The sequence below is a fragment of the Filicampus tigris genome, chromosome 12 (genome assembly GCF_054856515.1).
Source record: "Filicampus tigris isolate MCC_2025a chromosome 12, RoL_Ftig_1.0, whole genome shotgun sequence".
In the NCBI taxonomy this organism is placed as follows: domain Eukaryota; kingdom Metazoa; phylum Chordata; class Actinopteri; order Syngnathiformes; family Syngnathidae; genus Filicampus; species Filicampus tigris.
In genome coordinates, this window is record NC_141228.1 from 10,743,683 (window position 1) to 10,815,771 (window position 72,089).

The window sequence follows — 72,089 nt, forward strand, 5'->3', positions numbered from 1 at the left end:
TTGCTGTCAAGTTGAAAAGGCTGAGCTTGCTATGCCTGACAACTTGCGTATTTGTACGGATGCTGCCATGCAAACGTTGTGATATTGTTTTGTCACTTGGTGGTTGACCCCCACTAGCGGGCCATTAAAAGCGAGGCATTCCAGTCAAACAGAAACAAGGCATTTCTGCGAACCAGGCTCTGCAGGGCATTTTCAATACTTGTCCCTCTTCTTATCTATGCGCCATTGTAGGCTGCGCAAACCCATTTTCTGCTTAATTCAACCCCTGCTTCATGATCCTACAGAGAACCCATGGGGGGGATGACAAGAGACCCCTCACCACTCTCACTCTGGAAACTTTCTGCTCTTGTCCTCGGTCTTATTTCTATGTTAAGATGACACTTGGGAAGACTCCTGGTGTTTTTGACATGAATTGAATTCAACTTAAAAGGATTTGCTGGCGGAATAGCAGTCACTATTTCCATTGTTCAATTGCTACAATTGTGCCAACATACATTTGAACATAAGGTACAACCTTATGTTTACCAACATGAATTGTAGTAGATGATTTGCTCCGGTTTCTGTGCCACATACGAGCCATTGGGCATCACATCCTCATTGCTGGCACATCAGGGATTGGCCTGTCTCTGCGCCACATATAGTTTACCCTGTTACCTGTCACTACCTCAGCTTTGAGAGACTCCGTGTCAGCAATCACTGTCTCCAATCACATGCCTATGAATAAATATTCTACTGGTAACTCTTTGAGGCTCTCAATTTTTTTGTGGCTATGTGCAGGCAGAGCTGTCACGAAACCCTTTCGAGTTGCATTTTTGGAAGCGATCCTTTGCCAAGTTTTTAAAGCTTTTTTGGTGCCATATTTAGATCCGCATTGTTATTTCAGATTGCCGACTATCGCCAACGACAGCAGAGTATGGTGGCCTGTTATTAAATAAAGGAGTTGAAATACCCATAAAATTCAATTCAATACAGATTATGCCTATTTTTCATGTGAAACATTTCCCCAGCTGGAGAGAGATCAGTTGAATATTTTCCAGTTTTACATCTGATCTCTTTCAATGTGATCTGTATTTTCTACATATTCACTGCTACATTTCAGCAGTGTAAAAATGAAAGAAAGCTAGATCCTTTCAAGGACATGCCATACATTGCATATAAATACATTGGGGACTTCTATCCCATCTGAATAGTATGTCCTTTATGCTACATGTAATGAAGTTCATCTAGTTTCCTCCAGTTTATTTTTAAAATTAATTGTGAAGACTACGATGCTTGCATACTTGTTTGTATCCAGCCTCTAAATAGGTACAGAGCAGGGGAGCCATATGGTGTTGTCTGACATGAAGAAATTAGGCCACCAATGCTGTCTGTTGATTGTCATCAACCTGGCCACCTGCTTTGCTTCTGCAACAGCTTACCTACTATAGACGAGTCTAGCTCGCTCTACCTTTTTATAGGACAGGTTTCGACAGGAAGGTAAACTATTCAGGCATAGAGTGCTCTGCCTAAAAAAATTGTCACCTGCAAAAATCATGGAGTGAAAGAGTTTGACTGTGCTACTGACGATTGGTTGCCCTGCCTTTAGCTTTTAAGATCCTACATAAGCCCATAACGTCTTTGGATTAGTAAAGTCCAACCATATAACATTCAATCCGCCAAAAATATAACGTCTGAACAAATCTAATTTTCCAAAGTTTCCCCAAAAGGTTTCCGTTTTTTAGCAAAGTCCAATTGCTAAAAAATGGAAAATCTTGATCAGCTCTAACCAAACGTGGATGAATTTACATTCTGACACCGCACTGCCAATGTCCATCAAACCAAAGAAGATTTGACCAAGACCAAGGTTATTTACTTCAACCATTTGAAACACTATTGATTTTTAGGAATTTAGATACTTTAATGATGTCGTCTGTGCGCCGCTCATCAAAATTTAATGGGAACATCCTTGGAAGGGGACCGATTCCTGTCATTGTTAATCCATGGTGATTGTGTCCCACTGGGCATAGGCGTGTATGTGCTGCAACTGCTTCAGAGATTTTTTACAGGACAGTTTTATTTCAGCTTTGTGTTTATAGAAGCATTGTGGATATCACAATGAGATCATAACGGTATTGTTTTATTCATGTTTAATAAATGTAGGTCACGTTTTTAACATATTTTGATGTCCTTCAAATGATAGGTCAATGTTCAAGTTTTTTTTTCTTATTTTCAATTTAGTTATACACAGTAAAATAAAATACAATTTTTCCAGATTGTGAAGGTAAGGTATTAAAAAAAAAAAATCTGAAAAAAAAAAAAAAATTATATTGAACAAGGTCATACTTTACATATATACATATCTATACAGTATCTTAAACGACTAGAAGGTGCCTAAATTGAATAATAAATGATTGCCTCCAATTAGGCATTTATAGTAAAAAAAAAAAAAAAAAAAAAAGCTGTGGTCAAATAAATATTACGGAAGCACAGAACTGCCAATGTGGAGTAAACATTTTGGACTGGCAAGTAACGTATTTGCAAGAATGTTAAAAGGTATAAAAAAAAAAAGTTATATATATATTTATATATATATATATAGTTATTTATACTGAAAACAGCATTTTTCCCATATTGCCATGGACAGGTAAAAAAAAAATGTTTTATAGCATTTAGCCTATATTATGCCAATGCGTTTGAAAGTCAAGTAGTGTTGTATATTCGTAATTTATATGGTTTTATTATTATGCCTACAATGCATCATTTCCGTTCAGCAATTTTTTCCATAATACCACGAGGTATGGTCATGCGCAAGTCAATACGTAACAAAAGTCATGCACTGCAGACATAATAAATGATAAATATTATGAATAAACAATGTTTGCTAACTTAATTTTTGAATTATTGGTACAATGTAGGCCAACTGCTAAAAAATGTGCATGCACATGTCAAAACCCCATGGCAATAGCCTATGGAAAAAAATGCATTTTCAGCATTTAGCCGAAAAGTACGTTTGAATGTATTTGCAAATACGTTCAAATGTAGTCAAAAATGTTTACTCCACATTGGCAGTTTCACGCTTCCGTAAAATATAGATGACTGAACAAAGTGAAAAGTCCATGTTTTTTTTTCTTGGGTGGGGGGTCAAAAATATAAAAAGGAAATGAAAGGCCCATGTCTGAAAACATCCTCTAAAGTGATGGTCAAGTAATTTACCACAGGAACCATGTGCCAACATGGAAACCTAAATTGTGTTCCATACTGTATGTACAGTATAAAGCCTTGAACTGTATTGTTTTAATAAGTTGCTACTTTTGTAGATATGATATGTTATTCTCAGGGGAAAAATTGCTAAACAAAATTTTAAGCAGTCAGTGGAATTACTTAGCTTATTTCCACATATTAAGATTAGATCCTTGTTTAATCACCAGAAAAAAATATTTTTCTATATTTTTAGCCCAAATTCACTAATTATATTAATAGTTGTTCTTTGTTGGCGACTCAAAAATCTTCCCAGGGTAAATTCTCCTCTTACCAGCAATGTGCAGGAAATGGAAATGTTACTAACATGAAGATCAGGGTTATTATGGTCGTATTTTGTCTTTCAAAAAAGGAAAAAAAAAAGAAATGAACATAGACTGGTCAGAAATTTCGCTAAATATAGTGAAAAGCTAAGTTGGCAAAACGTTAGACAAGGTGTTTCTGTATGTTCACATCAAAATGAAAATGACATTTACTGAATACAAGCAGTCTGTTTTAAGTTTTATTTTGAGTTCATAAAGTCTGCGAGGGCCGGTCAGAGACTGTTGATGGGCGGAATGTGACCCATGGGCCTAACTTTGCCCAGGTCTGATCTAAGTGGAGCTAAAAAAACTGCTCAGGCCTAGTAAGGTTATTTAGTAAGGTTCCAGCGAGTTCAGAATTTCATCTCAAAAGTAAACAAGCCCTCGCATGATGATACAGATGGTTCGTTTGGCCACCGCTATATCCTCTTACGCTGCATCCTTGATGTCGTTACTGTGACAGTAGTGACAAAGACCACATGGTGCGTTGTCTTGTTTTTAAAACTGCCTCCAACCTGGCGTTCTGTGAGGGACTCCTCTGTCACCGTGGACGGTGCCATTTCCCTTTCCTCCATCCTGAGAGGAAGAGTCGCACGCCAAATTATGATCGCATTATCAACATTAACTTGAATCCACTGCATTGTGAGAAAACATATGGCACGGAAGGCTCACACTATCAGTCAGCAAGCAGTTACTTAGGTCACATTACAAGCTGCCGGCTTCCACTCAGAATAGACACATTTAAAGCGGACCTCAATGCCGAGAGAGCAACCTCAAGGGACAGACAACACACGCTTCCAGAAGCACTTAATTTTTTTCTATGTCCGAATTAATTTTTCATTGCTGCTCTCCAGACTCAGCGCGGCTCCATCGGTTCAGTCATCTACGTTGGAGAGAACCGTCACATCCATTTGGCAACGAATCACAGGCTACACCCAGTTGCTTTGTTTGTGGCTTTGTTGCGATGATACAGATCATTCGTACGACTGTCCTCTGTCCCGTCATCTTAGACTACACCTTTTTCATATGCCTGGTAAAAAAAAAAAAAAAACACATAACCAAGAAGCATTAGTGTTCCTATCACCTTCCAACACGTTCTTAACTCTTTACTGCCAGAACAGGTTCACGTTTTGAGCTCCTTTCAACATTTTAGGGCTTTGTCTTGAATTTTTCTCTGATTGTGTGCAGGTAAATGTGTTGTCCCCTCGTGTCTACATAAATAATCTAAAATAATTCTTAACAGCTTTTAAAAAGAGTAGCCAAAACCTACAGATGAGGCAGAAGGGATGTTACCACTGGGTAGCAGGACCTAAATGGTCTCTTTAGATCTGGCCCCAACCACCTGTCAACAAGTCCTCCAGCCCTTTGCCTGAACCTAAAACACACTACAGTCTGACCTGAATCGAGATTTGGTAGGGTTTTTTTTTTTTTTTTACTCACTGAAGTCCCATAGAGCCAGAGGACGGATTAAAGATTGATGAGTGCTCTCAGAATCAGTTTATTGCTCTAGAGACCTCCACATGTGGTATTAGTGGGAATATTGTGTTGCTGTTTTGCCTCTTAGTATAAGAGAAGTACGGCTGAAATAGCAGTAAAGTGTTTGGCAGTCTGGATTAGGTTGTATTTCTTTTTTACACAACAGAGAGTTTTGGGATTTTAACGGAATTGATTCGAAATGTATACTGCAAACATCCTGGGGGTGGGGTGTGAGGTGATGCGTGATGTGGGGGGTAGTGTTCACCTTGCATATTTTTACAGTCGTGTTTTTCTTGACTATGTGCTAAGTTTGGCACCTGCTATTTGACATCGATATCGAAATAAAGTCTCACATTTGCTTACACTTCTGAGAAGAACATGAGCGCAACAGTTCAGCGTCAATGGAGAACTATCATACATTGGAACATTGGAACTGGAAGTGCTAATACACGGGCACAATAAATAAGCTATAGAGCACTGGCAGGTTTTCTTTCTTTTCTTTTTTTTTCATTTTCCTAAAGCAAGTTTAGAAACACTGTAACACGGGGCGGGATACATACTTTCTAAGGGCCACATGCAGCCCACTCAGTTCTTTAATCTCATGCTAAATTTAGATTTACAAAACACCTGTAATATTTGTTTCATTATTTTACTTTTCATAAAACTGTTTATGTTTATTAATATAACTTAACTATCTATCTATCTATCTATCTATCTATCTATCTATCTATCTATCTATCTATAGATGTATATATATATATATATATATATATATATATATAAATATATATATATATATATATATATATACATGTGTGTATGCGCATATATAATTGGTTAATGTGTTTACTTTTAATGAAAAAATGGAACTATTTTGTTCAATGTTAAATTTTCAAATAATTGTCTAATTGACTAAATTAATTATGAATAATACAATTAACATTTGAATACATTATTATTGTATTATCAAAATTAAACGTTTTACGTATTTACATCCTCATTTTATTTGTTTTATTTCATCTATGAATGGCACTGCTATAACACACAACATATTTTATTACCTTAAAAAATATAATTAGCTGTGAGGACAAGATAAAACTGCAGGACTAATTCCAAGAATTCTTTCCATGAAGCACCTATGTCCCTTTCCAATCTGTACTTGTCTATTGAACTATAATACCTATTCGGTAAATCACACATTATACAATATTTGCCTCGAGATTAAAATGTCATAAAGTGATTAGGATAAAAAAAATCTTGATTAAAATTTTTAATTTCAGGTGGCATTGTTTTTTTGTTTTTTTTTCGCATGCTGTATATTGGTTAAGCAATGACACCTGAGTGACAAAAACTATAATGGTAGACTGTATTATTTTCACAATTATATGTCCTAATATGAAAACAAATTATTTTGTATTGTGCATTCACTGTAATATCCAAACACATGAGAAACTAACAAAGATTACGGATGACAGAAATTATTTGACATTTGCATAGAGTAAGAGAGAGTCCATGCCACCTTATCGTTTTTGGCATTATGTACTTGCTTTGGATGATTGCGATGCCTATTGAGTTTCATATCAAATTTCATCTATTGCCTCATCCAATAATTTGATTTGATGTGGTCCTATTAAATATGCTTTTGTGTGTTTCTATTATTTCCTCCCCTTTTTTGCCATTTTACTTTCTTACTTCCTATAAATACTGAAGAATCATCCTGGGTTACTGGGGAAAACTGAAGCTCAATGAAGTTGTTTTGGAAGCTGTTACTGGTGCAAGCCTGGTTTCTATGGAATGGATGAGCTTCGTCTCCACTGATTGGCTGGCATGGCTTTGGGGAAAAACCAATAGAATTGTTTGGATTTGAGTGTGTTGCCTACACACACACACACACACACACACACGCACAAACCAATTGGGTGATGAAGCACCCCCTGTTGCACAGTTGTAGAATGTTCTCCCTCTGTTTATTCTCAGCTGCTGCTGGTTCGCAATTTTTCGAGATTACGACCTACAGTAATACACAACAATGCCACGAGGCCTCTGCGGTATTCTTCTTTAACTGCAGATTAAGCCAGTAACCCAAGGGCTGCTGTATCTGGATTTGACCGTGCAGTTAGTGTGCAGTGCTCATGATCTGCTCTGTGAAATAGACAGCGGAGGTCTCTGTATCGGGAGGAAGGCCTCTGTGAAAATCAGGCATTCTTACCAAGGCTCGATGAAAGCTTTGGCCTCTCACAGTGAAATACGATAGGGTTAGGATTACATTCAGAGAATGAAGAGCCATCCCAAAGTGTGTCCGAGATGTAAAAGAAAACGTTTTGCAATTGCACATTTCCTATTGTAGTCCAATTATACTTGGATGTTATCGAATGTCATTGTTCAACATTGAAAGGGATTGTTAGTCCAATAATACGTTTCGATAGTTGCTTTCAGAGTCTGTAAAGTCCTGCGAATCGACAAAAAGTACCTATTTTGTTGCTTTGCTTCGCTAGATGATCACCTAGCGTCATCCCAGCTGCTCGTCATTCCATCCGCACCATCTGCACATTTTCCAGTGACGTCGCGTTGACGTTACTTTCCACACATCTAACGAATCCATCCACCCTAAAAACCCCTGTTTCCTCCTAATTGAGCTGTGAACTCCTTCCAGCCTTACATACTGTACGCATCCCTTCAGCTGACAGGGTGCAGGGCCAGGAGGTTCCTCCTCTGAAATGGCCTGACCTTTCTTTTGTGCAATCAAATAGGGTTGCCTTGGTCCTTGGCACTGAATAATTAATTCCTCCCCTCAGTCGGAGTGTTTGCTAAACAGTGGGGTCCTCAGCAGTTCACTTTTTCTGCACGACTGCCACCGCACCCTAGGGGAGAGACGAATGTACGCTTTAGTCAGTCTTGAGATATGCCTTTCAGAGAAAAGAGAAACAGTCAGGAGATATTGGAAGGCTCCTCTTTGCCGTTAGCTTTGTAGAGGGACGACACAAAGAGAGGCAGTGAGCGAACTTTGTAATTCTTTGCTACTTTTAATGTTGTTTATGACAGCACGACTGATCTGTCGTGGTTCATATCGGGCCTCATTTGCACACTAAGCTCTTTATCATTAAAGTGTAGGTGTACTGTATACACATTGAAAATCAGTGTGAGTTGGGGCTACATACACCTGACTGATGAATGTTAATTTAACAATAGGGTCCTGGTATCATGCTCGAAATTCCAACACCAACCATTTGTTACGCTTACCACCAATCCCCAGTGAAGGGGCCCCTCGTGTACCGCCCTCCCACCACATTTGCCTCGTAACAGTGTCATCTCTACCACCTACACTGTATATACCCTTTTATCAGTCGCAGAAGAAGAATTTATGGTAAGGTGATGCTCCCGCCCCGGTGTCCACTGACAGTGTTTATGAACACTTTGATCTCAATGTAAAAGGTGGAAAATGATGGATGAATTTATGTTAAGGGAAAAAAAGGGCATGGAGCAGTACATTCTAATATGCTTGGCTGCGTGTGCGTGTTGAGTGTGAATATTAAAAACAAACTATTCAGTTGTAACTATTATTTGAATTATTAATGTATATATACATATGTATTTTGTGCTCATAATTAATATGTTGGGTCCACACAAAAAATAAAAATCACTCACAGCGTTATTAATTATACTCTTTTGTAATATTTTCTGTGGAAATGTTTTAAATAAAGATGGTGCTTCAACACGTAAAAGACAGATTAATGTAGGCAAAGTGGAATGTTTTACAAAAGAAGTTTATCGGCTCCATTAGTAATAATGCAATCTATATCGCTTTTATTATAGTTTTCAATTTGATTCTAGCATGCAAACCATTATTGTGAAAATGATGACGGTAAAAAAAAAAAAATGGAAATGATCTCATTTCAATCCAAAATACATTAATATTATACATATTCATACTTTGGGGATATATTTTTCAAATAATCTTAATTAAGAAACTCAGTTTAAGCAATTTGTCTTAAATTTAATTGTACTCATAATGATGCAGAATACCTTTACCTTTTAAATAACTATGCTGATGAATAAATATTAAAATATGCTTCAGGTGCTGTGATTGGAAAAAAAATATTAGCACAATAAAAGACAATGCAAAAGTGTAAAATCTAAAGTCACATACTGTCAGTAATAAAAATGGTGAGAGGGCTTACAGCTGTTGCACAAACACAGTTTAATGAAGACACATTAGCCCATAGAAATGTTATTACTGGTGTAAGGAGGGTATTGTATTTTTTTTCCTGCCCGGCCCCCCCTTTTTTTTTCTCAAGTGAGGAAAATGAGAGATTGTGCTGTCCTCAGAAGTGGGTTTGGGCCCTGATCTCATCTGTTTGGCATGAAGGGGGAGCTGTGGCTCCTCTGCTCTGGCCAAGGTTACAGCTCCACTGTGCGCCTCCCACATTTTCTCACACTTCTGGCTGCGCTGTGCCACATTGATTAAATGTATCTGTTGAGGGCTACAATAATCAATGCAAATTCCCCAGCAGTGCAGCCAACAAATAAGACATGTCTGATTCATCAAGCGGACATTGCTAGAAAGACCACACTCTCTCCTTTATCCCATTTCTTTTTCTCACTCTCTCTCTCTCTCTCTCTCTCTCTCTCTCTCTCGCTCTCTCTCTCTTTTATACATTTTGGTTTAACTATTGGCCACTTCACCTTTTTCTTTTTTTTTTTTTACTTTGTCCACCTTTTGCTATCCACAAACTCACTTTAGTCTGATGTGGTGGAAGGAATTTATGCCCATACTTAGAGTTGTGGAACTAACGCTTAGCCATAAAATGAAGGTAGGTGGGAATATAATTATTTGATATTTTAGCTTGGTCTTTTCGGTGTTTTAAATCATATTTGATTATAGCAGTGATTTTTAGAAATACAAAGTTCATATATGCTCAATACTCGTGTTTTGGACCCTCAAAAATCACTTTTTCTTAAACACATTAAAAGGAAAAAAAGTAAGTCAGCATGTTGAGCAGGACGGAAGTCTCACCTGACACCTAACCTAACATTTTGTTTTGCTCCGGCTTAAACCCGGTCAAATGCTCCGGTCGCTAACAAGGGCAGAGTGGAGCCAGTGTATGTAAATTCACTACATGTGTGAAAGAAATAAAGACGTGGGGGGGTGCTATTTGGAAATTCCTGTGTGATGAAAGGGAAAGAATATCCCCCCAAAAATGATTAATGTGGTGTTCAGGTACACAGAAGATTGAGTGATCCTGTCATCACACCATATGGTACCAATTTATTCCGGCAAGCATAAGGCAAACTCTGTGGAGGAGCTCTCACAAGCCTCCATGCCTCTCCCCAAAAAAAAAACACAAACCAAATGAACAAAAGACCTAATTGTTAACGGTGCATTTAAAAAAAAATAAAAAAATAAAAAAATGTAATTGGGACGTACATTCATAATTGATCTGGACGTACTCATCTAAAATATATTCCACTACCATTATTATTATGATTGGTTTCTTCCCACTTTTCTTTTATTTATTTCATGTATGGAAAATTACATTAGCCACTGGGATGCGGGGTAGGTTAGGGAGCCCTGAGAACAATGGCGCTCAAGCGCATCAGCTTGTGCTTTTTGATTCGCCTCCTCAAATGTCAGCCTAATTCAAATGTCCTAAACAAAATGTCTCTATTTCTGCAGTTTTAGGAATAACTTCTTTTTTTTTTCAATTTGGACCAGCAATCAACATATACAGAATAGTTTGAAGCAATGATTTATTATTCGCCCAAGACCTCTGCTACTGCTTCAAAGTGAAACAAGATTTGTATTACAGTAAATTAGTTATTGTGGGCCTTCAACACCAACACAAATCCAATACAGCTAACGTTCAAATACTTTTGAATTAAACGTTTTTAATTAGGTTTCTTTTGGCTGAAAATAACACATGGAAGTATATCAGAACACCGTAAGATGTTCCGTTAAAAATACAAACTTTAAAAGCAATGTTATTTCAATAAAAAAAAAAAAACATCCACAATTAAATTACCCTGTTAATACGGTCTCATTTTATAAATTGGAAGACAGTTAGAATGCTTTCTAGATGTGCTATAAGTTACCAGAATCATTTTTAAAAGTGCATAAACATGAATGTCTTTAACGTTTTTCAAAAAGATCCAGGGCATACAGAAAAACTATGAAAATATCTTTTTAATATCATAACACGACTTATTCTTTTCATTTTACTGTCATTCCTAGCTAACAGTCGCACACTTTCTGCAACAATCTATTCCTAAGTAATCACTGCCTCATCATTTTAGCTCTATGTTAGCACTAATGCTAACACTACTTGAGAGTGTGTCCTGGCAGGTCCACAAATATTATGGACCATAAAAGTCAGTGATCTATTACCATGGCGATAGCATAAATGCTGGTCTCCCTGGACCAAAACAATTTTAAGTTATTATTTGAAGGTCGAATATAGGATTATTATATTTTTTTCATATTTTGAAAGCATGTCACATTATGTAGTCAGCATACATATATATCCATCCATCCATACCTATATTATCTATACCGCTTGTCCTCACAAGGGTCGCGGCGTGCTGGAGCCTATCCCAGCTGTCATCGGGCAGCAGGCAGGGGACCCCCCCGAACTGGTTGCCAGCCAATCGCAGGGCACACAGTGACAAACAAACACACACACTCGCAATCACACCTAGGGGCAATTTAGAGTGTCCAATCAACTTGCCATGCATGTTTTTAGAATGTGGGAGGAAACCGGAGTACCCGGAGAAAACCCACGCAGGCACGGGGAGAACATGCAAACTCAACACACGAACCCACGACCTCTGAACTGTGATGTGGATGTGCCAACCAGTCAACCACAGTGCCACCACACATATATATATATATATATATATATATATATATATATATATATATATATATATATATATAGTACGTTGTATTTTTGAGCAAAAGTGATTGATGGTGAATAGTAGGATTTTGGTTTCTATTCATACGGCACATTGCTCTGCTACACTACACCCAGATGCGAGTGACGCACTCTATCACCAGGCAGCATACGCTTGACAATTTTACAATTTCTCCTGAGATGTGCATCATGTCACATGACTTCGATATCTCGCTCTAATGCTGCTCCAACGAGACTTTCAACTGTTTCTAATCTCCCACCTGGAGTCACAAGCAGAAATGAGAGTTTTTGAAAAATGCAGATGGCCATTGGCTGAGGGGAAGCAGGTTAGGGAACTGGACTCCTACCACTTTTCTTTTTCACTACCTTGTTATTTGTCGCCTCACCCCTGCAGGCCACGCTGACAGCAACTGATAAACCTCTTTATGGGCTGAACCGAATTGTTTCCTATTATCCAAGGTTTGGAGCTGCTCAATGGTGGAAATAAAAGACTTTATCCACTGCCCATCTGCCCACCTGTCACTTGCTGCCCAGTTTTGAGATTCCATGAAGCCAGACTCCTATTTGTGCTTGTAATAGGTGTATAATATTGCTTTTGGGTGCCTTTCCCTCTGAGGGAGGAATATATTTTTGTCAAATTCTTCATTTGACTAGTGGCCTAGCTGCATCGTTGCCATGATAAATGTATTGCAGTCGTCAAAGCACTGTAATAAATGGGGGTAACTGCAAGTGTATCGTGTGAGTGTATATTTGGGTGAGACCGACGCTGAACAGTGGATTTGTTTAGAGAGGAATGGCTCCAGATTTGCTGTTTGACTTGTAATCAAGGATGTTAAACCTCGTAAATCTTTCTTAAAGCCACTTGTGTGGCTTTTGGCTCTGAAAAAGGTCTGTCTGTGATTTCACTAACAACATATTGTAACAGTTTGCTTCAGGAATTCATGTACTCCGTTGCATTTCAAATTATTGTTTTTAAAAACAACTGGATGAAGTCTTAATTACAAACCACACACCTCGTATTACAATAATAAAGGCCAGATTATTGTTCAAAGGGGGAATACCGGGACATATCGCAAACATTTCATAATATAAAGCTTTTTTTTTCCCCCCCACCCCCCCAAAAAAAATGTTTAGTTGCCTTTATCTGAGAAATGTAGACACCACATCTTGAATGAGTATATACATTGCTTTGTTTGGCAAATTGTTCTCCCTTACATCATCCCAGAAGTGGCGATGTGTCACAGAAAATTGGATTTACCAAAAAATCTGACAATCGTATCTCTGTAGTACACATTGACAGTGGGTCAATTTTGTCACTTTTTTGTTTTGTTGGCACTTCACTAACACCCACAGAATATCTTGAATAATTTTTAATGGCCAGCTGGAGTTAGTGGGTTATTGATACATTGCTTATCCTAAAAATGCTGGTATTTGTGATAACTAAAATAAAGGTGGAGCCCATCACTTTAGCCAAATGTGGTTAAAATCTGTTTGCTTATTCTACGTTGAAACCATAAATCACAAAGGAAAATTGTGATTCTTGCATAATGTTGGTCAGCTAATGTGTTACACCTATAAGAACAATCATTTTGATCTACAAAAGGTAAGGTATGCAACAATTGGACATTTAGATATGCACCTGAAGAAAAACACTAACTTGACAGTTAAAGTTGAGAGCAATTGAAACATCAAATCAAACTGAGTGTAATATATCTGAAGAGATGCTTTTTAGTGGTGTATGTGCTAATTGTGTGGTTTGGTGTTAATTTCATATTCTGCGTCTTCTTGTCTCACATCATCACATATTTAGCACACCATCACTGTGAGAACGTCTGCCCTTAATCAATCACGGAAATGAGATTGCGACCGAATTGTCACACTCTGACATGATATGACATTTTAATTTGTCAACTAGTTCTAAATATACTGTATGCTGTTAGTGTACAAAGAGCATTTCACTCATGCAAGTATATAATTTATTTTTTAAATTGATTCGATCACATTTTTAACACCATTTAATTGGTGTGCAAGAGAACCATGCTCGATAAGTCTTAAACAAAATATTTTTATCATCAAACATCTGGGGGAGAGAAAAAAATGCAAACATAAATCCCAATTCTCATTCTTTGACAAATAACCTTACCCCCCAGCCAAGTGTCTAATGACTCTGTTTGCATGCAAGTAAGAAACAAATAGAGTCAAAGATGGATTTCTCATTTTGGACCATGTTAAGCAAGTTACCCAAACCATCTGTTTTGTGCCTGTGAGCTAAAGCTGATCAGTGTCGCCACAGAATGAGTGTCACAAAATTGCATCCATTTCATCCAACTGCTTGGAGAATTCTAACCCCTTTTGATTTTTTTTATGTCTTTCCATCATCAACGTGGAATAAAAAAAAAAAAGTCAAAGCAGTGACTTGAGGTCATATTATATAAATGTCATGTCTCATTGTACAATCAATTATAAGTGGTAAAACATGTGTAAGGTTGTGAGGTGTCAGGAAAGTTGGACATTCAAAATGATAAAACTGCATTCATTCTTGAAGGCCACAAAAATAATGAAATAAAATCACAATCATCTAAATTAACTCAATTCGCCACACTTTTACAAAGCGCCCTGTGTATTTACGTTCAAGTATTTTTTAAAAATGTATTCCCTTTCTTATTAGCATTTATATTGGCATGCTAAATGAGATATTGCACACAGGACACAATTTAAAAACAACAGTCGACCCATTGACTCAGTGCTTACCGCTCAAAATACATCAATAAAAACAATCCCAAGAAGTTCGACGCTGCTCATCCTTGCCATTTGAATTATTTCAATTCAATTTAACGACGGTGTCCCTCCCTCTAAAGCACCGCAGCAACATTCAAAGTGTTCGGTGACTTTCTATTTTGGACTAATAATCCAGAAAACAGATTTCCCTTTCAGACCAGTAAGTTAAGCATCAATTGATAGTTAAAGGAAGACATTAGCATGAGTCGGTGCTTAATGACATTGTTTAATGGTGTGTTCACTTTGTTAATATGGCTGACAACACAGACACATTACACTCGGAACTTTGTTGAATGCCGCTGTGAGTTTAGTACGAAAAGTGACTTTCAGGGCTAAGTTTAAACATGATCAAACATTTTTTTCAGGAGGGGATTTTTTTTTTTTTAATGACTTCTTGCCTGGGGGCATGTTTACAAGACGTGAGGAAGAAGTGATGACTGGATCCAAAAACGTGTAACATAATTACCAAAATGTTTGGCGTTATATACATTTTCTAAAAGACTAATCGATGCAAAATCTCACACTACGAGACCGGTAACCATTCAATAAAACCTCAGTCTGATGCGAACTTTCATACCTTTATGCTGCGTTGTAAAATGTTACTGTAGAGAAGGAGGAGGTCCTCATCTTACAATGTTCCCCTCATACAGTTTGTGCGGGGTCATAAGCATTTTATTTACTGTAATTATGACTTGATTACTGCGTGAGTTTATGTTAGTCGTAGACAATGGTACTTTCCAATGTAGACATCTGTATTACGTCACCACAACAGGAACAATATATTAAACTTATTGTATTGGAGTCAATTTCTCTTAAGTTATCTAGAAATTAAAATGAAATTAATTAATTTATTGTGTACTTTATATTCTGGCAAACTAGTTGATACTGAGTCAACAGTACCTCTGCTGCCTACAGCCAAGTGGTGTGCTCCATTTTGCCATAGTTGCTTCAAGACTTTTCCCAAAATCAATTACACACAATCAAGCAGCTTCTTAAAAAAAAACAAAAAAACAATGAATCACAATTAATCAACAAATTGATTATTATTTCCGTCCCAGTATTGATTAGTAACGGTTGAAGTTTCTATTCCTTGACCAGTATGTGATTTATCTAGAGAGGACTGATGAACTACACTTTTTTTCACAATACCATAAGCGGCATTATTAACAGTCACCATACAGTAATGTGACGCTGTAATGCATCTTATGTTTAGTGTTCACTCGTTATTCATTTGGCAATAACAAAATGGTCCGGCCAATGAATCAAGCACTCTGAGTGAGACTAAATACACATTTTAAACGCCAACTTTAAAAACTCTAGTAGACTTCAAGAGATGCAAATATTATTTTTTTCCCCATATATATATTTTTTTAACCCCACTGTGAAAACCTTTACCTTGAATGTGTTCCTTTTCTTAGACACTCTTTCCATTGCATTCAGAGCAACTTAAAAAGCTTGGTGCACTCAGCCTTGAAAACGTATCAATAATTCAAACACATCATCCTCTCATGATTGGGAGGGGACTGGGGTATCATACTGCACGTTGTCACATCTGACGATAGCTGTCACCTGCTGGAGCATGCATGGCAACACCAGGCTAATAAATGCACAGTCCTCGGAAGCACATTGTCACGCTTTTCAGTGCTGAAATGGCTTCCCTTGTTGGGAAAGGTGACTTTGAAATCCAAGACACATAGTTTGATTGCTCTTCAATAAATTTAGATAATTAAATACATAAATTAATGTATCAAATATTTTGATTGTTAATTAGAAATGTTGAATCTTCCAATGCTGTAGCAACCCAGCGGTTTTTCCCAGCATACACTATAGTCTGTTTCAGACTCATTTCAAGTCGAGTTGGATGTCCATTGTCAATCAGTGCACAGAACAAAGCCTGATTGAATATTTCACGAGTCAGAACTACGTTCAGTTATGTGGTGTGAAATATTGCATTACCTGAAAAACTAAACTGTAGTTTCTTAATTGTATCACTCTGGCCTTACACATTTAAAGCATCTGCAGTCCATCCCAGCCACCTGCCTTTTAATTCCGGTGTTCTTCGAGGCTCTATACTCGGACCCCTCTTGTTGTGACATATTCACACATGCCTACCCTAAACACTTTCTTTGTTTTTTACAGATAACCATTTTCATTTTTTTTTGGGGGGGGGGGATGATATGGAGTTCATATTTTAAAATGTCTTTAAAACATTAGTGGAGCGTAAAGTCCACATGTGAATTCAGGCAGTCCCATGAGGTCAACCTGATTATCTTGTGCCTGCCCTAAACCCGCATGCTGGACAGTTTAAACAATCAACTCACAGTATACAGAAGCTCCAAAGTTCACAAAAAACTCTTATACTCTTCACAATGTTGTTTTTTTTCTTTCTTGATGTATTTTAAGGACATGACTATGAATGTAATGCACAAACAATTTGCCTTCTGGGTGAAAGAAGGTCATTTGTTTGAGAGTAGAACTCTATTGACACTGACTGTTGTGTTGAGTGATTGTTGCGTGGGCTCTGTAATTTATTCTGTTTAGCGAGGAGGAGTCAGGTGTATGGACCGCTCTTAAGTGTGCTTCTAGTGTCTGAAAAGCAGAGGAAAAATGTTTTGCTTTTCGGTTTGAGCATGATAATGTCAGTCGACTGTGCAAAACGTACGGTAGTTGAAGAGGTATTGCTGGAGCAAACACTTCCCTATAAATGAGGAGTGAATTAGAAATGATGAAGTGTGTAGGCCGACTTAGTTAATTACAATTACTGAGTGATCCAAATGTTGTGTAAGATCATTGATGAAGATGGAATATGAGTGATCACCAAGTCTGTTCATCAAGTCCACAGATATTATGAATATCATGCAAGAGGTCCACTCATTCAAACTCAAATAAGTGATCCTGAGATGTTTTACAAAGCCATAAACAAGGGGTGGGCAACTCCGGTCCTCAAGGCCACTATCCTGCATGTTTTAGAACTTTGCCTCCTATGACACAGCTGATTCAAATTATCAATTCATCAGCAAGCTCCTCGAAGCCTGATAATGATTCTGATCATTTGAATCAGGCGTGTTGAAGGAGGGAAACATCTAAAACACGCAGGATAGTGGCCAGGGGAGTGCTGTGACAAAAAATTTGGCCCGGGAATATTTGTCCACAGTGGCTGCGATGAAAAATAGTTGTTGACGGGGCTGGGGTTTGGTTATGTGCGACTATCTAGCGCCGAAAATTAATCGTCAACATGGGGATGGGGGTATTTGTCGTGCAGCCATTTTGTGCTGTGCTGCTACGATGAGAGTATGAATAGTTTCACTGTAACACAAAATTTTATTTGGTTCAGGTTTTATATTTTGGAAAGTAAAATCATTTAAAAATCACAAAGAGGTGATATGATGACATTTTGAGCAGACATTTTCTGAATCCTCTAAGAAGAAGGACAGCTCCTTCAGCCCAACAGTCAACAGTGTAACGGTGCGAGGCTGTGGCAGTGTGCCCGCAAGTGTACAGGAATGATTGACACCTAGTCAGTCACACCTTCTGTCTCTGATTGTGTTTTCTACAGGCGTGGTCGTTTCTTTACAGTCAAAATAGAGTTAAATATTGGGCCAAAGAGGGCTGATTTTTTTTTTTCAAAGATAATTCTCCTCATGTGCTACTCTCAGGTCATACTGACAGTTTTAACAAAATGACAAAAAGTGTTTTTTTGGGTTTTTTTGTTTTGTTTTTTCAAAAATTGCAAACTCTGCCTTTTAAAGAGCTTCAGTGTTCTGTGGTCCCTAAAAACTGAAAATCTTGCCAGAATTCAATCAACTTCAACATGAATGACATTTTCTGAACCATGGCCTTGCTTTGTGATGCATGTAGTCACGGCTTTAAGTGAAACTGCTACTTGGGCATTATTTGTCTTGGCTCTCTCAAAGCATTGCAGCTTGCATGTTATGTTATGTTTAAGCTTTTATTTGCAGTCCAAAATGACACATCCTTTATTTGTGAATGACTTATGAGTGTATTTGTTTAACCGCATATTCCAAAGGCAGCTCAGTTTCACTAAATGCATACAAGAGCAGGGGGGTTTACGACATATTTTTTTTAATGGTTGACCATTTTTGGGGGTTCTTTCTTGTGTTTCTGTCATGTGACCAAACAAGAGGTAGATACAATCTAATGATATCCAAAATTAGAACTGTATTAAAGCCTGGCTTTCCAAAGAATACAAGGCTTAGTTAGTTGAACAAGGCTTAGTTAGTTGAACGGTTAGAGAGTTGCTGTGTTTGTTAATGTGGTTGTTCATTGCTGTGGTGTAGATTTTTTTCCCCTCTCATACCCAGTCAACAGAATATTAGCATGAGCTCTTAGTATGACACAGTGCAGTTTTACACAATGTCAAGTAGTAGTAGGGGATCACACACACACCTACACATAGGTCAAGATACACAAACAGGGGGGTGGAACGAAGTGACCTTTAGGCCAGTTCAAAACAGGGATGAAGATTTTTCAGAAAAGCTCAAGTTTTAGCTGAGTGATCCATAAGGTCACTCAGATGGGGTTGCTAGACTAGGCCTCTTTGGCATATATGTTTAGATAGGTGACTTGAGCCGAGCCGTTATCTTGCTGTGACCTTTCTCTTGCTTGGCCTTCCGTGGGAAACGTATTAGTTGATTTCATTAGTGGTCACACATAGTCACAGGGGCTATCTTCACAGCTGCATCTCGATTTTTCTGGCACACTACGTGGGTCTAAATTTATGGCGACCCCACTTTTGTGGGGTCAAAAGAGGGAGGTGCTCTTTTTTACAAATGACTAAATTCTAAATTATGTCGGCCTCAGTATTTGAGGCCGAAAGAGGGTCTGAAGGATCTGAATCTATAAGAATGGCTTTATATTAGCCAACAGGTTAACCAAAATGCAAACTGGGAATTATACATCGCATAATCAGTTCAAAGTCAGCGTGCCCTGATATGAGCACGGGACGAGCTGGTGAACCTCATAGGCAGGGCCAGCCAGGGAGGAGACCAACCCACATTAGGTTTAGATTTTGAAGACAGTATAAATGTGAGGGCTGCATGTTAGACCGCGCCCCTTTTCTGCCCTCGCCCATCTCGGGTGAGAGCATTCGCGAGGATGGAAAAGCTGCCCAGATCTGATCATTGTATGATTCCTGAACTTCAGAGATGGTAAAGAAAACTGATGAGAAAATTCAATCGATTTGTGTGAGTCTTTATTTATATTGGATACCTTCTTGAAAGATAAAACAAACACGCATTGAGTAAGTAGTTGTTTTGTAAATTGCTAATTGGGCTTATGGACTCCAGACCTCCAAAAACTCCACCAAAATGGCTGATTAAATCACCTCCAATCATCAGGAGACTATGCTTTATTTGGCAGACAGAATATTCTATTTTCATATAAAGACGTTTGTCCTGAAACTGGGTTATTACAAGAATCTTATGCAAGTCATTTCATTCCCACTTCACATATAACAAGGACTTTTTTCTCTTCTGTTTTTGTTAAAGTCAGCAATAACCTTTGTTGAGATTTGATGCATGTAGGTCCAATGGTCAACGAATTTATTACACACACAGTCAAAAAAGGAGAACAAACATATGTAGCATTATGAAATGCTTTAATGAAAGCTCGATGTTTAACCATTTTGAACAGCAAAGAGGAATTTCCGATTGAACTCAGCTTTTATACCCGAATTTTAAAAGAGTCGCTGAGCTTCTCTGAGAGGACAAAAAGTAGACACATTCACACCTATGGACAATTTACAGTCTGTAATTAACACGAGAAGCATGTTTTTGGAATGTGGGAGGAAGCTGGAGTCACTGGAGAAAAACCACAGAGCTGAGATTCTAACTGGGAACCTCTTTACTTTGAAGCAGAGATGCACACTACTAGCTTCCTCCCATTCTCCCAAATAACCAAACCATTAAAAGATTGGAAACTATTGCCCTCTTTTTGTATGTTTATCTTTTTGTCATTGTCATTTTTTCCAGTAGCAGAACACAACTGAGGCAGGACTTGTTTACTAATGTAATGTAATCAGATGTCTTATCTCTGAAAAAGTTTTGGCTCAATCAGTCCCCCTGAACACTCAACAATGGAGTGCTGTGGTAATTTTGTCCTCATTGCAGCACCTGCAAGCCTGTCAATGCACTTGCTCATAAGAAAATATGTGTGAAAAAATGTCTTGAAGTCAGTTGTCAGCAAGCAATAGAAATGAGTTAGAATGCCCACGCGAGATGACAAGACATTATCAGCAGATTATATCAAATCTAAGAAGTTACATTCGGAGAACAGAAATCTGTTCATTTTATAAAATTGATAATCCAGTTTAAAAAAAATCACAGAAATATTCTAATTGCATGCTTTAATGCATGAGATGGAAGAGTTAAAAAAAAAAAAAAAAAACCTAACAGAATCTTGACCAATGAATCATTTAACTTTAATGCATTTCATAACTAATCTGCTCGAGAAGGTAATTAGTCCAGGTGTTTACATGTGTATCAACCATCAGGCTGCACAGTAAGATCCTACTTTGATGAATACATTTTAGGTCATTAAATTGGACCCGAGTAGCAGGAAGAAAGATGAGCTACAGTGGGGCAGGTATGAGAAGCAACATTTCTCCCTATTCATCATCCTTCCCTGGTTAAGTTTCCCTTATGTGGAGCAGCTTTTAGGGGGGTGGCCAACGCTTAGATGGTTAGGCACCAAAATGGTTCCATTAGTCTCACATTGGAACGTTAACGTTATGTAGAAGCAAAACATCCACCATCCACCAGGTAATTTGTATTGATTGTGTTGATATTTTTAAAATAGGAAGTGATTCCTCTGTGTTTTGGGGAAAAAAATTACAGCATTATAGAAACAATATGAATTGTGTGTTTATGTGGAACTGCAAAACAAGTGAAAACATTAATGAAAAAAAATACTCATGGTGTATATGTCACTTGTCACGGGCATTTTTAGCAATCAACCAATAGTTCCCCATTATGCATAAAGTCACGACCTGAAAAGAAAATTCAAATTGTGTAGGTCTTTACTGTTATGCTATTTGCTAGTGTTTTTAATCCTAGTCCATGTCTTTGGATTCATGGACTCCGAAGGGAACTGAAATGCAGTTTTAATCCAAAGCAGACCAAGACACACTCCAAGCAATCTTGGTCGCCTTGCTTGTCCTGGCGACAGTATCCACACTCGCCAAACTAACTTGTCAGCAAAATTGTTTCGTTATCTTGTCACTTAAAAATGCAACGACAACGCTGTGGTCCACCATTGTTGTTTTCATTGTGCCGACACTGTACATTCTGTTTTGGCAGACTATCGTTTTCATTTATTCTTGGGAATGATAACAGCGTCACTTTCCTTTGAAAGGCATTTTTAAATTTACGACTACAACCAGGCAAGTATATTTAATCGTTTTCATCGAAAACTGTGTCACGTCTGGTCTAGCTGTTAATCCATCAGCGCGGAAGAAAGTCCACATGTGATGACAGGCAGTCCTCTGAGGTCAGTCTGGTTATCCTGTACCGCCCGAAACCTCGAATTCTGGACAGCAGGCTTATACAACCAACTCCAAGTCCACATTTGTCATTGAAAGAAGCTCCGAGCTTGATAAATACTTGAAAACAATTCATAACTTGGCCATAGTTTTGTTATTTTCTTGATGTCTTTCAGGGAAATGGTTATGAATCAACACACAAATTTGCATTCCAGGAAAAAGAACGTCATGTGTAGAACAGTACTCTCAACACAGACTGTTGTGTTTAGTGATTGTTGCGTGGGCTCTCTGTTATTTATTCTGTTTAGCGAGGAGGGGTCAGTTGGCATATGGACTGACCTTAAGTGTGCATCTAGCATCTGAAAATCAGAGGGGAAAAAATAATTGCCTTTTAGTTTGAGCATGGTAATGTCAATTGACTGCACAAAAGGTTGTATTGCAAGTGGAAGGCATATTGCTGGAGCTGATACTTCCCTACAAATGACAGGCAAATTAGAAATAATGAAGTGTGTAGGCTGACATGGCTCATCAAAAGCGGGATCATTGAAGAAGACGGAATATTAGTTTGGGATCTCAAGGTGAACTGGCAATAACTAATTATCCATCTGTTAATCAGGTCCACTGGGATTCAGTCTAGTCTCGTCTGGACTATCATTAAAGAAGAATGCGAGATTTTCTTAGCAGTATGGTTATTATGGAAGAGGTCATCTATTACCCTACATAAATGTGGAAATAGTTTGATTTGTCATCTTTTAGAAAGCTGCTGTGGTGAGATCTGCTTTGCACTTCTCTTGTGTTTTCATCACTCATCATTGTCATTTTAATCAAGCAGTGATCGTTTCACACATTTGCGTATGACTCAGAACTTGTCACAGTCAGTCACTTAATTACACTTACTGGAGACATCCACTATGTTTTAAATGTTGCGGATTTTGACACTGAAATATTAACCACCTTTTTCTTTTTTTATTCCTCTGCTGATTTAATTTTATTTCATGCCCAAATAAATGATTTTCCAAATGCGACCATGGCATCTTGCTGTCATTTACAATATAGTGTTAACACCATGACCATGAAATTTTCCAATGACTAAATAAGAAAATGTGGTGGTGATAATTCACTGTGATAATTCACTGTTGAGGAAATGTGTCATGCAAATATGTAGGATTTTTTTAGCTCAACATCCCAATGACACCAAATTTAACAGATGAAGACAAACTGTAAAATGAAGTCATGAAGCCTGTTTTTTTCCTGAATTTAGGAGGATTTTCTACAAACAGTCATGTATTGCAATGTGTAGAATACATTTTCCACTTTTATGGGCATACTCGGGGCAGTGATGCCTTTGTTGCTAGAAAAACAGCTCCATCAAATATAATCCAGTTCAAGCACTTGGCACAGGTGTTTCTTTGATTGATGTTAGTTTAATTAGTTAGCTGAATAACGCAAAAACTACCCAAAATATTTCTATGAAACTTACTTATGTTACATTACACATACTTTTGGATGAGACTCCAAATAAATATGTTGATTTTTATACAACTAAGTGATTCACAACCAGATTCAGTAAATGTCGCTACACCATCACCATTTAGGATTATTCAGGAATTTTTGGACTTGACAGAGGTGTAGTCATTTAATAAATACCGTAAATAAAAAAAACAGTGACATCATGTTGAATCATACTTGTGTTACTACCTTGACAACATATGAGAGCAATCACTTAATTAGCTTTAAAAATAAAACAAAACAAAATAAAATCAATAACTGTATTTTTCTAGTCATCTTTGTTCAAAAGGTGTTTATGTGCAGCTAGAAAGAACAATTAAAACTATGGTTTTGCATTATTTAACACAATGGTAACTGTCATGTTTTTTTGTTGTTTTTTTGTTTTTTTCTCAGTATTTCTGTCTGTCTCATCAATGATTATTGTGTCCACCTGTGCATTCCACCCCCTAGTGTTAGCCAATCAGCTCCCTCCTACCTTGTGTGTCTCGTCCAGGTGTTTCTCGTTGTCTCTTCAGCATGCGTGTATTTAAATTCCTAGTTTTAGCTCAGTCCTTGTCAGATTGTTGTCACTGTCATGTTGTTTTGGTTATCCTAGTGTTGTGTTTTGTTTTCTAGTGTTTCTTTGGTACTTTGAGTTTTTCAGGACTTTATTTATAATGGTCTTTTTGTTAATAGTTTTGTTGAGTAAGCCCTTCTTCTCCCTGCATTTCGGTCCTCTTCCCCTCAACCATGAAAGTAAACTTTTCAACATTCAAGGAAAACCTAGCTACAACTTGACCTTTATGTTTAAAGTCGTACAAAATGTGAATGAATTGATTTCCTTTATCTTTGCTTACCTGAATCTTTCACTTTAGTTAAGTAACCACTCCACTGTGCCTTTCTTGTAGCCTATGTATATGGAGCTGAAACACTTTAAACGCATCTGGGATATAATGAAAAATACTCTTGTGCATGTTTTGAGCAGTTCTTTAATTGCATGCCAAATGTTCAGGGGAAAAGTATATGTATATCAAATATCAAATGTGTTTCAGAAGACCGGTTCAGGTATGCTGGGTGATTGGCATCCAGTGAATACCTCATTAAGAAAAGTCTGAATGTGAGTGTGAGAGTGAATATGAGCACGCCATCAGATTGCTGCCTTTGGAATGTGGCTTTACCATAGACCAACTTTAATTAGAAAAGACATTTTTGAAGTGGAACTGGACATTATCTTGTGAGCGGAGTCTGATTTCAAAGCTCAATGAGATATGCATCAAATGGCCCCAAAGGTTGATAAATGCGGTGCTGTTTGAATTGTTGCTAAGCCTGTCTTCAACTTTACATGTTAGTGGCAAATGATTAGCTTTCCAGCTGCTTTTGTGCTCATGGGACATGAGATTGCTGATCATGGAATGTTTGCCACTGTGGAGAGGCAACCGTGAAAACGTTGAAGACTATCAGCGTCCAAAGGCGAATTGAAAAAGATTAATGAAGCTATAATTTCACACCTACATCTTGAAAAAGTGCTTCAAAAACTAAATGTGAAACATGAAAATGTTCAAAACATAAATTGTAATTTTGTTACAAAGCATGTCCACAGGAACACATTTTCAAACAGTTTACTTTGAAAAACACGGTGTGAAGACTTTCCAAAAGTTGTGTGTTGTTGTGATTTCATTTGGTGCAAAGAAATGAGTATGACCCCAATAAAAGTTAACTCGGCTCCATTCAGACAAGCACAGCTTTCAATATAATGTATGCATACGTGTACATTTAACATCTCACTGCAGTGAGGAATGAACGGGTCACAATTCATGACCAAGTCAGCGCATATCAAGATTTCTTCAGGCTTCTGATTGGCCAAATTGAACTCAAAAGCCCACAAACTGTTTTCATGTGGATGAAGGGTTGTTTTTGTTTTGTTTTTTTACCCTGTAATATGAAAAATATAAGCCTACTTGTAGTTGTGATCTAAATGTGAGTAAATTTCCTTATTCTGTAATGCTGCTTATTTCCAGCACACTGCCTTTGCCCTAATTTGAGGGCCAAGAGTACAATCACATGCCTGTGCCAGGGGTTGACCTTTCATTGATTTACAGCTGATAGTGTGCGGAAACCCCGTTGGCTGTGTGGCTGGGTATCTTCAGCTGTGGTCTCTTTAATTACTACATGAACAATGGGTCAGTTGTCTCCATGCGTCTCGGAGCGTAACATCTCTACAACATGGAGCGGGATGGGGAAAGCAGCTGTCATCAAGGATTTCACTCTCTCGATTCTTTTTTTTTTTTTTTTTCCCCATTGCCAAAGTTTGAGGCAGACAGCCATATTCGACAATAATGAGGAAAGCCATCCAGGTATTAACTCACTCCCTCACTGCTGACTGAAACCATCGAATACAAAATGGTGCATATTTTCACAGATTTGTATCCATCTATCTTCCAAAATCTGAACCTGATTTGGTGTGTTTTGTCTGACACAGTACGAGGTCTTCAGCAGTCTTATGAGCAGTGTTGGGCAAGTTACTTCCAAAATGTAATACATTTCATATTACTAGTTACTTGCATTTGAAACCAGTCAATCTCTTTACAATAGAGCCTATGTAGAGTAATAAGTTACTTACTACTTTTAAGTTACTTAAAAAGAATTGGTGACTAATTGATTTATTAATGCTTCTGACATTTTAAAAGGAAAAGGGGAAATTTGCAACCTTAGCTGGTAAAGTTAACGATGAGGATGTTTAACTATATAGTGTGACGTATAATGTTAAATATTTAAACTCTGTGGCGGTAGATCACTGCCTTTGATTAATATTTATATTAATAACAAGGGTTTTTTTTTTTAAATGTAAGAATTGGAGGTGATATTTGGTCCAATAAATGAATAATACCAGACTGCCATAAATAACAACCATAAATAAAATGATCAACATTCTGAAATTAATTTACATCCATTGGAAAGATACGTTTATATTACCGATATTTGTTCCTATTATCAATAAGACAATGTATTTTTGATATACTGTATTGAAGTATAATTGATAATTGATGTAACAAATAATAGTGATAGATTGATGTACTATAATTGAAGATTGGTCTAACAAGATATAGTGTAGTAAAAGCAAAAATATATATTGATAAAGAGATCCAACCTGAGTAATCTTCATCCTTTTTGATTAAAAAAATGAACAAACACAATTCAAAGTTCAGTTACTTGTTAATTGTCTTTTCTACATGGAGACAAAGGTTCAAGGTGAATTGAATAAACCAACGGAAATAATAAATGGGCACATCAGACTCTCATTTAATGGGATGTAATATAGTTTGACCGATTGGGGTTGCTGAAGCATGACGTCATTGGTCACCGCAGGCCTTCCGCCGGGAGGTGGTCTGATTTGCATTTGCTAGCTATCAGCTAATCCCATTGATGCCCTTTTGCATACTGTGATTTAGGGCTGCTCGATTAAGCGATTGTGAACCAAAACCGAATTTTCTAGATAAAACGATGTTAAAAACGTTCAAATCGGCACGTTTGATTTTGTTACTTTTGGGGTATTTAAGCCACCGTAGTTTCCTTTGCATTTCCGCTTCCTCCTACAAGCGCGCAGTCCGATAACAACAACAACAACAACAACAACAACAACATCCATGGCTACCGGCAATTCTGCTATTCGCTCAGGCAAGTGAGCGTTTAGTTAATAAAATGGGCAGATCTGTAGTGTAGTGTGTGCACCGCATGTACAATACAACCCGTTAGCAAGCAACTCAACGTCTGAAAGGCATCCCGTTTTTCTCCTCTACAACGGACCTCTGGTCCAACCGGACTATGCTTAAGCTTGACAGTGCAATGTATTATTGGGTGACAGTTTTGCACTAATCATTGAATAATGTTCAAGTAAGACCAGGGAGAAATGTGAAAGGCTAGTCACTGGCTGGTTGGCAAAATGACTTGCTGACAGACTGTTTGGTTTACAGACTTGACTGTCTACCTTCTCTCATGTTGATGATTTAGTTTCAGATGGTATATGCACTTTCTTCTTTCATTATTGGTTTAATTAAGAACAGATCTGAAATCTATTGTGTAAGTAAAATGCTGTTAATCCCAATGGAATGTTCTGTGTGTATTAAGTTAAATTGACTGGCATTTTGAGTTCAAAGAAAGTAAAATTAAGTTTAAATAAAGGACATTTAAAATACTTCATTTTTCATTATTTTTTATTTTACAAAGAAATCGTAATCGTAAAATCGGGTTTGAGAGAAAATAATCGGGATCTTCTTGTTAGGCAAAAATCGAACAGCCCTACTGTGATTTATGGCCCATTCAAATCATATCTAAAAAGCACTTTGACTCTAAATTCCTCACAATTCTGAATGCTGTTTTTTTATATTTACTTTGGTTTGTTCTGCTTGTGGCGGCACGGTGGTCGACTGGTTAGCACGTCCGCCTCACAGTTCAGAGGTCGTGGGTTCGATCCCGGCTCCGGCCTCCCTGTGTGGAGTTTGCATGTTCTCCCCGTGCCTGCGTGGGTTTTCTCCGGGCACTCCGGTTTCCTCCCACATTCCAAAAACATGCATGGTAAGTTGATTGGATACTCTAAATTGCCCCTAGGTGTGATTGTGAGTGCGGATGTTTGTCTCTGTGTGCCCTGCGATTGGCTGGCAACCAGTTCAGGGTGTCCCCCGCCTACTGCCCAAAGACAGCTGGGATAGGCTCCAGCACGCCCCGCGACCCTTGTGAGGAGAAGCGGTACAGATAATGGATGGATGGATGTTCTGCTTGTATTTTGAATATGTTATGCATTTTATTTCATGAAACCATGACTGTGGATGGTCTGACAAGCAGGGACTTGTCATCCATGTTCAACCAATCACACCATTACGGTGCGAAAGTAATACATGCATTCTAAAAACACATCCGCACTACATATTCATCTATGATGCCTTAGACAAGTAAATTCTATTGAGAAAAGGTGAAGCAACTAAACACATTTTCACATTTTTTTTGCTTGATACAAGAAAAGATAAATGGTCCCAATTTCTCGATGTGTTAGCTAAATTGATGGAAACATTACAATAATGAAATAATGAAGCTAGCTACAGTATGCAGAGCCAGTGAAACTGCCTCCACATTTATGTCTGTTATGCATGTGTAAGAGCATTTTCAGAGGAATATGGGCCAAATTTACAGTCTGATAAGATTTGTGGGCCCTTCAGAGGGTATCCAGCTGTGCGGTGAATACACATCTCTTTGAATAGTCAAATGGCCCCACTTTTGAGATGCATGAAATACAAACTTCAAATAATCTCTAACATGGTTTACACTCACCCATATGGGAAAATGTTATATTGCATGGTCAAATTGAACAGAATAAAGTAGTGTCAAACTGTCTCCCCTGCAGGGATGAAATAATAAGTCTGTGTTTTTATTCCCCTCAGTGGTACTCCCCCTACTCTCTACCATCGTTTAAGCATTTTCAGTCAATGAAGTGATGTTCCTCAGCGGGAGTAGAAATGCTGCGCATTGTGAAACAAGGCCATGAATGGTCTTTATTAATGAACCTGCCCAACAATATGCTGACTGACTGATTTGAATTCCAAATGAGTTTTGAAAATAAAGACAAATTATATTCGGTAATTTGTCAAAGTGCCTGAATGATGACAGGGATGTGATACAGATTTGACCGGACGTACACATTGTACTACTGCACTTACTGCAAGCATGAATACCTCTTGAAACAACCCATCCATTTCTATGCCACTTATCATGTCAGGGTCATGAAGAAAGAAGGTCTAGCCCAGCTGACTTAAGGTGAGAGGCAAGATTCGCACTGGACTGAGCCGACTGACACACAGATAAAAAGAAAAAAAAATGCAATCACACCATCAGACAATCTGGTGGTGGACAACATGCAAGAAAATGCAATCAAAACACAGAAAACGAAGAAGAGAAACTGCCGGATATATGCCGATGTTACCCGATTGTTTCCCAAAAGGACCGGAGGCGGAACGTTATAAAATTGCAATGCCGGCAAGAAAAGACTTGCTTAGGAAATACTTCTTGGCCTCTGGGAAACCCGCTTTCATTAAAAAAAATAAACAAACAAACAACCCAAAAAAACATTGATTTAGACATAGCTACTTTTTTTTTTACTGCTGTTTGCTTATTTGTCAGTCAAAGTCTTTTTTTGTCTGGCCAGATTCCATTCACGTCACAGCCCATGGAGTCACAACCGGCTTGAGAGTAGTCGGCTTTCCCCACACACATGAAGACGCTTGGTAATAAATATTGAACACAATCAATAATTAAGATTGTCGGCCCTACTATTATCATCCATTCTTAACACACCTCAGACACAAAAATAGTCTCATAGGACAAGCTTATAAGTCATAACATTGTTAAATGTTTCAGCTACTTGGTCAGGAAGGGGCAAAATCAGGACAAAAACAGCCCAGTTGTCTTAATGTGTGTCCTCGGCCGTATACAGTTAAGGGTGCATTTTAGCTTCATCTTGAAATTCCATCCGAAAGCCAATCAACCCAAACTTTTTGTGAGTAGCGTGTGTTGTTTCTTCTGTCTATTGTTCTTGCAGTGGCCCCTGGCGCATCTGCAAATTTGGTTATAAAACCCCGACTGGATTCTAGACTCAACAAAAGCAAGTCTAATTTGTAGCGCAGGTGGCGCAATGTACATTTTGGTGTTTTGGTTTGTAGCCTGCCTTTCGCCCGAAGTCAGCTGCGATAAGCTCCGGCACCCCCACGGACCTGTAGGGGATAAGCGGTGTTGAAAAAAGATGGATAGGTATAAAAGGAGAAAAACTATTACAGCAAAATGGAAAAACACAGGCGAAAACAACACACTCAATGCAGAAGACCAGTAGGAAAATGGCAACGAAGACTACGCGACATGACAGCAACAACAATGAACCGACACATGCTGAGTGAAACCAAGGAACCAAATACAAACACAGTGGCATACCTGGACAAGACGTGAGCAAGTGGCTGGAAGGACCTGATTAGTAGAAACAAGGAACAGCTGGGAACAGGTGGAGACAAAAACCCAACGAAGAGATGAAAAAGAGACGCAGGAACACACGACTTAACATGAAACAAAATTAAATCTCTGGGAATCAAACTAAGTAATGAAAAACAAAGATCATCACAGTGTTTATTTAAGCTTGTGCTTGTTTTCATTTCGTGTCATTTTACAATATACACTACCATATTGTTCATTGAAATGCTGATTATTAGAGAAGCTGTAATCATTGCTAATCAATTGTATTGTAAATTGTATTGAATAGTTAGGAAAATGAAGAAAAAACAACAACATACGACTTTTAACTTTGAACACAATGAATGTCGAGGAGATGGAATGGTTATTTTTAGAAGAAATCAATTAGTCGTGGTGGTAGTTGCAATGGACACCTTGACAACATCCTCTGCCTTACCCCCCCCCCCCCCCCACCCCCCAAAAAAAAAACACGCACACACACACTTAGGAGTTCTTGTCCGTCATGGTGGTAGCTATAATTAGATTTTTGAGGCTGGGATGGTGGTAATTTACTTCCTCTTCGACTGATATTTGCATGATGTGTGTATGTAAATGAGAGCCCGATGACAGGTGATGTCTTGTTAAACACGCCAACTGTCTCGTGCTGTTCTGGATGGCACAGATTTAAAGAACAGTGGCACTAATAGGTAAAATAAATTACTATAGTACAATACTTTTTTTATAAAGTGTATTTACTATATCAGCTGTTCTGCACTTTGGCATCTCATATGATGTCATACTCGTGAGCAATGCTGCTCTATAGCTGAATATCTTGCAAAAGTGTATTGGTATAATCAAGTATCCATGATCATTTTCCAATCCCAAAAATATCTGAAATCATTTTACATAAAGATCAGTGGAATATCAACACACCATTAAGGGCCTCTGATAAGAGTGTTGATATACAGTATATGTTGGAAAACATCTAAACGGTGACATTATTAGGGAGGAAAGCTATTTAATCACTAAGTGCAGCACAGCAGCTTCATTATAACATCTATTCACCACGACCGAAAGTTGTGCCTCATCAGTATGATAAGATGGTGTGACTGAGACTGCAGAATCCAAAGAGCCATTAGTGTCCTCTTCTTCATTTTGACACTGACTTCTGGATATCTGCCATCTCTTATGATATTACGGTTTCAAAAATGCACCGTTTATCTTTATTACTGGCCCTTTAATCTCTCGTGACAGTTAATCACGTTACAAGTTCTTTGGGTCGCTTCATTTTATTTTACCGCATTCATATTGTCTTTGTGTCTGTAACGGCATGATATTTACAACTTGGGATAACTGAATGGTTCATTACACACTGTGTCCCCATGTTGGCAAGGGTTCTCATATAAGAGAAGTCACCTGTGTTCCCTCAGTGCTGCTTAGCTGGGCTATGATTAATGTCTCCATGGTCTGGTCAAAGTGTCGATATCTTCACCAGCTGGGCCCATCTGTCATGTTTTTCCTGTGACACCCCTGAACGTAACTCTCGTCCTATCAGGGAGGCCATCCATCAAAGTGGTAAACAGAGACATCTCCCATTAGCGACCCTGAACACTTCTCATCATATACTGTAACAGACAAGCAATCATCTGGTATTATGTAGCGCCACAGGCTAATGTGAAATATTAACAGAAATACAGCACTCCAGCTGCTGATTGGATGGAGCATCTGTGCAAAACATAATGGGCGTTTTAAAATTGTGAAGACAGTAGATTGTGGATTGTATGAAAAAGCTGTTACAGTGGCACACTGATTCGCAAATGATTCTTTTTCTCATAAAATTTCATTGTACACCGTGGAATGCCAATTAGGATTCCAATCCTAAAATCAGCAGTAAAGTTGCAAAAATCATTCCATCCATCCATTTTCTATCACTTGTCCATATGAGGGTTATGGGTCAGATGACTTTGGGCATGAGGCTGAGTACAAGCTTTGACAGGTGGGCACATATAGACAAACAGTCTTTAATACACTCCTATGGACTTGATCTATATTATGGAAATAAGCAGAACGACTTGAGATGAGCAGCAAAGTAAGGAAAGTTACAACAATGCAGTGACCTATCCCTTCGTAATGACGTGTGCATATGTGCTTGGGCATGGACGAGTTCAGAGCAGTGTGAGAGCAACTGCACTACAGCGTGGAAAAGGAAAAACGACCCAGGGTGAGGTTACAGTAAAAGAGGATGTAAAGAGTCTATACCCCCCTGTTTGAATGACCGTTTTTTAGACCCAGATAAATCATTAAAAAAAAAACACCATTAATGTGACCAATTATCTGAACAAGTCAATTTTTTATATATATTTGAGAGAGGAAGTGAAAATGTATGCATGTGATTGCACAAGTGTGCACATCCTCATACAATTGGGACTTTGGGATGTGGAAATGTTCTGAATTAGCCACACACACATTAAAAGTCATATTAAATGGAAGTCCGTACAAACCTGCCACCATTCCGCATGCTTCTGATTAACCCAAAAATACAGTTAAGTTACGTAATTCTTGCTTCCCAGGAGAAGCCGGAAGATTTTTTGTTAAAACTGACTTCATAATTCTCCCACCTTGCCTAGGACGCAAGACCAGTTGAAAAAAAAATAAACGGGGGGCATGGGGGTGTATATTTTTTCTATCCACTGTAGCAGACATAGGAACAGAATGGATGTACTTTTAAAATATAAATTTTCAAGCCACTCACAGTATAATACTCTCATTGTGTAAGGAAATGGTCAAAATGGTAAATATTTTTAAGGCAAAACTGTTCCCTTTTTAACTGTATCTAAGTTCATGTTGCCTTTACGCAGAGGTGCTCAACATTATGGTCTATATTATGTCAGGCAAACAAAGTCAATTTGTTGCAATGCCTTTTAGTTTCCTGTGGGGGACAGTGCATTCAGACACAGTCCACTTTCTTTCCATATGTGTAACTAGCTATGTTGGATCCATCACCACTGCCGCTCGGTTAAATACTGGAGGTTAGAGGCCACAGTCAGCTTCAGGGATCAACCATCTCATTCTCACCTAGAATCAACCCCCCACCACCCCATCGACTTCTCCTCTAACGCCGTGGCTTGGATAATGCTGGCAATGTAGTGGTTGGAATTCATCCACACTGGAAATGGAGATGTACATTTTTTTTCAGTGATGTTGTGAATTTAAGGAGATAAAACTAAAATTGTGTTTCACTGCTCAGCTAGGCTATAATCTAATTCAGACTCCACATTCCTCCTGATACGTTCTTTTCTTTACAGAAATTATGTTTTTTTTTTGTTTTTTTTACATTGATAACTAAAACAGATGATAATCTCAGCATCAGTGAGGATTCTGAAGGATAAAGTTGTTAAAGATAAAACATGAAGGTATCACAGATAAAAGATCAGATATTTGGTCAGTGTGCTCTGCTATTTACATACAGAGCACAGTGAACCACATGGCATTTAAAAGAGAAGCACTTATTAGGTAAAAGAGAAAAAAATTAAGGACAGGTTTCCAGACATTGAGCGAGATAGTGTTTCTTTCACTCTTTGAAACCCAAGCATGATCTGGCACACATTTAGAAGAAAGGCTAATTGCTTCAGCACCTCTGTGCAAAAACTCAGTCACTTGTGAAACCATAATGGGAAACAGAATTCCACCATGTAATGCACATCATTTCAACCTCCTTGGTCAGATCATTGTCATCTATTTTCTGCGTTGAAATCAGACATTGCAATTAAACCAGTTGGAATGAACCATATGTATTAAAGAATGAAGCAAAGGACAGTCAAAACTAAATAGTTTCATTTCCTTTGGTGTAAACAAATACCTCATGTCGTCCCCAGACCAGCACAGTGGGTAATTGGCTGCTAGAACTCAACAGAACGCTTTGCCCTGAGCTACACATAATACTTCCTGCACTTAACTAAATCCATTTTTCAACCCTCAGAAGAGTTATGACATGCTAATGCATTATTGTACAAATGTCTGACCAAGTTAGACCCTTACAAAATATGAAACATAGCAGAGGTTAATCCAAAAGCTGGTACCAGTAATTGTTTAAGAAGCATAAAAAAACCAAGTTTCTCAGGGATCAGTTTCACTGTAAGTATGGTTTGATTGATCTACTCTTTAGTAGATTGCAGAATGGCTGCTCTGAATACTTTGATTTTAACTCATTTTGTTGATGTTTTATTATAACATACGGTGGATCTCTCAATTGAATAATTAGTTCCTGGACACGGGGTCAACTTTCAATTTGTTCAGATATGCAAGTAATAGAAGAAATAAATTGAAATAATAATTCACAGTTAGTTTGGAGTCATCAACAAACCTTATTAAATGCCTTTTAAAAATCTTTTAACATTCTTAGCTTTCATGCAAGCGTAAGAATAAGTTATTTATAGTAAATGGTAAAACAAAACAAAAAACTCATTCAAAAGGTCACTTAAAGGTGAAATCAACCCACACATATTTTTTTCAAGAATAATTTCCCAGCAGGGCCACTAGTTGAAACACGGCATCCTGATTAATATTGCGTTTGTGGAATATGAGTTAAGCAGCAAAATCCACCCCTTTTTAGCCATGTCAGGGGGTGACCATTTTGTCACTTTTGTCGACTGTAAATGACATCACAACTGCTCAGGGCTCAGCTTCAAAAACAGGTCGGCCATGATTGGTCGTTATTTGAACCCTGAGCAGTTGTGATGTCACTTTCAGTTGACAGAAATGACAAAATGGCCGTCCCCACAGATGGCTAAAAACGGGTAGATTAACCACCACAAACGCAATTTTTAACTAGTGGGCTTGCAAAGAACACATTCTTGAAAAAATATATGCTTGAGTTGACTTCCCTTTAATATAAAAAGCTAGCCACATTGAAGTGCTAAAAAATATTATAAAAATTATAATAATAAACCTCTACAACATCAGTTAAATGACAGAGCAAAATGAGAGCAGTATGCATGAGGCAAAAGTACATAAATATTCAATATCATATACAGTATGCAGATGTGAATGGCTACTGTATATGAATAAATAGATACAATACTGCATACGCGGAAGTAAATGTAAACAGTAGTAAGCATAGTCAGCAGCGCTGTGTGGAGCAAAACAAATCTACTTGTATCAATATCGCAGGGCTCAAAACAAGAGGTTTCGCACCGCAGTTTGCGAGTCATAGTTCGCATTTTGAACCTCAACCAACCACATTGAAACACAAAACTGTGAACGGGCGGTGTTTATGTGGCAAACGCAGAGCTGCCAAATGTTAAGGAAAATACTGAACACTAAGCCGTTACATCCGTGACATGTCGTGATTGTTCAGTACTGTATATATATTTTTTAAATCATCAGAGTGACCCGCTACCAAGGGCTTTAGTTTTTCCTCCACTCCATGCGGGTTTTGGCAGGTGGGGAGCGCAGCAGCCCAGGTGAGTCCCACACGACCTGTCGGGGAAAAGAGCCCATCTCGCTTGAGAGCCTATCTTTGCACCTGCCTTTCAGACGTGGTATTTAAAGATGTAAAATAATCCATTGCACTTCATCTCAGGTTCGATAAGTAATATTGCCTGTGCTAAATGCATCTATTTGCAGTTACTCGTTCCAGAATGGTACAAAATGAACTGAACAGAAATGTTGCATGTTTGGCAGATGTAATCAGCTTCCACAACTGTTTGTGTGAGCAATCGAGTTCACGCCAGTCGTTTGCAAACCTTTAGTAAATCTGCCCATAGTTGTTTACAGTCTACTGAGAACACTGTTGCTTGGGAAGTCTTCAGGGCCTTTTTTTCATGCACCATGGCAGTAATATCAGATAATTGAATGCTGCTTCGATGCCTACTTATGTTGTTTTGATTTATAAAAGCAAAATGTACACGTGAAAAGTACAAGTATAATTAAATACAATATGCAAGCTTGAATCTGACCTTGACTCTCAAAGCTTCTTCAAGTGACTGCACAGGGATAAGATTTACATTAATGGATAGAAAAATATACGTTTGGACATCTTTGAAATGTCAGAGAGGCACGACCCATCTTATTCCGTAAACATTACAAAAACACAATGAATGGTAATTATTTATTAGGAGACTACACAGTGATTTATAGAACCATTCACCTCTGGCACCACCTTTCTTGCTTGTTTCTGCTTGACTTTCTGAATTTTTGGCATACTTCATTCTTCTTGCAAAGGTAATTATTTAGTCATTAAAACTTCAAAGTGAGTGCTACTGACTATTCTTTCAAAGAGGGACAAAAGTGTGACTGTTACACATCAAATGTACCATGATGCAGCTTAGACATTTCACAAGCAAAATACAACCTGTCTGATGCATTGAGGATGGAGCATTATCAACTCTTTTTTTGCTGTTGTTGTTTTTGCTAAATTGCATTATTTTTCTATAGAAAGTATCTTAGATCTCTCAGCTTAGCGATGTTTGCCAGAGGTGGAATAGGGCCGAATCTCAATTAACACAATACAATGATCATGCATTCAGTGAAAATCTCTTTGGTTTCACCACTTGGTGTTATCTTTTGCTGTACTAATGTATGACCAATATCCAAGTGTACATACAGAACATCCACCCATCTATTTTCTATACTGCTTGCCCTCATTAGGGTCACAGGAGGGCTGGAGCTAGGTACATCCTGGACTGGTTGAAAGATAAATTTTGTTTGATACAAATAAAAAAAATATAAATATGCATCACATATAAGCCATGTGAATGTAAATTAAGGGTTGTATCTAAATTGTTTTTTGGTAGATTTACATTTCTCTCTTGCCAATACATTTTATGCCACTGGAAATCTTGTTCATTTCCGTTGTAAATGTTGCCACATCTGCAAAAAGCATGCAGGAGGAGAAGAACAACTGACTATGTGCATGGCACAGACACCCTGTTGTTGAGATAAAGACTTGTTTTGGGCTTCTGGAACCCCAATTCGCTTACAATCAGTTGCCTGATTGTAGTGCGGTGGTGTAGTGTAGGGCTTCATCGCATTGAGTCTGGGACCAAACTCCATCCTCCAGTATGACAATGCCTTCACAGATTGACCTTCCAATGGCCGTGACCTCAAGCCAACTAAACATTTGTGCGATTAGTTTAGATGTGTGGTCTTTACTAAAGTGACAAACGGCACCAACATTGGCTTACTGCATGAGGAGTGAAATGTCTTCCCCCTGAAGTATGTGCTTGATAAGCAAACGCCAGGCTATGAAAGTGTAGTGGTTTACGATAAATTGTAAAAAACTATTTATTATTTATATGTCTTGCTTCTTCCTTGCCAGAGATATGACTTCAATCATTCAATCCACCAAAGAACACTAAACAAGAGTCGATGGCGGCAGCAGAACGAGCTGCTGGGCATCGGCAGGAAAGATTCAGTACATTATACAAGTGCGTAACGTACATACCCGGTTGTGCTGGTCATCCTACAAATGCATGTTCTTTACAAATAGGGCATAATCTAAAAATGAAATGGATGGAGTTTCATTGGTATCAAATATATTGGCAAGACACATTGATAAAACCGAGAAATAATCTACCAAAGGTGAATTTCCCAACTTTTTTTTTTTAATTTATTTTTTTTTATAGCTCATGACATTGAAGTCATTTGTGCTACTTTGAATTCACTGAACTTGTAATGACGCTCAACGAGCTCCGAGCGCCTGCACGTTTCAGTCCATATCTCAGTAGTGAAGCTGTAGACAGGTTGGTCCAAGTTCCTGCTGTGAGGCAATGGCACATAAAGCACACTCCAGGTGAAAACATACAAGGCCACGCTCCATTAGATCACCCCCATGCTATTCCTGAGATGGCATTCTCAATTAAAAGGCTCTTGAATCTTGCAATCGAAACAGAGGTTTTACTGCCCTCATAAAATGTGGTTCTTTGTGAGCACTGCTAAAACAAGGCAGGGGCATACAGTATATTAGGAATATATGCTGTAATTGACACTACTTTGTAAATGTTTTATGGTTTCACATTGAACCTTTTGTTTCTGCCCGACGCTCTCTGCCTTGTCTTTGGTGATTTGCCTGTTAGCTACCTGCATATTCTCCCATGACAATGGCCTGTTCTGCTCATGCAGATGATTTGGTCATAGCAGCAGTGCCAAATGAGTTTGCTGCCAATTAGGGAAGGGATTCCACTTACATTTCAGGGCAAACTCCCGCCAGTAACTGCACCCTGTTGTGATATGGCTTTATAAGTAGACTCCAATAGATTCTGCTTTTGCACTGCGATATTACAATGTTGTTTTGCAATTCTGCACTCCTGGGGGACAGTGGTGTGAATCTGGAAATGCACTACACACTACGGCAGTATGCAATGTCATAAGCTGCCAATTTAAGTGCTCACTCTGTATCGACCGACTGAGAACCATGACTTGACTGGTCAGATTGAACGTTTGGGTCAGTGCTGGTCTTCTCAAGTCCTGTTATTGGCTGCAATATAGAGATTAAAATTATTTGCCAAGTGTCAAAAACAGCAAAAAGTAAAAAAGACGTCTCAACTGTGGACTTCTTTCCCCATGCTAACAACAAGACAACATAGCAAGATTTGTACAAGAAGTTCATCTAAGACATTTATGTTTGAGAAATGGTTGAAACTGCTTCAACTGTACAATTTTCATTGGATTTTTACAGCTAAACAGAGATTACACAATCTGATGGCGTTACAACTAGGTTAGAAAATATCACATTGCCAGTGCAGTGCAGTGGGGTCGCTCACATTTCAAAAATCAGTTATCATATTAGAAATCGGTATGAATGTACCCGTATTGAACACAATGCTTTCCTTAAACCGAATTATTTACTACGGTCACCACCCTAACGGTATCACCAACAATTGCGTGGTATACTGGCAAGAATAACGCAGGGTAAATGCTGTCACTACTGTTATGGAATGCCAGAAGGCTGTGTAAATGTGCATTTTGAGTAGTCTTGTTGGCGTATTTTTAAAAGCAGTAAAATGAAATGAATCAAGTGCAAGTTTAGAATGGCAGAACATAAATATTGCAAGCAAATTTTGAATATTAATTGCCTGCTTGAGTTTGTAAACAGGCGCTCGGTACTTCACAGTATGGTCACACGACATTGCAAGATTTTGGATAGCGCGCAATGAGGTCATTTGCACATCAGCATGAGAATATGTCACCATGTGGCACATGTTACTTTTACTGATTTCATTTGATTAATGCTGATGGGAAAATAAATGTGAAGCAACTTTGGTTCAACTGTGATACTTTCTGGGGGATGAAATATAGCTTTTACTCCCTACAAGTGGTTTAACACAAATAGCTAGTGACCCTGGTTAATAATTAGGCATATGAAATGCGATGGGTAAGATTTGATAACTTGTTAATTGAGTGATTAAAAAATGGGAAAACTATTAACATGACTGCTGGCTAAAATGGTAAATAAATTAATCAGACAGCGGCATGGACTTGTACAAAGCATTTTATGTCATAAGCACAATTGACTTTTATGTTCCTGAATCTGAATGTAGTGAACCGTCCTTTGAATCGAAATGTTTGCTTATTATTCCACTCAAAGGGAAAGCAGTCAGAAGAAGCTTACGGCTGTAAATCTCCAAGCTCTACCTCTATGATTGCCCAGGCCACAGTGGAATAACGATTAGAAGAAAATCACTAATCACGGCGGATGTCATTAGCATATTACCAATAACAGCATGCAACTGGCAGAAAAAAGGGAACTGCCTTATAATGCTGGTTAAAGTGGGGATTAATGTCATGTATAGATGCACACAGCTGCTTGACAAACAGAGACATTCACTTCCAAACATGAGTCAAGGAAGTGTGTAAAAATTGTTTTTTTTCGATGTTTTTGTCTGAGTCACTCGGTGAAGCACTTGATGCTAATATCACATTCCCCCTCTTTCTTTTGATCAGCTTTTGCAGCTGGGCTGCCCTGCCTCACTTGGATGCATCAACAAAGCGTGAAGTGGCCACTCTGATCTGGTTAAGTATCGCCTGGATGGGAAGAAATTAGGTGAATTCTTTTAACTTTTCAAACAAACATAATGCAGTCAAACTCGCTGGATGCGAATCAATTACATGAACCGAGAAAAGGTTCAGCGGGTGATTTTGCTCCAATTCTGGAAGTCGCAGAAGACGTCTTTTCAAAAGCGCACGGCTGTGTCGCGTCACTTGGCAGCTGTATTTCAGTCCAGTTAAATGGATGAGTGAAAATGCAAAATGTTTCAAGCTAAAATTCAATATAATTTATATGTCCAAACAGCACCCAATCGGGGATGTCCGTCAACTTCATATTTGTTTGGATTTTTAAACAATTTCTCCACAGGGGCAGAACAGGTTCAAACATCGGCTCCTGTGTGGAGTTTTCTAGTTCTCCCATGCCCGTGTGTTTTCTCTGTGTAGAATTAGGTCAGTTAAACACACAAAAATTGCCCATATAGTATAATGCGAGTGTGAATACTTGTTTATCTACATGTGCGCTGCAATTGGCCGGCAGTCATCCAGTGTGTACCCTACTTGAAATTGAAATAACAGTTTAAATATGTTGTATCATAAATCTGATGATTTTTTAGTAATAGTTTGACATTATTAACTGTCACACTAGTCACACTAAAAATATGCCAACTACTGTTGTAGTCTTCATCCCTAATGACAAACGAAGGCGTAATGCAAAAGTTTATTTGGGATGCTTAGTGTGGTGCATGACAGGTAAATATTCATGGTCTTTAAAGGTATGTTTTCCTGAAAATTTCGGACATATTTAGAATTTTTATGATTTTAAGACTATGCATTCCACTGTTGACTTGAATGATAATTACAATTCAATTAGTGGACTGAATCAAACATTAATCATCCCTAAAAACAATATGAGTGTATATGATAACATGTTTATGCAGGAGTGTATACACTCAAAGCCACAACATTTGGTACACTTTGTAAGCGAGACAGCTTTATGAGATGCCTTTAGCAAAAATAATTATGCTCAAGTTTGACTGACAGTTTAAGAGCAGCATTGACTCAAATAGCAGAATGAGGTGAGGTAGGCAATTCCCTGCATTAGAAAAAAAGCGTTCGCTATGGTGCAGTGCAGTTAGTTCTGCACTCCTGCAAACTACAACCACAATAATGATCCTTATTAACCTGTGAGTAGATAAACAGCTAACTTTACTAGCAACATAATGTCTTTTCAACAGATAGAATTTGGAGCCAAAGGCATCTTTACCATCGACCAGATGGTTTCTCGGGAAATAAAAGAATATGATCACAATGCAAACATTTTGCTATTGCTCCTATTGGATGTTTGAGGCAGATTGTCTCAATTTTTCAACATGTCCAAGCCCTTTGTTTGAGGGAGCGCCGTTAAATCTCTCTTGCTTCTAATAAACTACCATTATTCCCCCCAACAAGGCTGCACTCATTAATAATGCTTCTGTCAGATGCCCATTCTCCTATGTGAAAATAGAAAATATCATTAATTACAGTTTCTGTCACCCGCTGACAGCTCCTGCAATTGTTCCAGTCCCTGAGTTCTGTTTCATTGTGTCCACACCTAGTGACCACCTATTCTTTACTGTCTCAATGGGGATGTCCAGCATGTGAGAGCCACAATGGGCCTGTGAGATCCCACCACACATTGCAAAGCTTCTGTCCCAGCAACGCATTAGTCATCGGGGGAGCAATCGAGCGTAGTGCGAAACTCAAAATGCAAATTTATCACACTCAAGCAGATATTACAGAACAGTCTCCGTCAAAATCGGCTTGCTTTTCTTTGTGGATTCGTCCGCTTTCTTCTTTTTGCTACTCACTTAAATAGCTTCCCCAGAGAAACACTTTGGGATTTAAGTTTGCTGCGACTGAAGTAGTCGGAATGTTCTTTTATGAATTCTGTCGGATCTTAACGCTTGTAGAATGGTAATGTTTTCCAACAGGAACAAAAGGGAAATGGGACAAGAGCCCAACAGTGACAATGCGTTGAAGTTATATGATGGATTATTTTGTTTTACATTACGCTACATATTCCTCACAGTCTTTCACCACTATCATTTGGAAGTCCCACTATCATAACAGTCACGATGAATTTAGTGGGCTTGATGAAAAACTTGGATGAACCCTGTTAGTCACAAAATAACGTTATGCAACTTTATAGACGTTAGCCCCTTTCAGACCGCAGGAACTAGTTTGGGAATTTCCCAATCTACCCTGGTAGTTTGTGTACTATTTAAAACTCAAAGGGGTAAACTAACAGTTTAAAAAATGTAGTGTGTGTGGTAAGTACTCAAGAGTTTTTTGGAGATGCTGTATTTATGTTTTGTTTTTTTCCCCTAATGTATAGTACCCATACAATAAGTGATAATAACCAAACATACTGTATTAAGGCCACACCTAAAGGAATGCATTAAAGACAAAAATGCAGATTGGTGTCAAAATTCACACACAGACACGAACAGTCTTTGTCTCCACTTCAAATAACAGCTTCGGTCTTTGAATCCTTCGACTTTGTTCTCATAATGACAACTTCATTCTCTTAATCCTACGACATTATTTCTGTTGTATATTTTCATTTCAGAGCGGCCTTAATAATTCTTTATAATGTCAAACTACAAAAAAACCCTTTTCATGCATTTGGTTTTATTTACAAAGGTAGTGTAAAGAAATTGAATATCAGATAATAAATGTGAACATAACGCAGGGCAAAATCTAAATCAGTCTCTCAGAGGGGAGGGAAAAAAACGGACGCTTCTAACGGTAGATCTAAATATGCTTTTTATTATTCATGTGCAGTCCAGGAAAAGAGCAAATAATTCATTTTATTATGTGTGCCTGTGATAAACTATATTTATGGACAAGCTGTCAAGATAGCATTCTGTCTCTTCAGTTATTGCTGATATCATACCCTGTATACTGTATGCTGTCACACACTGGATTATATGACACAATCGCATAATACACCTCGGTTGGAGTTTCCAAAGAAGGATAAGCTTCGAAACATATGATAGCAGACCCCATACAGGCGTGTCATTAAACAAGGGCAAGTGAGTGTGAACTATACTGTAATGTATCATCCATGAGCGCTGCGGTCGTGGCTTACTATGAACCGACGTTACCACAGACCACTGGCTAACTTCAGTCATCAGTGTTGCATTTAACTTTTCACGGTGCCGCCTCAGAGAGGGAGCATGTGCCTCATAACAGTGGTGGCTCAGCCAAGACAAATGAAAAGTCATGATGAAATTGCCAGTGTGGTTTATTAGAAAACAACACAGGGAATTTGAATTAGCTTTTCTTGCATTGTGTTTTCATCTTCTTTTCGATCCTTCCCACATATGAGTCATACTTGATTCAGTTTTTCCCTTTTTTCTTCTGCCAATTAGGGGGGTCTTCACAATGACTGCCTGATTTTCAGTCCCCTACCCAAACAAAACTGAAGTATGCACATAGAAGTAGGGCACTGCATTCTATGTAATTAAGTCGGACAAAATGCACAGAGGGTTTAACATGTATTTTCAAGAGGCCTAAATTTAGACACTCATTATGGTATCTAGTAGCAAATAGTGCTTATCTATTCAGTTACAGGATGCTCTGTTTGGACCATCTAGGCAGGAACTGCTGACACAGGGGGATTTAGCTCTTATTGCATATCATTACATGAATGAAAAATGCGTATGATTAGATGCACACGGTAGAAATCCGAGTCACCAATTTAGGTTGGGTGGATTGGATGTAGCTGATAGCTGGATTTTTTAAAAATATCCCCATCATACTGTTAAACATGTTAAAGCAATGTCGCCTCTCCTTTCAAAAGAATTATAAAACTGCATGCAGTGACGTGCAGTGAAGTTCATGGCTGGTGAGGCACTGATGTTAGAATCCCGTTTTAAAATTTGAGCCAAACTGAGAGGCATATTTGTCATTAAATTAGCAGCCTGACTTTAACTAGATCCCATTTTGATTAAGAGTGCATTTTTTAGTTTTTTTTTTTTATGGTTCGTTATATTTTCCATGTTTGGCTATCATCTGAAGTAAAAAATTTATAATGCACGGACCACATCTGTCGCTTCATTTTATTCACTAATGTGCCAAGAAGCAATTGTCATTTTCCTGAATCAAGTGTAAACATAAGCAGTAAGAAAATGGAATATCCCATTGCATGAGAAGAGGGGGGGCCATCTGAAATGATGATGGATGATAGATTATGAATTTTGATGTTTTTTTGGAATCGTGTGAATTAAGACTAAAACAATGATCATTTCTTTGAATAGAATTTAAAAAATAATAATCAGGGCCCAGGCAGTTACTTGTCCACTGTTGTGAGGAAGTCTGTCTCACCTCTCACTTTTATCAGCCGTTCTATGTGATTGTCAATTCAAAATATACAACACACAATATTAAATACATTTGCCTGACTATGGAAAATTGGAGTGCATATAACAGTGTTTGATAAGTAATTAATGATATATAAAGAACATAATACAACATAATGAAAAAAAAAAGCCAAATACAAGCCCCCTCAAGCGAGTTAAAGAGGGATTGCATAATTGCAAGGTAAAGCTTGGCGCATCTCGCCCATGTATTTGAACAAGATGCAAAATTAGTATTTTTGATTGTGACATCACTTATAGACAAGCAATTTAGCGCTTCAAATGAACTGAACATACTGTACATGCTCTTGGCCTGTGGAAGAAAACTAGAGCACTTCAACAAGAGATCCAAACCCAGAACTGCTAATCAAATGCACCGCACTTGTTTTTTGTACTTGCAAATTGTATCTGACTGCTGTTACCCAAGTGATCGTAGTTGTACCTCCACACCTCTGAAATATTTGTACACAGACCACTGGTCACAGTTTTGATTGGATCACTTAAAATATTTGAAAGTTCATAACACTACTTGAAATCTAAACATGGGCCAAAAATTATATCTCTTGATTCAGTTTTGATGAGGTTATGTCAATTTATTATAGATTCAGTGTCATTCGAAAGACAGTTAACAGTTTAAATTGATGAGTCTACCTCATTTATCACATGAAAAAAGTTCAATATTAGCTCCAGCTGTCTGTATGTGCAGTATACTCAGGGACGTGCGGTCAGGGAAGGAAAGTGAGGTTCTCTGCCTGTGAATAGTAAAAAAAAAAAAAAAAAAAAAAGGAAAAACAAAACTTGGAATGATTACTTCCATTTTAGTTCTATTGTCTGTGCTTTCCATTGATTTTCCTTTTTCAATACAATAAAGATCAATGATTCATCATTAAAATAGCTGAATGTGTGTATTTCCTGTTTAAATACATGGGTAGGAAGTGAAGTGACCAGGCACACATTCATTGCCGACTCAGGCAAGTGGTGGGTGCACTCACACGAGACGTTGCTTTTGTTTTTCTATTGCCAATAAATGTGTTTTATCACACATGTACTGCAGTGTTCATGCTGACATTCAAGTCTGTCTAATATTTAATGAATGTGTGTGATGGCGGCACGGTGGTCGACTGGTTAGCACGTCCGCCTCGCAGTTCAGAGGTCGTGGGTTCGATCCCAGCTCTGTGTGGAGTTTGCATGTTCTCCCCGTGCCTGCGTGGGTTTTCTCCGGGTACTCCGGTTTCCTCCCACATTCCAAAAACATGCTTGGTAGGTTAATTGGACACTCTAAATTGCCTCTAGGTGTGATTGTGAGTGCGGATGTTTGTCTCTGTGTGCCCTGCGATTGGCTGGCAACCAATTCGGGGTGTCCCCCGCCCTGTGCCTGAAAACAGCTGGGATAGGCTCCAGCACGCCCGCTTGTGAGGAGAAGCGGTATGGATAATGGATGGATGGATGAATGTGTGTGACATTTAGTCATTCCTACGGCCATAAAAGTGACTCAGAGGGCATGCTGGAGCCTGCCGTGCTGCCAATACATTTACCGATAGTTTAGTCACATCTGACCAATGAAATTACCGAACACGTCACAGTGGATCAATGATCCTCTCTGGGGTCATGCTTATACCGAATCTTCGTATCAGTCATGATGGTTTGATTAACATGTAGCCTTGTATTACAATTAGAATGAAACCAAATGGGATTCAAATGTTGTTTGGATATGACGTGAACTATTCGGATCTGCCATTGTGATTAACACTTTTATTTTAACAACAGCTTGATTAAAACAAGTACAACTAGTTTTAGATGAGTTATTCTGTGACAGACGCGCTCTGGTAAGACAAACAACAAAATAACCACATACTGTGATTCCCCCCTCCAGTGTAAAGAGCTATCTTTCATAAAAAATAAAAAAAAATACCAGGCACAAAACTGCTGAGCAAGAAACTAACATTAGGTGCAAGAACTCATTTATTTTATCCCCCCATAAAAATCAACTCACGCAAAATGTTAATATTATGAAGTGTTATGTTTGTCCTGTATACCATTACAAATCCACACAAAAATATTAGGCCTACTCACGTTATAGTATAGGTAAATAATAAGACCCAGGGTAAGCTCAACTAAGATATGTCTGTCATATGGTGATATTACAACTTAAAACTGCATTTGTACCATGTCAATTCACAGTTCGGCACTTGCAGATTTGCATATTCATGTTTTGTTTTTTTCATTTTCATTTTTTCCCAGTATTGTTTCATAATTTGGATTTTTCCCTGTTTTCTGGGATTTTTTACCCCAAGTTTCTCCTGTATTTTTGCGGAAAATGATTATTCAGTCTTTATCAGCGTTTTATGAAGAATATTTAGGGTTTGTTAAAAAAAAAAAAAAGCCCCACATTTTTTCCCCAAAGAAAAAACATTCCCCCGAAATGTGTATTATTATTATTTTTTTTAATTAATCACGGGGCCACTCAGAGCGTGATGGGCCACCAGTTGCCCATCCCTGAACTATATAATATATAATATTAGAAGTCTTATAATGAAATAAATACAAAACTCCAGTATGGCACTATATATATAGCATACATTTGAAAAATAACGATAGACACTAAAATCCAGGAAATAGCCACACTTAAACCATCTTTGGACGAGTGCTGCCACTTTGTAATTGTAGAGATTTTATTCAAGCATCATTATCATGCAAGTTTGCATTGAGGTGCTTGTTAATCGTCTCAAGCTTTTTGTTCATTAAGAATTGCAATGAAAAGCATTGATTCTTTTTTTTCAAATTCAGTGATAATCCTAATATTATATTTTACGTAGGGTATTAAAATGTAGATAGTCCTCATCTGTGAATGAAACCAAAAGTGACTTCCATTTATTCCATTCTGAAAGCTGTCTGCTTTCCTTCTTTTCAATTTCTTCAGCCTATCACCTCTGTATTGTCTGCTGTGCAATCCACAGTCTTGAGGCTCCAAACGTATTTGTGTTCATCTCATACACAATGGCCAGGTCCCTCAAAGACCTGCGGTGCTTCCAAAATCATTTAGAGCGTCTTATGACCTGTGCAGCTCTCCAGGGGGTCCTTCACTGTGTTAGGGGAATGCAAAAGAGCCTTAGCAGACCTCTATCTTCTGAAATACCTGGGATGGATTCTTGCACACTAAGAATTTGCTCCCAAAGGAGCCTTTGTATATTTGTCTTCTAAAAGGCCATGCGGGCTCGTCATTGTTTGTGGTTCAGTAGCGGGTAAACCCTCATTTTAACCCATCAATAATTAGTCAGTAATTCTTGGTTCCCACAAGTAATATTCCGCAATGAGATATATTCCTTTCAGCTGAAAGACGTCATTGTGTTTTATGAGGAGGTCACAAACACAAGATTTATGTGGTAATTACTTGCGCATAGTTAGTGCGAGAACAGTTAATCAGCATACATTAAACAACAAATTTGTATAATAACAATATGATTAATTACAAAGGGAAAAGGGGATTGAGAGTGTACTATTCTGTATTAATCGTGGAAGTCTAGAATGTTGGTTGTTTTGCGATTAATTTTGAATTGTTGAACAATCACTGTACTTATACATCTTATTAGTTCCAGGCAAAAATTTTAAGAACATAACATTTTAATTCTTTAGTGTCATATTAGTGTATTCTCTAATACTCTCTTGTGTGGAGACTTTGGGTAAAATGTGGATTACACGTCAAAAATATTTTCTAAATAGTCCCTAGTTTTGCACTGTTTTTTGCTTAGAATCAGGAGGACATGTTCCTCACCAACCAGGGTGTGCAAAAAATTAGAAACATCTCAAAGTTCATAGGAGCCCTACAATGGGAGGGTTTCTTGTAAGCCTGTCATCCAATTATCCATTATGCATTTGATTTCTGAGTCAGGTCTGTAGAATAGTTGAATCTTCCTCTAGAGAAGTGTAAACTGTGTGGGTGTGTGTAAGTGTGTGCGTGCGTGTGTGTGTGTGTGTGTGTAGGTTGTATTAATATGCGCAGACAAGGTGCTGCGTGAAGGCCGAGCACTGTGGATTACAAGCAAGGTTGATGCTGCGATGCCACCACAGACAAAATGACTCATAATCCCTTAAGAGCTGCCACATATGTCTGCACTGTAAGTCCATTTGTGATACGACAACATGACCTTTGGATTCAAACCCATCTGTTCCGCTTCAAATATTTACGTAAGAGAGCAGAAGTGCATTAAATTTGGAGCACAGTTTTACAGTGGATTCTTACCGAACATACCGTATTTTCCGGACTATAAATCGCGTTTTTTTTTTCTTCATAATTTGGCCGGGGGTGCGATTTATACCCTTGAGTGACTTATGTGTGAAATTATTAACACATTATTACTGTCATGGCTTGTTCGCGCCGACTTTTGTTGATGTTTGCCTCCCTCTGCAGGCGCTTAGCGCCTGCAGCGGGAGGCAAAATATCATAAATACAAGTCAGCACGAACAAGCCATGACAATTACTTATATATCATTTCACATGTGATTGTAACCCACATAAAAAAACACAAGATAAATCCTATAAGATATTAAAATTCATGAATGATTTAAACGGTTAAAATCTAATGTTTTATTAAATAAGTAATTAAAATAGTATGATAAAAAGACAATTTGACTGTTAAGGCCTAGCTAGTCGAGGAAGCTATCTTATCCAAACAGCTAAACATTCACAAACAAACTCCACGGACTCCAGGTGTGCAGCGAAGTTGCCTGTTTGTATTGTGAAACTGCACAAGAAACAGAAAATACTATCAATGCATGCATTACATACACATGTATTTTCATAGACATGAACAAGAGGACCTACGCTAACGATTAGCGATCGCGATTAGCATCAGCGATAGCAATTAGTATGTTCAGTCAACAACATACAATCGTCCACAATTCAGCTCGTATATAAATGTCATTACACACAATTGTCTAAGTTAGTTTCAGACGATGGTTGAACATGAATGAACCACAAACAGGCAGACATGCTAACGATTAGCGATCGTGATTAGCATTAGCGATAGCGATTAGTATTTTCAGTCAACAACGCACATCATCCACAAATCAGCTCGTATATAAATATTGCATGCTCATTATACACAATTGTCTAAGTTACTTACAGACGATGGTTGAACATGTGTGAATGTTAGCTAAATGTTACCATCGTAGGTCTGTGGATATAATGTGTACTAAGCGCACAATTTCCTTCAAAAATGCGACTTATACTCCAGTACGACGTATATGTTTTTTTCTTCTGTATTATGCATTTTATGGCTGGTGCGACATGTACTCCGGAGCCACGTGTAGTCCGGAAAATAGGGTACATGACATAAAGTTATGATGGTTAGGTGCATTTCCAAATGCTGTTTTATTGTTATGGGGCAGGTTTGAATATTATTCCAGATATCACAATGGATAAACGGCCTCCTTTATTATCAAACAGAACAATTACCCTGGTAATCTCATTTTATTCATGGATGAATTTGACCTTGAATATATACACGTATAAACAAACAACCATTTACACTCACTCAATTTCAATTTTTTTGTGACCCTACCACGCATGTTTTTGGAGTGTAGGAGGAAACTGGAGGACCAGGAGAAAACCCACGCAGGCACAGGAACATACAAACCCCACACAGAAAAGGCAAAAGCCAGGATTTGAACTCTCGACCTCTTCACTGCGAAGTGGATGTGCTAATCAGTCTATCACTGTGCCACCTAATGAAGTTAGGAAGTTAAATTTTGATCTCCTCTTGGTTCTGCAATCGCATCTTCACAAATCTGTACGTTTCCAGATTTTGCCAGGCATTTACAGACACCTTTTTATACTCCTCAACTATCACTGAAGATGAACTAGAGCTGTGTGATGGACCTGTCTTGCCCGAGGAGGTTAAAGATGCTATCAATCTAAAAACAACAACAACAACAACAACAAGTCACTCTGTATTGATGGATTGGTCTTAGAATTGTCCAAATCTTTCCCAAGCGAAAGAACTTGTTTCCTGTACATATAGACGAACACTTGTGCTTTACTCAATATATACGATTTAAATTTACCTACCGGTTAATTAAAGTGGATGCAAATTGTTACCCAAGATTGGGTAGATTTTGGTTGTTTTTTGCAGTGTTTCCTGAAGCAGAGGGAATTTCATGATTGACATTTGCAGCGTTGGCTGACCAATTTGTCTTTAACCTTTAATGGAAAAAAACAGCACTCTTTATTTGACTGAAGGACTGTCATGTGTTGTTATGAAAATGTTGGACGTAATCACATTTTAAATTATTCAAGGTGAAATGCATAAAACAAATCTAGAAAAACGCCAAATGAGTCTGCAATATTATTCCCCTCCATATATTGACCACGCTAGCTAGTTGAGTGACTGTTCTTGTTTGCAATTGTGTCTTTGACAAAATCCCAGTTAAAATATCTGCTTTCATTACCATGCATTTTTCTAACAGTCTCTCATCTACAAACATAAATTTCCAACTCATACTGTAACTATCTCATTTCGTAAAACAAATACATTCTACATGAGCACATCTGTCTTTACAACATTATATGGGTCGATCAGTTATTTAATAACTAAGGATTTGTATTTACATATGATGAGTTTCTCAAGAAATGCTATACCCCTGTAAATCCTGGAGATTATGCTAAGGTGTTGTGTGCATGCTTTTCAAAAATCAAAAGAGACTGAATGTTCACAAAATTACTTGCTACTTTCCAACAGAAACACCTGCAACACCTATCCATCCATGTTGTAAATAACCGATCTAGAAGACCCATGTTCAAGGAATATGTTACAAGTTACAACATTACCTTTAGTTATTCCAAAATGGAACGTGCTTATGCACCATGCAAAAAAAAAAAAAAAAGAAAAAGTCTGCCTCCTACCTAATATGTGATTACGACTCAAGCGGAAGAAACTTTGTGTAAACGTATCCACAAATTCTATCCAGTTAAAACTTACACGAACAAGAGATTTAATTAACACGTTGATGTGAACTGTAGTTTTTGTGATGAATGCCCTAAAATGGTTGCTCACCTATTCTGGTACTGTCCAACTATTATTCACGCTAACATTGAAGAGCGTTTTGTTTAGTAATGTACAGTATTGTTTGGCCACTTTGGAGAAAAACAACTCTGTTTACTTAATAAATATTGTATTGCTGATGTCAAAATACCACATTCATTGTTGTAAGTACCTTGGAAGAGCGCCATGTTTTATTGCTTTTCATAACAAATTCAACTAATACATTCTTTCAGTTAAATTCTCTAACTTGGAATGCACTTAAATGATTGAAAATTACACGGCTGTGAACGTCTTTATACAAACCCCCAGCATGATGTATGACAATGTTTTTCTTTTGTTTCTCCTTCCTCATTCTACGTGTATATGTTACATTCTTTTCCTGATGACTGTTTCATTCGTATTGTACGTCTCATTATATTAAAAGAGGCATATGTAGGAATTCTATTGTTACAAAGTTGTTGTGTGTGTGTGTGTGGGGGGGGGGGGGTAAATCAAAGGATACAGGAATTTGTGAATATGAGTACCTAAATAAATAAGGTAAATTTAAAAGGGTTTGTGTCTTTTCTGTGTTTCATGTGTGTGACTTTGACTATGTTTGATATACAGTATGTTACCAAAGTGCTGTATGGTTTAATTTTACAGTTAGTGTATAAATGGGGGTCAAAGCCAACAGTAACAGTAGATGGTTATTTATTCAGCTCACCTGGCATCACTGCACCTGAGTCAGATTCATCTGACTGAGGTTGGAAGTGCATGTAGATCCCCAGTGTTTAGTCGCGCTCACTAATTCACCTTGCTTGTAACGTTGTCAATGATGCAAAAAGGTGGATGTTGCAACCATCCTGAATTGAAACTGCACACTGGATATCTATGAAACCTTTGTGAGGCAGATATGCCGAGGAAGTGCACATTCTGTTTCAGAGAAATTCTAAAATAAAATAAAATAAAAATAAATAAAAAGACAGAGATGCTTGTCTTGGAGTTTGTGTGTAGCTTTAAAATAAATGCCATTCATATCGCTCTACTGTCAGAATGCAGAATGCTAATTGCAGTCTGCAACTTGCCACAATTTAGAGTACGTTACATCAAAGTGCAATTTTTTGTTGTTTTTAACAGTTCAAACTGGTCAAAATTCCATTAAGTGCCAGCCTACTTTTATAGCATATGGCCTCATTTAGCCATATGCATTGCTCTGTGTTTATTCATTGTTAGGTGATTTCACATGAACCGACATATACTCAAGTATGCGGTATAGGGTATTACTCATCAGGCTCATCATTCAAAAACATAAAAAGGCTTAAGTACACAACAGTGCTGACATGTGAAACTGTCCATTGACATGGCACAGATACATCCAGTCCCTAAACAAACCTTTCTTTGACAGCCTGTTAGAATCATACCTTTGCTGCTCGTTCAGCTGACGGTTGCCATTATTCTTGCCTGTACCCTAATGGAAAGCTATTCATTATTGCCATATAACTATGTGGTCATTTTGACCCACTACTTGTTTGACCTAGTGAGTAACCACCCAGCAAAAATTGGTTGAAAAGACGTAGAAAAGACGTCACTTGTGTCCGTTCAAAAAACGTCCGAACTTGGTTGAAAAGTGAACAGATGTAATTTTCATGTCGCTGAAAAGACATCTTCAAAAATACATCCTTTTACAGTCTAAATTTGGTTGAAGAGTGAAAAACAGAGCTGGGCAGTCCGTCCCAGGGCCGGACCCATTTTTGGGGCCAAGGGCAGGGGGGTGATACATTTGGGGGGAAAAAGGGCTCTATTAAGTAAGGAAGTAAGTGGATTTTAGTCCGGCCTACTAATCGGCCCTCATGCGTGTGACATGGTCACGAGGCAGCCGATCTCAATCTACTCGGTGATATGCATATGTTAACATGGCAGGGAGGTCATTGTTTGTTGTGCGGTGCTCAGTCATGGTTTCATAAAGTAGAATGCATGTGTTTGGCAAATTCATATTGTGTCATGCTGCTTTTTAGATATGAATGAATGTATAAGACAACAATGTCAGTCTGCAAAGTGTGTCAGTGACAATCACTCTGATTGGCTGCCAGCCAGGAAGTCCATCCCCATTCAAAATGGTGCGCGGGAGTGACATATATTTTAAATTCCCATTACGATAGCAAAGAGAAATTACATTTTTGAGATGATAGTTTGCTAACATCATTCAGCATTAAAAGCAATACAACTTTATTTATATAGCGCATTTCACAACAGCTGCAACTGTGACAAAGAACTTTCTTTACATATAAAAAAACAAGAATACAACGACAAAGACGGCTAAACACAACCCAGTTTTCAATGACTATTTTTGGGCTAAATTTGTACCACATTGGATGGACTAAAACAATAGCCAATTTCCAATGACTATTTTTGGACTAAAGTTGGACCACAATGAAGGGGATAAACTAAAACTAATTATAAACAATTATTTTTGTAATTAAAATTTGTACCACATTGGACACGCTAAACACAACCCTGTTTTCAATGACTAATTTTGGGCTAAATTTGTACCACATTGGATGGACTAAAACAATAGTCAATTTCCAATGACTATTTTTGGACCAAAGTTGGACCACAATGAAGGGGATAAACTAAAACCAATTATCAGCAACTATTTTTGGACTAAATTTGGACCACATTGGACGGGCTAAAGACAACCCAAATTTAAATTACTATTTTTGGGCTAAATTTGTACCACATTGGATGAGCTAAAACAATAGTCAACTTTCAATTACTATTTTTGGACTAAAGTTGGACCACAACGAAGGGGATGAACAAAACCCAATTATCAACAACTATTTTTGGACAAAATTTGGATCACATTGGACGGACTAAACAACCCAGTTTTCAACGACTATTTTTGGACTAAATTTGTACCACATTGGATGGGCTAAAACAAGAGCCAATTTTCAATGACTATTTTCGGACTAAATTGGACCACAATGAAGGGGAGAAGCAAAACCCAATTATTAACAACTATTTTTGGATTCAATTTGGACCACATTGGTCGGGCTAAACACAACCCAAATTTAAACAACTGTTTTTGGGCTAAATCTGGACTATGTTGGAGGGGCCATAATACAACCCAGTTTTCAACGACTATTTTTGGACTAAATTTGGGCACATTTGGATGACCCAAACACAGCACAATTTTCAACGACTATTTATGGGCTAAATCAAGTCTAAGACGGACCAACCAGATTTAGCCCAAAGTCCAACGTCCAGAAGACGTCTGGTGCTGGGTGGGTAGAGCTTTGCCTTGGACCTGTCGGGCATTTTAAACTTGATATTTTCATTTCATTGCTTTGCGAGGCCGAGTCTGAACTGTGCAAACACAGTAACATTCAGTCAGACTGCAACTGATAGTAAAGCAGATCAGTGAGGTGCCAATCTGACTGACTAGGCCTATGCTATTGTAAACAAGCACGCCATGTGAAACATTTAGGAAACAGAGGAAGCTGATAAGTAAATAAGACTCAGGGAAACAAAACGTCTTGTAATGTAAAGGAGTGGGAAGCGTTTTTGTTCCTGATTGGGTGGTTTGTTTTTGGCCAGGAAGCGACTACCCTCAACTCCTGAAGAAATCTGATCTGGGAACGGGGGTCAGCATTTTGCCACAATTATCCTAGAGGTCCTTTTACATCCACGTTGTTGTTTCCTCCTAGCTCTGGCCCAATCAGGAGTGTCGTGGGAAAGGAACAAAGCACTTGGCAAAACCTTTATCATCCGATCAACACCACTGCATGACACCGGAAGACAGCCAGACATGCTTCTCATAGGAGATCCGCTTCTTGGCCCAGTCTGTGTTTAAGTGGCTCCTCTGCCACTTCACGGTGGCTGATAGGAGCCCATTTGGAAGCCAGACGTGACTCAGCTGCCGGAGGTGGCCTGAAGTAAAGGCAATAAGCAGATCCAGTCCCCATAATGAAAGTTCCTAGCAGCAATTCTTCGGTGGTTTTGAAAGTGTGTTGTCATTCCTTCTGATGAAGGTCCACCCGTCAGTTATGTATTTTCCACAGGGACTAGAAGGTATGAGTTTTCTGCATTGCATTACAGAAGGACACAGGGAATTATGGCAGGAGAAGGGATTGTTAACTGACCCCCTAAAACATCGTTTCGGCACCCATAAATATACCGCTGGTGACTATAATCATTTTAATGCATTACAGTATTTCTAACTCCTAACATAAGGGACCAATATCCTATAGACTTTTAATTTGACCTTAAAATCAGTTTGAAATTTCCAGGGTTTCTTATATTACTAGACACAGAATGCACTGCATTAGCATGTACGATGTCATGTTGTCCTTCCTTTGTTATCGCTCACATTGCTTGTTTGATTTAAGTTTAAAGAGATCATTTTATCATTTTCATTTTATGACATTGGTGTCTCATTTGGATTTGTGAAACACAAATTATCCTCTATTTGTAATTAAAAATTGCATTTGTCAAAAAAATGCATGCGACTGGTTTATCCTCGGAAGATGGTGGTCTTTAAGGGACAAAATCACCTTTAGCTCGAAGCTGTTGGTCAAAATTGTTCATGGTATGAAGGCAGGACATGTGGTTTAAACAGCACGTGAACATGGTCAGTAGAGTCAGTAATAAATAACAATCGATAATATTGACTGTATCAGCAGCTCACCAACCTTTTTGAAACTGAGAGCTACTCATGGGTAATTGTTCATGTGAAGGGCTACCAGTATGATACACAGTTGGAAAAAAAATGGTCCAATTTACCTTTATAATTTTATTATAAATAATTAATTATATTCATCTATGTAAAAACACTGATCATGTTACAGTAATACTTTCTCACAATAAATGTCAAGAATGATTTATCAGGGTGAGGAAAATAGATATCAATTCGCAACATTTTATTTCTCTACATTTCTGCAAGTGTTTACATTTTCAAATGATCGAGTGACATTCCGAGGAAATCACAGTGTCCCATCTGTGGTGAGTATTTTTCGATCAGGCCTGCAGGCTACTCATGTGGTGACTCCTGGACTGTCTGTTATGTGTCTTTATCGCAGGTGTCATTAACTAAGATGACAAGCAAGCAGTCTCGGATGTAAACCGCCTCTCACCCAAAGTCAGTGAGTGTAGACTCCTTTTACCCAAGACCCATGAAGAACAAATGGTAAAGAAAATAGATGGTTGATTATATCACTCTCATATTAAGCAAAATATAATGATAATAAGAACAATGAAAAGTAGAGATGGAAATAAATATCCAGTTCAGATATAACCGACTACTAAATCCATGCATTCCATTTCCCACTGGACCAAAGTATTTTGACAAGTTTAGAGCCTGAGTTTTTAGATGTTAAACTCATATATATCTTATTAATCTAATTTATGTGCCATATATGTCTTCTTAGGGATGGGCTGCCTAATTATCGCACACGATGAATGATCTTGAAGTGCTTTATTAATGTTCCAAGGTACTGCCAGGGAAAACCAATAAATACGACACTGGGGATTGTAACGAATGAATCAGAAATATTTCAGTCTTTTAATGAAGCGCTGTCGATGCAAACCACATGTGTCCTTATTCAAATATGCACATGCTCCTTTTACAGAGGCATAACTGTATATAGAGTATGTATAAGTGATGGTATCTGGCATAGTTTTTACAGCTAAGGAGCTTCGTTGCCCAGCTTTGTGTCCTTTCTGGTATGAAAAGCAGCGACTCTGCATACAGATACGCTTTCTGCATCCTTTTTATGGTGATGATATTGCTCACTGGGTAGAGCTAATTAGTACCTTGGGGCCCTGATGTAACTAAAGTATATTTTTAAGATGTCTAATTCCATTACATGGAATAGAAAAAGTTAGCATTACAGGGGTGGCAGAGCAATGGGTCAGGACATCAAGGTACCAGTCTTGATTTATCTCACCTCTCATTGAAACATAATGGAAAATCAAACATCATTATTGGTACATTGAACCATAAAAGACAAATGTGTGTTACTGCTCACACTCTGTTTACTTCAGTGTTTTATGTGCTCCCCTAGGAGGAGTTTGGGCCTGTTGCAGGCCGGCTATAAATCCCAAACTTATCTACGTTTTAAGTCGCAAAGGGAGGGTTGCTGTCTGGCTGAAGATGGACCGTGTCTCAGTCTGGATAGAGACCTCTATGACAGGTTCCACTGAGGACTGAATGGACAGCTATGTCTGATGGATGGTCACCCTCCCCCGCAAATCACAAAGCTCTCCAAGGGAGACAGTGACAAAAGTGAGGTTGCCAGTGCTAGGCAAGTCAGAGAACATTAAAAGAGCTGCACGCAGTAGTTCATCGTACACTCAGTGACCACAACATTAAGTACACAAGTTATGACATCCAATTCAAGACATGGATCACAAATTTGTCTTCGCAAAGATAACAATGTTGAGCTTTGATTGACACTGTCAGAGAGATGTTCCTTTAATAGTATGGTTGGAACTGAGGTGGTAATTTTTCACTTTGTAGATTTTCAATGCATCACACAGAGTATATGATGATGATAATAATAATAATAATAATAATAATAATAATAATAATAATAAAAAGACTACCATATATTTATTTATTTTTTCATTTATTTTTACTGCAAATGCTGTTCAATGTCACAGGTGAATTGGAGTTTGAATCCAATCCGACTATGGTCAAAAAAGAGGGTCCACCCTGACCCTGTATTGGTTGCCACCCAATTGTGAGGATTTTTTTTTGGTTTCCTGATATAGCCAGATGATACAAAAGTACGTCGTACTATTTTAGGAAGTTTTCTACAACTGTGATATTGGATCTTGTCCGATTAAGCAGCTTGCGCATTTGTGGTTAAAAGAGAATCAATGAAAATCCCTGTTAGAATCTAGTGCTGCTTATATGCTCCAAAATATACAGTGAAAGTTCTAAAGCTGGTTTTGCTTTGATTTATTCTGATTTGGAAACAATTTTCCCATTGGAGATGATGGAAATATAGAGAGCGTGTGTGCGTGCGAGTCAATATCATTTGAAAAACGTTTTATTTTGCCACTTACAAAGGGTTTGGTGAATGTGCATATTGTGGGGTTAAGTACGTCCGACAACCAGTGGGTTCAAGTAATAAAATATGATAAAGAAGTAAACGGATAATCAATTTCAACCATGCGTTTGTACAAATGCTGACAACATGTTGTGCACTATATCAATGTGTTTTGAAGAAAAGCTTTTCAGCAGTTATTGTGCCTCCCATTTGACAGTAAATTGTGAAATGCAAATCCCCATTGTCAGACAAAAAAGCTGCTGTCAGTGGAAAAAGGTGACCCTAACTATATCCTTCAATGGCTGCACATTGAGTCGAAGGAAACAAAATTGTCCTTCAGAGCCTGTTATTATTTGAGCAAGCTATTGCAATGCACGCTGCACAGTGAACCCAGAGCAGCGGTTGCATTTGCTGTACACTCCACTGCAAAATGAGACTAGTCAAGCCCTAATGTAACCAGCAAAAGCTGGATAAAAATCCATACAAACTCAATTACGAATCAATTTGAGTTTGTGTCAGACAGTCTGGTGCCAACAGAGTGGATTTTTTATTAACTTATGGTCTGGGAAGAATGAAACACTTTTCATTTGTGTACTTCACTATGTTGCTTCATGATTCAGGGGAAGGGTGTTCACACTTGGTCTCACAAGGAGGACTGGCTTGACAATTTTGATTATAACGTGAAAAAAATGGTTTGTTTTCAGTGTTTTACTACTTGAGATTTAACATTACGATGATGCTATTATGAGGGGAAGGCCTGTTTGTTGTGCATCAGTAGTTCATTGATCTTTTAGATAAAATCCCCTCCATTTGAGGACAATGTGAGTTTGTGTTTGAGTTCAGTTGGATTTTAAAGTGCATCACTCTGTCCTGCATATGAAATTAGGCCACCGGCTTGAATATTCATGATCCATTATGACAACTCTCTGCTAGTCTGTGTCAAGACCTATGTTAATTCTGGGATTTGCACGAGAGCCTATACTTGAAACTCTTTACCACTGAAAATGTTTGATAATTAGAGACCCGCTGAAATTAAAAAATACATGGGGATTGGCTACATTTTCCTAACATAGTTCCTCACACACAATATTTGGATTTAGCAAGTTTTTTTAATCGCTCGCTGGGCATATGTAAGCCTTTATAGAGGCTCACAGGGCCTACAGCTGTGAGGGCTCAAGAGGTTATTGATTCGAACCCGACAGCCAGGTGGCCAATGGGCCGCCACAGAATGTTGTCATTTTGCTCATAGAAAAGCTGTGTGTCTCTATAGAAATGACAGCTGAGTGTATCCTCAAATGTAATAGTTCATTATACATACCATTAGCTTCTCAGGATTACAAGCCAGCTGTCAATCAAATCATTATTTGTATTGCCACTGTCATGATATTGTAGTGTGTCCAGATAAAGCATCTGGACACACAAGCAGGTCCCATTGGTTCTATTAAAAGTTGCCCTACAGTAGTTTGTTGTTCTTTCCCTAACTCATACACATGCCACTTGGCAGGAATGCCTGGTTTGTCCCATAAGGTCAATAAAGCACAAGCAAGAAATGACAGCATTTCCCCCCAGACATTTATACCCAGAGTGTGATGGCCTCTCATTAGTAAGAAAGTGGGTCACAGAGGAAATAGTAGTTATCAATTGTTGGATGAGAAATGGAAGTTTGGCCCAACCCCATCTTGGGAAATGAAACAACCCTCACAGTAGTCATTTACTACATTTCTGCCAAGAGCAACACCAAAGATTAGAAACGGGGTGGAATGCTTGGCATGGCCATTTTCTAACGAGCTGACAGACAATTTGGGAATTTTGGTCCAACCTTGGGCGCATAGCTATAGTCGAGAGTAAAGTGTGATGAGAATATGTGTTATGGTCTGTGTTATGAGTTTGGTTTTTGACTGTAGTTTCATGTTTTTCCTTTCCACGTTTGTGTTCCTTTGTCTGTCTCTCATTAAGTCCTAGTCCTAGTGTTTGCTTAGTTTGTTTTGGTCCTTGTAGATTTTTTTGGACTTCTACATTTTCATTGGTTTGGTATTATCGCAGCACCTTGTTTGCCTTTTGTTTGAAATTAAATACTTTATATTGCACACCATTTTGCCTCCTGCGTTTGGCTCCTCCTCCACGTAAACCTGACAATATGCTGTTGAATGACATATTACTCACTTAAGTAAATGGATTTCCCCTACACTTGTGAATTAACTTATTTTTTAGTTACAGTGGTAAAGCAAATTTCACAGCAGTAAATTGGTATTAGTTGACTCAGGTGAGCTACTCAGATGGTCAATATTTCTTCATGTACATGAAAACAAAAATATAAATCGCTATTCTTATTACCAGAGCTGGACATTTTACTAAAAATTGTGGGTCCGTCATCCATCATTTTTACCAGGGGGAAAAAATAGTATCCATCTATAGGCCGGTCCGCTTCTACTTTTTATTCAAAAAAAAAAAAAGACGACTGGCCGGTCCGTCACATAGACGGAAGGCCCAGCTCTGGGCATTACCGGTACATGATTTATTAGGCTAGAATGCAGGTTTTATTTTGCCCAACACAGACCTCCACTACAGCAGTGTTAAACAATATTTTGGAATATTCATAGATTTTACAGCTTTCTTTGTGACGTCTTGCATTTACTGCAGTGACAGAGGTGCTATTCAACTTATTGTAAGCCAGTGCACCATCCAATGTGTGGTTACTTTAAGGTAATTGCTGCTTTAAGAGAGTGAATTGCACTTGCAGTATCAAGCTGTCATGAAATCTAGATTCCAATTGTTTTTCTTTTACTCTGGCTTGCTTTTCCTTTTTTGTGCTCCCCAAGATGCTCAAAATCACAAGCGCACTGTTGATGTATCTTGAAGATGATTATCCACTGAGATTGAGCTTCTCTAGCTTAACACGCCCAAGGGAGCCTCATCACCCCCGCGTAACAGACAAGAACAAAAGGAGAGAGTGAAAGAGAGGCATGAATTCCACTGAGCTACAACAAAGAACGCACTCAAATTTTCAACACCCTACACCCCCCAACACAAATCCATAGCAGCCATTAACCTGCGTGCCAGGAGGGTATCTCCATCCTCATCTAACTTGAGGTGAGCTATACAGACACATATTGATCACAGTCTGCTTACAGCTGTCATTCATTTACAGAACACTCAGTTTAATTATAGGACCATGTTCACACACATAATTATACAGTATATTCATATGCGTTCATATTTATTATTATTATTATTTATTATTATTCATATTATATAGTATGTGCCATTGCATTAGACCCTCAGAATTTTCTATATAATGCCCCAAAAATAAAAAATAAAAAAATAAAAAATAACACTTTGATAAAATATAGAGTTAATGCCTACTTCCTTTGTATGGCGTCATTGCTTTTGTAGTTGTTCGACTTTTGGGCCACAAACAGCTGAAGGTCTAAGTGTCCGCTATTTGTTTTTACTGTATGTATCCTCATTTTGTCAGGTGCAAGAGAAGAAAGATATGTTTTTACAAGTAGCTTTGGACAGCTTTGCTACTAGCATATCTTTGAAATACTCTCAAGGAATACATTTAGTGAGCTTTGTTTTATTTCTTGCTTTAATGTTTTGACTGTGCGCAGTTGGTAGTGGGTCTTCTAGTGTAAATACTTTACCTACCAAAATCATGCAACAGGTGTGTTTTGTCAATCCCTCATTCAAAATCACCCTGTGGCTGACTGCCAACCAGTGCAGTGTGTTGGTCTTTCGCCCCAGGCTCAAGCCTTACTTTGAAGTTTTAAATTTATATTCAAGTGCCATATTCCAGGAGTAATTCCACTTCACTATGAGTACACGCATGATTTTTTTGGTTTGTTTTACCATTGCCTTTGCTGCCAAATTCACTTTACCAGCAATTCCAAATGCATTTTATGCCTTAACACCTATTTTTAAAAACTAGTGAGAAAGATAATATTACTCTTATTCAAACCGCCATGTTCGATTGTTACATGTTGGCATTCGGTCACTCCCCTCATTGCATAGCCTACATACAAACACACACACACACTTCTACCAAGTGTGAAATGGATGCTACCATGTCCTTCTTTGCCTGCCAAATCCAACATTTAAAGATTTATCTCTTAAATGAGAACCTGTGGTAAACAAGCTAATCTGTTTGGCGGTGCTCACGGTCATGGCTGAATAAAACATTTGACAACGCTAAGCTCCTGAATCTTCCTATCTCTCACTGGCAAAAGGCCTCTCTCTGCTTCCCTTCGGGGCTTCTTCATTGTTAATCCTACCGATCGCGTTCTGCGAGCTTTTCTTTTGCCCCGCCGCAGGGGTGTGGCCAGACTTTTGTCTTGTCTGTCCGAGAGTTCATTATGCGATTGGCGACCAGCTAATGCAATAACGTGCATCACGTGACTCTACTGGCCTTTGGAGCAGCACTCTGCTCCTCTTCCTTTCCTCTTTCCCCAGTCTTGTGGAGTCAGCCTGCCACCTATCCAGTGGTGACAGGTTGTCTCAAAGGTATTTAACCACTTGTCTTGCAAAACCCCTTTTAGTTGAAATTACCCGCTGGCTGATAAACTGCAGTAGTCTTATCAAGGTGTAGATATTTTGGTTCAGGTCTTTCAGAATGGATCTCCTTGCTATGGTTAGAGCTGGTCTAATTGTCGTTGCCTGTATTCACTTCTCATCTTGGCTTTGTCATCTTGTCCAAATGGACATTTAGATTCTTATATTATTATATTCCAAGCATCCTTCCTTTTTCTGTGACAACGCTGCTGCTGTTGTTGGAGCCTTGTAATGTGCAGTAGACTGTATGATGTCGCTATTTGTAGGAAAAGAAGAACGGAAGAGGACATTACATTTTGACGCAAATCCTGGGGGAAAAAATTACAGCTGGATGTTATTTTATTTTCTCTTTTTACCATTACAGTCACAATAGAACTGCACCAAAAACCAGTCATTCTCCAAGACCAAAAGATAATGTGTGATGGAAGGTCACTTCTCATTTCATGTTTGTTTATTAGCAAAATAATGCAAAAATAGCTAACCAATTTACAAAACAGTTTCCTTCATGCAAGTGGTTATCTGTTTTAATATAATTTTACAGAGTGCTGTTTTTCTTATTTAAAAAAACGCACAACCCAAAAAATAGTTGTTGTTGTTTTTGGGTTTTTTTCAGGGGGGGGGCTCTGGTTGGAACAGACATTGATTTCAATGGGGAAATAAGTGGAACAAATTAAACTCATTTCTCAAGGCATCATTGTATCTCCTCTTGCAGTCTGGGTCACAATGGAAGCTTTTCTTCCACCCCAGAATCAAAAATCATTTTACACCTGTGGATTGCAAAACCTGATTTGTGTTATTGAACTCGATTGAACTGTTCCCCATGCCTCCTCCCTCTAGATTACATCCGCAATAAATTCCCGTCTAACAAATGTACTGATAGACTATCCCAATTTATCACAATTCAACCTTGACCACTGTGTTTTCTTTACTAAATATAAGTGCAGGTTGTTGACCTTTGTATATTTCCCTTTTTAATCTCTTTGCTAATGAATATGGCTCATGTTCACAGTCCTCTTTTGAGTCACAAGTCAAGTCACAGCCATTTCCGTTGTCCGTGTGTGTTTTCAAAAGAAATGGTTTTGCTGCAGTCTCATCAGTCAGCATAATTAGCAAACTGTTAATTTCTCATTTCACCGGTTCTGGCCCATTAAACACTGATGCAGACATCCCATAATTAGGCAAGTAGGAATCAGTTATTTAAATTCTGAACAATTTGTAAATTACCTACACACAGATGCTTGCACATACACCACACCTAGTGAGACAAAAGAATAAAAAATACATAGCTTTTGCTGATGACGTTATTCATTCGGGCATTGGAACATATTCCCATTGTGTAATGCCCCCACATCCCCCCCAAAAAAGTATACTAATGTTCATCAATTGTGCATTGGTTTGCCAATAGAAATATGTAGACATCACCTTGGTTCAATATCCCTGCTTGTAGCACAGCATGCAATTTAATCCAACTCAGCAGGCCAAATTCAATTTGAAAAGGCACTAGTCATAAAGCAATGTAGCAACCACATGCATCCACCCACTTTTCCAAAAAGAATAAAGTCAACTTCAGTAGCACAGTTCTGTTTGTATCTTTTTTTAAACAAACACATTGCAAATCCGCGACATGGAGTTATGATCAGTGAATATATTGGGTGGTATTGAATTAGTTCCTGCGTGGGGGGAAAAATGTTGAATGCAATTAGAGGACCAAGACCATTCATTTATATTGCAAAGGTCACTTAGTATGCTCAAACCAACATCATTTTCAAGGTGTTGACAAATAGTTATTTCATGGCTATTTATTGTACAAAAAGTGACAAATGTGAACAAATCAATCTTACATCTGATTTATTAATTATTTGTTATTATGCACTCCAGTTTGCATCCTGTAGTGTATTTTTGAAGACTCCCACGCTGGTGTCATATTATGAATGAAATACCATGATGTCCACAAAGCACCTCCTAGAAGTGTCGAATCTGTCTGCCTGCGCCTCGATTAAACACACAAAAATTGAGTTAGACCACCTGGACTGCAAAATAGACTAACTTTTAGCCAATCTAAAATTTTGTCTACTTTTTGTCACCAAATTGCGAGCTATGGGAGGTGTGGAAGTAACACCCAATGAGTCTGAACTAGACCATTGACCCTGCACGAAAATGAAGCTGCGGCCATTTTTACACTGAGCGCAGACGACATTCTGTCACCAAATTAGAAGATGTCTGAAATACTGACGAGAGCTCACAGAGGGACTAACGCACTGACTGATTTTAGGTGTTGCTTATGCGTAATCATTAAAACTGTGTCTGTCAATTTATTCAAATTGGTAGACAGATATACATACATATGTATGAATGCATTGATGCATGAATTTAGCCATGTTGTATCATCCTCCATTTTTGTTCGGGTTCTGGATTATGGTTAACCTTTTGGAATATAAAGTTTCCTTAACCTCTGGACCAGGGTTCAGTGTGCATGCACTCTTGTTTAAGAACCATTTATTTTCTTGAGACATCTAGTATGTCCTCCATTTTCATTTGAAATTTTATACAAATATACAGAGGTTATTCTATTTTAAGAGCAAAATGTTGTCTCAGAAAACACAACACCTTTGTGTTTAACATTAAAAAAAAAGAATATTTTTTTTACAATAATCCGCATTGATGTTGTTGGACTTAACAGCCAAACTAATTCAATCATTGTTCTTTTAAAATAGCATATCGTTGCAAAATCACAGCCAAATTCACATTTTCTGTAATAGATTTATGATGTTGCTAAGAGGTTCAGGTGTCAAGCTAGAGAAAACTGCAGAGAACAGAAGGAGGTAAGGACAGCAGATGGAAGGATGTGTGGAAAGGTGAACGTCCCCGGACACGAGTGAAATGCCACGTGGCACTCAGACGGCCCACCGGAGCTACCTGAGACTCGAGTCTGAGTGAAACAGGAGTGCTTTGTTGACAAGCCGTCACCGAGAGACTCCGACAAGGGCTTTCAGCAAACCCCTGTCTACTCCTGCCATACCCGCCCTCTGACACACCCGCTTGAATCCTACACCACAACGTATGTCAGCACCGTCATTAGCGTAATTGCTGATCACGTACACAATTGTCTCAACCAAATCTGCCAGGCATGCATCAATCCTCAACAAGGTTTTCCTTACGATGATTGATCTGGACTGGATCTTTTCTTGCCGCTCTCCTTTTATAGACCAATGTTTGTCTACTATCGCCATCTTTAAGCGTGAATGTCTAAATGTTTATGGCCCTCACTTCAAGTCTTCTGAGAGAAACTACCCGCCAGATGTTGCGGTCTCCAGATGAAAAGTGACAGCTTGCTTCTGAGGCGTGTTGACGGATATGAGGACAATGTGTCATGGACAGGTAGCAGTGAAAAATTGCCCTTGTTATTCTTGTCAACAGTCATTCTTTTGGAATTCAAAGCAGCAAAATTCATTGTGATTTCCTTCCGATTTTCTGCGAAAGATATCTTTTTGAAAGTCTGCCTTGCTTTTTAGTGACGGAAACAAGTGTATGGCCACAGAATCAGGCACAGATGCATAACCTACTGTGCTCCAATGCAAGAACGATATCATAATTTTTGCCTAACAAAGCTCATACTGCTTCAGACTAAGGCCTTGTCTACACGTAGCCGGAGTTCTTTAACAACCGTATATCCTCCCCCCCGCCTGCTAAGGAATACACATTAAAAAAACATATCCACACGAAACCGCGGAAGTGCGTTTTCAAACGCACGCCTAGCCTCTAGGCGGTAGCATCGAGAATGGCTATAACCAACGCAGCGCCGCGAGAATCCATGTTGACTCTAATGAAAACACAATTCGCACAAGTGACGTCAAAGCATTGTTGGTGACGATGTAAATCTCCGGGTGTAACCGTACACACCAAAACGCGGATCCAGAGGTATCTGGAGATATCCGCAAATCTCCACTGTGCCAGAGTTTTGCGTTTTCATTGAAAAAACTCCGGGGACATGTGGATGAAAGGGCTAACCGCAGGCTTATATCTGGCGTTTTTTAAAAAAAACGCGACGTGTAGACAGGGCCCCTACCCTAACCCTAACACTTTAATGATAATGGGAAAAAGTGAGGACGGCACGATGGACGACTGGCTAGCACGTCCGCCTGGTTAGCACGTCCGCCTCACAGTTCAGAGGTTGTGGGTTTGATCCCAGCCCCGGCCTCCCTGTGTGGAGTTTGCATGTTCCCCCCGTGCCTGCGTGGGTTTTCTCCGGGTACTCCGGTTTCCTCCCACATTCCAAAAACATGCATGGTAAGTTGATTGGACTCTCTAAATTGCCCCTAGGTGTGATTGTGAGTGCGGATGTTTGTCTCTTTATGCCCTGCGATTGGCTGGCAACCAATTTAGGGTGATGTCCGCTGATAGTGTAGTGGTACACACGCCTGAGTTGTGTGCGGGCAGCGTGGGATCGATTCCCGCTCAGTGACAGTGTCTATGTGTGCCCTGCGACTGGCTGGCGACCAGTTCGGGGTGTAGTCTGCCTTCGCCCATTGACGGCTGGTATAGGCTCCAGCAACTCCCCGCGACCCTGTATAGGATAAGCGGTTTGGAAGATGACATGACATGACAATTCAGGGTGTCCCCCGCCTACTGCCCGAAGACAGCTGGGATAGGCTCCAGCACACCCCGCGACGCTTGTGAGGATAAGCGGTACAGATAATGGATGGATGGATGGAAAAAAGTGAATATGTGTAGGTATGGTGGCACTGTAGTCTTACATCTTTGAATGTGAGTCATGTTCCTTCACGTAACTTAATAGTCTTCACACATTCTTCTTAGTATCTCTGGTTGAGGCTGCTCCTTTTGGAATAAGAAGTCACACAAACACGCACATACACAAAAGAAAACACATTCAACACAGTTCGTTTTTAATGCTCACTAAACTGAGGTCTCGTCAGGTAGACTGAGGTCTCACATTATGGACCCTATGGCCCATATTGGCAACAAGTTCCAATGTTGTTATTTTGAATGAAAAGTGAACTCATCCTTATTTTTCGACTGCTGTAGATGTTTAACTTTATGACACCGGCAACCATCTATTCACTTTTTATTAACGCACACAGCATACATTGATTTCAAAAGATTTCATCACCGTGAAAGTTTCGAAGGCATCGGGTTTCTTGCAAATGTGTTTTTATGGCTGTTTTATAAACATCACTAAAAAATTTGCTTCATTCAAAGGTTTGTGCTTCTCACTAGCCAGTTGATGTGACTTGTTTCAAGAGGTGAGAGATGATGCTGGAGATGAGCAGTCCTCCATCAGCATCAGCAAAGCTGGGCACTTGACCCTTTTTTGCCGGTCCGGCTGCGACTCTCCACCCTTGACCTGGGTACCCTTCCAGTTGCGACCCCCCGCCCTTATTCATAAACATTGTCGGCCCCCGCCCCGTTACGCCCCGTGATTGACGCCGCCGTGATTGACACCGCCGCGGGAGACATGCTAACGGCAGTAGCTTTTTAAGGATCATTAGCTGGCTAATTTACTATTCGATCCCACCTGGACACGCTTCAAAATGCGCTACTAGTACTTTACTACTTACCCAACTGCGTGTGCTTACTTCCATTGCGAGCCCAGGGGTTAGTTTTGTCGTATTATATAATTATTTGGGTCCAACAGACGGCCAGAAGTCGCATTCAACAAGTTATTTATTTTTCACACTAGTTTGCTTTTGCAGCAACAACGAGCTGCGTGCTGCATCCTCTCTCTCCTCTCCGTTTGGGAAACTGTATGTCATCGCAACATGTGACATAATGGACCGATCAGAGCAGCAACAATTGCTGATGGGTGCGTGGCATGTGTTGCAGACCTGTCGCCAACAGCACAATGCGTCGGTCACGTGACTCAATGCGGGAGTTGTCGCTCGCGCCGACGCGGGAGTAGAAAGAAGCCTAATAAGAAGCCTTTCACTGAGTAGGCTGAGATGAAATTTGGCCACCTCGCGACCACGTCAAACGTATGAGGGCCGATTAGTGGGCCGGACTAAAATCCACTTCCAGCCTTGCTTATTCCAGCCATTTTTTAAAATTTGTCGCCCCACGCACAACCCTCCAAAAATGGGCATCCGGCCGGTGCGGAGGGTCCGATTGGTCCGGCCCAGGGATGGACTGCCCAGCTCTGAGTATCAGGTGTTGAGTTTATTCTTATTCACTACTAAAAGGCCCTGAAGGCATGACCTCCCATCCTTTGCAATACACTCTCATTCCGTTCACTTTCATACGCAGCAATCATGACTATTTTTCAGTAAAAGAAAAGCTCCAACACTTGTTGGGCCACATTTTGCCAAGGTGGGAATTGACTGTGCACTTAGAAAAGCCATCAAGTGGATACATAACCATTTCCGAGGTCACGTCAGAGGGACACAACAATCATTTGCACCTTCTTCTTTATGCTTACTGCTTTATGCAGCTGGCACTCAAACAGATTGACACGTGCCTAAACGCTCACATACATGCATGTGCACCCGATAGCACGCGCTCACACAGTGGCTGACTCTGTGCGTTGTAATATGCTCAGGAGCCTGTACAAAGATTAACAGCTCATTTCAGTGACTATGCAGTTGGCCCTCGCTGAGTCCCCAAGGAGAGAGACAGCTGTGTAGGGGTGCTGTTTAGAGAGCCCGTTGTTGCGTGTGTATGTTAAGGGGGGGTGAGGTTCCATGGCATACTCATATTTTTATCTGACACCACCGGGCATATTCGATGAGCCAACACCAGTTTAACCATTACACACCATCAGGCTTATCTCAGGCAGCTGACTTGTTCTTCTTTCATATGATATCTCCATGAAACAAACTACATGACTGTAAGGATTTAAAAAGAGTATGCAACTTGGAAAACACATAAAAGGACCCTTTAGGCATCTGATTTAATTTTCAAGAAGGTTCCAGCTAATTTGAAAAGATAAACACAAATGTTAGTTTCCTTTCTCAAGCAAGTAGTCTGGGTTCACAAGGCCCAGACTTTGTTGTTATAATTGCATGTGAAACCACTAAGTTTAATTGCATTTTGCCCAGACAAACTGCTCTAGTGACATCTGGTTATAGGATCCAGGTGGGCCTTATTATGGAAATGCGCAAATGCTTGAGAGTGATGAGGGGTCATGTGAAGATGTACCTGTACCTAAAGCCAAATAAATATTCAAGTACTCTTCTGTCAGTTGGACTGACTGGGTTTCTTGACACATGGCTTCTGGAGTGACAACTTGTGAATTCTTGTGAATTGTGAGTTTCGTTGACCTGCACTTGAGCCTCAACTCAACCTGCACTTGTACACACTCATTTTCTTTGCCAACAAAGGTGAACAGACCATTTTATTATTCTGTGCTGGCATGTTTTTAGCATTGAGGATTTCTTTTGTTGTTTTTTTGCACTTGCTGGACTTTGTTGTTACAGGTTAAAATGTCATGTCTGTCGGTGGACTAGAGTTAGTTCTCTGCTCCAAAGCAAACACTGCAGAGCCTGGGACTTAAAGGAAAAAGGAATTCAAGACAAAATCCAAAGTCTGGAGCTTTAAGCAAACCCCTGGCAAAGTAGCACATTGCGACAACAGTCGTAAACTGGAATTTCCCAGTTACTCTGAGTGAAATGAAAAAAAAAAAAAGTAATGTCACTTCTATGCACTTGTATACAGAAAAACCTTTTTTGAGGGGTTCTATCCATTCTATTTTGGCGGATATGATGACCTGGGGGGCATTTACATGAGAACAAGGACTGGTGGTGAGCCTGGGCTCCATCGCACAGTTGGCTATCTTCCCTAATCCAATCTATTCCTATGGTGCTGGCAATGCTGTACCAATGCTGCAGCAGCAGGGGACTGCTTTGTGAGGAGAGGACGGGTGTTACAACTTCAAGGAACTCAAACCATTCAGAGGCTTCTCTTTCTATGATACCACACAGTACGAGATTGGGTGGCATTGTGATGCCAAAGGTTAGCATGTAATCGCTTGTCGAATTCAATCTGGAGATGACAAAACAGCAATGAAATAATGTCTAGTAAATTGTTAAAGTCAAACACGATCTGTTGAGACATTTTCCCATTGGATATAATAGAGAGAATGATCATTTGTAGATGAATGTTCCATTGATCTTTAAGTAATATTATCTTCTTGTTAGTCCAGCCATTTTGTACGGAGCAGCCAGACTAGATGCGTAAGATGATTTCCAGTTCTTCACCATCAGTGGCCATGTGGTGACATCATAAATAAACAAAAAATCTGAGGTGGGCATTCCATCACTGACGGATGCCTGGCTTGCTGACGATTGATGAATGACGGGACACCTTTTAAAATGACGGATTGACGAATGACGGAAGCGGGTTTTCATCCGACAGTGTAATCGTCACTAACCGTGTACGTCAGTCCGTCAGCGACGGGCCGTTAAT